At 38.7% G+C, this 60,948-nt stretch overlaps 1 protein-coding gene across 1 annotated transcript; it reads left to right on the top strand.

Annotated features, from left to right (window-relative positions):
- Positions 1 to 22,770: 22,770 nt before the first annotated feature.
- DSE (dermatan sulfate epimerase) lies at positions 22,771 to 60,146 on the top strand. Its single transcript, XM_082668939.1, has 5 exons — positions 22,771 to 23,258; positions 48,754 to 49,007; positions 52,618 to 52,857; positions 55,246 to 55,453; positions 57,538 to 60,146. The coding sequence occupies exons 1-5, from the start codon at positions 22,843 to 22,845 to the stop codon at positions 59,300 to 59,302; spliced, it is 2,883 nt and encodes a 960-aa protein (XP_082525065.1). The 5' UTR covers positions 22,771 to 22,842; the 3' UTR covers positions 59,303 to 60,146.
- The last annotated feature ends 802 nt before the right edge of the window (positions 60,147 to 60,948 follow it).

A 60,948-nucleotide genomic window follows, 5' to 3' on the forward strand; every position in this document is an offset into this window, starting at 1 on the left:
GGCCACAGCAGTGAGAGGCCCGCGTACCAAAAAAAAAAAAAAAAAAATATATATATATATATATATAAATGTCTCTCGAGTGGGATTTGTCTAGTATTTTTCTCATTATAATACTGGGGTTTTAGGTTTGGGGGAGGAAGAGCATAAAAGTAAAGTGCCATTTTCATCACATCATATCAAGGGTACAGATCATAAATATGACTTATCATGGCTGATGTTGACCTTGATCACCCGGCTGAAATAGCGTTTGTCAGGTTTCTTACTGTGAGGTTATTCTTTTCCCCCTGGTCCATACTGTCCTCTTTGGGAGGAAGACACAGTCCACACTTAAGGAGGGGGAGGTCATGCTCCACTTCCGAAAGAGCAGGGTATCTACACCGAACATTTGGAATTCTTATGCACAAAAGATTTGTCTTTTCTCCCTCATGTATTTATTTATTCAGTCATTTTTATATCAGTATGGACTCATGGATATTGTTTTTATACTTTGGGTTGTAATCCAGAACTATTTTATTTATTTTGTTGCTCAAATTGTTTCAGCTTTGGACTGAATTTGGGTCCAAATTCAGTTGGACTGAATTTGGGTCCAAATTCAAACAATTTGGGTACTCTTTCAGTTGGCTCCTTTGTCCCTTTGACATACTGCAATCTAGTAGAATTAATTTGTGGTGTCAGACCAGTTGTGTTTTTTCTCAGTAAGAAAATTAGGTAGGACTTAAGATGTAATCATCTTAAAAGCAGGCTCATAGCGATGCTGCAAAAGGTATTGGAAAATGCACGCTTAGCCAATATTGGGTCAGTGGGTTTGGGGGATGTCAAGAAGTGGAGCCCAACAATGTCAGTGTCTTTGGCAACTGGAATTAAATGTTTCTACTTAGTTTCACAGCCCATAGTTTCAAAGCAATTTTGAAATGTTTTTCACAATTACCTTTCTCAGAGGAAACTGGTTCTTGGAATCACTGAAAAGCCTGCAGAGTTAACTTAGGTAAAAGTGTCTTTTAGTGTCTCCCTTAGTTGTGAGGTTAATTTCTTTTATTCCTCTGTCTTTAATGTAAGTCTTTTACAAGTTAGAGCCTGTTGGCTCTAATGAGAACCCAGGAGGAGTAGAGAGCAAGATAAGAATCGATCTGTTACTTTTATGCAATAGTTCAAATTATCCTTTCTTAAACTCTAGTGTGAAATTTTAAGATCCACCTTTTTTTCTAAGGAAACCAGTATTGTTCAGATTAGATTCATCTTGTTTACCACATGCTCTGCTAGGGTTCTAAGATTTTCACCATTACAGTTTTTAGATTTACTGTGACTTGCATAGAGTTATTCTGTATAATATTCAAATTAACAAATGGTATTTGAGTATGTGCTGTGGGAACTTTAAAAATTCTGTTTCACCTCTACTTGTGAAATTTCATCTGGCAAGTTTTAGGATAAGTTGGACCACTTTCAGTATCTCTTTCTTGGGGAAGAAATCTGTTGGCAGTATTTATACTACTAAAGTGCCATAAAATGATCAATTCTGCGCCTAAAGAAGTTGAGTGGAGCTAGAAGTATTAGGGTGGTGATGTAACAGACCCTTCTTTGTGTGTTTACATCCTTTTTTCTTGTTGGTGAAGCCACTGAAGTTTGTTTCAGTGATTGCAAGTTTTAGAAAAGATAAATCTGTGTTATCAGAAATGAATGCTTTGATATATAACTTTTTTTCAATGTACTTTTGAACCTGGAAAGTCAGATGAAAGAACGTTCTACTTTAGCAATAGAAATACTGAAAGGATTTAGTCATTCAGCGAGTACTTGCCAGGTACTTCTGTGTTTGAGGGGACGTCTGGGTGGAGGCAAAGAGGGGCGGCATGCAAAAGAAATATGACATGGTTTCCAGCCTTCAGGAGCTATAAAATCTGGTTGGAGGATAACTAAATATGAAACTTTATGAGAACAATTAAGTGTTGAACAGAGACAAATGCATGCAGCAGGATTGCAGGAAGGAAGATGTCTGTGAGGCTTACGTGGGCAGAGAATACTCAGCTAGGAAGGGGAGAGTGAATTGGGCCTCAGAGGATTTTTATGCCAGAAAGGGGAGGGGAGAAAGCATTGCAAGCAGAGCCCGCCAGCTAAGCAAAGGCACAGGAAGAGGAGTGAGCAAAGGAATGGGGTGGCTGCCAGGTCAAGGAGAACTTCTTAGAAAAATCATGGGAATTCACTTGTCTCCTTTTATGACATTCTCTCTCCTTTTGTCCTTACCTTCTTTGTATACTCTTTCATTCTTTTCCACAAATATTTTTGAAGGCCTGTGTTGCATGTAATCATTGGTGCATGACACCATAGGAAAGACAAAGAAGACTCAGACCCCTGCCTTCTACCAGCTTATACTTGAGCAGGTGAGATCTGCCTCAGATCCCTTTTGGAGCCAGAGAGGACTGACAATAAATGTGAGAAAAGAAGATAACAAGTACCTTCAAGTAACTCAGTGTGCATATTGACTCCTTTTTAGGGCCCAATTCAGATACCACCTCCTCAGTGGTGGTATCTTCCTTCCTCCTTCCTTCTTCAACTCAGCCGGAAGTATTAACTTCTGTAAATTTAAGTAGTACTTTGTAATTCTCATGCAAACTTACCTCCTTTTTCTTTCTTTGATTTTTTGTCTTGCGGGATATGAGTTCCCGGACCAGGGATCGAACCCATGCCCCCTGCCATGGAAACACGGAGCCCTAACTACTGGACCACCAGGGAATTCCCTTACTTCCTTTTTCTTTAGTGGTTTGTGTTAATATTTTCTTTCTTTTGTCATGTTATACGATGGCATCAGCACTTTCTTGGTTGACATCATCCCTGAATTCCCAAAGAGTATTGAGCAATGCATATATGGGGCCATAGGGGAGACCACTTATGGATGGAGTTGCTAGGGAAAGCTTCATACATAGCACTGTGTTCTTTGAGAAAGGTATTCCTTTGAAGTAGTGCCCGTAGAGGGAACCCCCAGAGAGAGTAACAGAGGGAATCAAGGACAAAAATATGAGTTGTGCTCAAGCAAGGATGAACAGGTAAGTGTGAAGGGAGAGCTTGTGTAGGGAGGAAATGAATGATAATGTTGAAAAGGTGGGCCAGCACTAGACTGTGGAAGCTCTTGAGGAGAAACTTGTTCATTTTGCTTTGTGTATCGAGGCTCTTGAATAAGAAAGTGATATGATGATGGTGATTAATTTGGGAGGAACTTTATGGTTTACAAAGATAGTTATATCATGGGTAATATTAGCAGACTGCCTAGGTTTATATCTTGGCTCCTTCACTTTCTATGTGACTTACTTATTATGTCGGTGCCTCAGTTTCCTCAGCTGTGAAAAGGAGATGATACTAGTGTCTATATTATGGCACTGTGGTGAAGATTAAATGAGTTAACCCATATGGAGTACTCAGCATAGTTCCTAGGACTTGGTAAGCACTATATGTGTTTATTGTTTCTAGCAGCCTTTGGTGTAGATATAATAAGAATTACGATCCCTACTTTAGAAATGAGAAAACTGTAGAGCTAGGACTATGTATAGTTCGTTAGGGCTGCTGTAACACAGTGCCTCAAACTGGGTTGCTTTCACAACAGAAATTTATTGTCTCACAGTTCTGGAGGCCAGAAGTCCAAAAGCAACTTGTCAGCAGGATTGGTTCCTTCCAAGGCCATGAAGGAGAATCCGTTCCATGCCTCTCCCAGCTTCTGGTGGTTTCTGTCGATCTTTGGTATTTCTTGGCTGGTAGATGCTTCACCCTGATCTCTAGCTTTATCTTGACGTGGCATTCTCCCTGTGTGTGTGTTTCTGTCTCCAAACTTCCCCTTTTCATAAAGATAACAGTCGGATTAGGAGCCCATCCGACTCCAGTAAGATTTCATCTTAACTTAATTATAATTATTATATCTTAATTATATCTGCAATGACCCTGTTTCCAAATAAGGTCACATTTTGGTGTATTGGGTATTATAACTCCAACATATGAATTTTTGCAGGACCCAATTCAACCCATTGCAGATTTCAAGTTACATCTTTTTTTTTTTTTTTTTTGCGTTACGTGGGCCTCTCACTGTTGCGGCCTCTCCCGTTGCGGAGCACAGGCTCCGGACGCGCAGGCTCAGCGGCCATGGCTCACGGGCCCGGCCGCTCCGCGGCATGTGGGATCTTCCCAGACCGGGGCACGAACCCGTGTCCCCTGCATCGGCAGGCAGACTCTCAACCACTGTGCCACCAGGGAAGCCCTCTTCTTTCTTTTCAACATGGACTTTCTGTGACTTCTTTCCATTTAGGATTAGAGATAAAGACATTAAGAGAAGTTTAGGGACATTATACTTGCACTGGATAATTTCAGTTTTCTCTGTAAATGTGGATGATATGTCACCGTCCCAAAGTATAGGTGATAAAGGAAGAATGGAATGCTTTTGGAAAGAGGCAAAAATCTAAAGTATCAGAGTAAAGATTTTACTGAGAAGTTAGCTGGAAATGAATAAGTGGGTAGATATGCATCTGAGTGATGTCAGATAGAAGTTGATGCCTACCAGGTTTATATTAGGGATCGAGGTAGAAAGGATAAATGCGATTGAGGTTCCCGAATCACTGAGGGAGTTAGAAATATCGCCAAACAATAAAAATGACCTGTGAAGATTAAAAAGAGTACAGAGACAGATAGTGATTGCAGGTGATGAAAGTGTCAGGAGAGTCACTCCTGGCGAGTCACTGAGAGAACTAAGATGGCTCCAGGAATGGAAGAGGCTAGCTCCCATCTTGCTTATGGCTTGGGGAGAACGGCATTCGGTCTCCATGGGAGAGCACAACAGAGGATGTATCACTGAAAGAGTCAAAGTTGCTTCACAAAATCTTTAATTTGAAAGCATCTCAAGTCATCTCTGCACCATCCCTTGCCCCATTTAACTCAGGAATCACCTGACAGGTGGTCATCTCATCACCATGTTCATTTAGGACAAGACATGAGAAGAAAGTCTAAGACATAAGATTAGTAGAAAAGGACTTTTCTCCACGATGGATGAAGAGAACTCAGGTCGGGTTTGACCAAAAGAAATAGCTAGGTAAAATCTGGCCATGAGCAGATATAGACACCAAGTTAAACGTTCATGACCTTGAATATACACACAGGCAAAATATTAAATATCTGGCATTTCAGGCCCTGAATTGGGGTGTTTCTGGCAGGAGCATGTTTTTTGGCCTGTGGATCTGTGACCATCAGTTCAGAAATTATTGTCTTGTTCTGCACAGCATGCATGGTCTCCAGCAGTCTAGTGAAGCTTTTCCTTAAAAATTGTTTCTTGACTAGTAACAGTTTATAGACAGATACATAAAAGCTCATCATAAGAAGTTTTTAGCACAAGATAATAGGAATAGTGTAGGTGTGAAAGGAAGAATAATTCATTGGAAAGTATCCTTATTATTTTGACATCTCTACATAAAAGAAACGTTGGCAGTACAGAGGATTTTTTAAAAATTTCCAAATAGTAGCACTAATAAAGCGCTTAAACCAAACCGTTAAATAATGATAATCTTTGGGAATGTGGTTGAAAGTGGGGACTTGAAGGGAATCACTTTAAATTTGAAAACAGAAGAACCTCAGTAAAAGTCTTGGCACCGAAATAGTTATCCCGCAGAAAGGGAGGCCTGGCCAGTCTGGGCTTGAGGAGAGAGGGGAGGGACGGGATGTCTAATCCTGTGCAAGAGGGGCTGAAAGTTTTGAGGTGGCATTTAGGAAAGACCCTGAGAAAACCCATGAAAACCACTCATGGAATGCTAGGAAACAGCAAGGGATGCTCAGGGAGTGGACTGCGGTCAGAGGCGGGCCAGGCACATTGACAAGGGCATGGCAGGCTTGGGGGTGCAGGAGCCAGCCACAGCCGAGGGTGGGCATGGAGCTTTGTGCCTAGCAAGTGTTGGGAGGGCACAGGGCAGGGGGCAGCTCTCAGTAAGCTCCATAAGAATCGCCCTCAGCAACCTTCAAAGGTTCAAGCATTGTAGTATAGTTTACCTCCAAAATGTTTATCTTGGTACACAAAAGATTTTTTTTTTTTTTTTTTTTTTTTTTTTTTTTTGCGGTACGCGGGCCTCTCACTGCTGTGGCCTCTCCCGTTGCGGAGCACAGGCTCCGGACGCGCAGGCTCAGCGGCCATGGCTCACGGGCCCAGCCGCTCCGCGGCATGTGGGATCTTCCCGGACCGGGGCACGAACCCGTGTCCCCTGCATCGGCAGGCGGACTCTCAACCACTGCACCACCAGGGAAGCCCCACAAAAGATTTTTATTGCTTCTTTTTATGTAGTTATATAGCTATCTAACTATGTGTATAGTTATCTCTGAGTATTTAAAGGTTTACATCTTAACACATTCATGAAATTCATCTATTCAGTAAATATTCTGTTTCTTAAGTGCTGGGCACTCTTAGATGTTGGGGATATAGCAGAAAGCAAAGTGCCCTCACGGAGCTTACATTCTAGAAGGGGGAGCCAGGCACACAAAAGAAATAAGTAAGTTGTGTGGTAGATTAAAGGGTTGTAAGTGCCATGAAGAAAAATAAAACCCCGGAGGGGGTTAGGGAATGGTGGTGGTCGTGCGTGGTAAGAATGTAACTTAAATAAGATGGTCACGTCCAGCCTCACTGAGAAAGTGGCAGTTGAGCAAATACGTAAAGGAGGTGAGGGAGCGAGCTATGTGGACGTCTGGGGGAAGCATGCCAGGCAGAAAGAACAAGCACACAGGTGCTGAGGAGGGAGCGCACCCCGTGTGTATGAGAATAGCAAAGAGGCCACCTGGCTAGAATGGGGAAAGAGTGGGGAGAGCTGTAGAATGTGAAGGCAGAGATAACACAGTCAGGCCATGTAATGACTTGAGAGCTATTGTCAGTACTTTGGTGCTGACTCTGAATGAGATGGGAAAACACTGGAGGGTTTTAAACAGAGTGGTGACATAATCTGAGTTATGGTTGAACATGATGGCTCTGGTTCCCATGTTGAGAATGTCTACTGGAGATGAGGCTGAAGCCAGGGAGACTAGTTTGGAAGCTATTGCAGTAATTTGGGCAAGACATGATGTGGCTTAGGCTGTTATGGTGGTGGCAAAAGTAGCTGGATTCCGGATGTATTTTGAGAATGGAGCCAACATAATTCGAGGATGGTTTGAATATGGAGGCAGAGGCGGGAAGGGAAGGAGGGGTAGTTTGGGCCTGATTGGTTGCCAGTAACTGAGACTGAGATGGGGAAGTCTGAGAAGGCAGTGCCTGCCTGTATCTTTGGGTTAATTACATCTCTGTATCATTGTTTCACAAACCAAGTCTGTGGTATTCTGAGTTTGGATTATGATTCATAGGAGGACATTTGGAAAGTGCTCAGGGATTTTGATTCCAAAGAACTATGATCTGAGACAAAAATGAGAGTCAACAAAAGTACACATAAAAATGTTTGAGAATGTGAAAGGCAACAACAAAGAAAGTGAAATTTATCATTGGTGAGTATTTGAAGATTAAAAAATGGAAGAATGCTTGAATATAAGTGAGAAGTGAAAAAAGAGCTTGTGTGTTGTGATAAAAGCATCACTCCGTATGTACCCATCCAATAAATGAAAGTTTAATTTTAATCAAATGAACTGGAATTGTATGTTTAATGCCAGCAAATTACTTTCCAATGAAAGGCTTTTAAGCTTTTTGCCTAACATCATGTATTTCATTTTTAGACAATATCTAAAGCTTTTAAGCAGTTTCTGAGTCCAGTGTATCCTGTTGTGTCCTTTGCTTTAACAGCAACATCCTTGGACAGAGTCATTTTTCTGGGTTGAAGTTAGAAAAATAATAGAAGTTGAGTAAAGAAAAAGATTTGGTGAAAAGTATCACAACATTTTCTTGTCTAATGGGACAAAGAGTTATGACGAGACTCTCAGAATTCAAACAGGAATTTAGATGACTGAACTAAAAGGAAGTCAGGGAGTCCCCAAGACCACTGTTGGGCTCAGTGACTCATTAGAAGGACTCAAAAAGCTGTTAAAATCAGGTTATAGTTTAAAACAGCCAACGGATAGAGATTGAAATCAGCGAAGGGGAAAGGTGCGTGGACCTAAGTCTGGCAGAAACAGGCACTGGCTTCCAGTATCCTGTACTAATGAAGTTCCACTCCCACCAACAATATGTGACAACACGTGCAAAGCTTTGCCAGCCAGGGAGGCTCGCCCGAGCCTTGGTGTCCAGGGCTTTTATTGGGGTTCAGTCGTGTAAACATGCAGCGCCTATATGAATGACTTCAGATATTCAGATTCTAGCCCCCCAGAGCAAAGACAGGAGTTTGTCGTGAATCACATTGTTAGTATAAATTATCTGATCTTACTGGTACCACATGACCCAAGGCCTCAGGCATGCAAAAAAAACCTCTTATCACATAGAATATTACAAGGGCTCAGAGCTCATCTCCCATGAGCCAGACAAGGGTCAGTCCTGAAGACAGGCCTCTCTTGGAAATGTGTAGGTTTTGAGTTAACCCTTTCCGGCATAGCCTGGTAGGGCTTTGAACATGGTATTACTGCTTCTTAGAGTCATTATCATTAGAGGGTAAATTTCCAGGACCTGATGCTGGAGGGGATGATATAAGGACCTACCCCAAGTATACATAGTTTTAGCTAAATTTGTCAATGAGTGAACCAGAGTAGATTATAGATGAGAGGTTAAAACGTGTTTTGTGGTACTTTGCCTGAAAATGTATAATTGATGTCATGACACATCCCACATAAGTTTGCAGATGCTGGGCTAGGAGAATAGAGGAACTAACCTGCAGTTATGTGGTATTGATTGGGATCAGGAAAGAGGTGGAAAAGAGGAAGGGAGCCTGGAAGTTGAAGTTGAGGCAGAGGAATTGACTCATGCAAGTATGGAGGCCGATCTGCTGTCTGCAAGCTGGAACCCAGCAAAGTTGGTGGTGTAAGTCCCAATCTAAGGGCAGACGTCCTTAGATGACGTCTAGATGAGGAGACGACGTCTTAGATGAGGAGATGACGTCTTAGATGAGGAGACGACGTCCCAGCTCATCAGTCAGGCAAAGAGAGAGGGAGAAAGGAGGAGAGGGGTGGGAGGGAGAGAGAGAGACAGAGAGAGAGAAAGGAGGGGGGGAACTCTCCCTTCCTCTGCCTTTTTGTTCTATTCAGACCCTCAATGGATTGAATGAGGCTCACCCATATCAGAGCAATCTGCTTTACTCAGGCTACTGCTTTTAACACTAACCTCTTCAGGAAACCTTTTCACAGACACAACCGGAAATAATGTTTAACCAAATATCTGGGCACTCTTTGGCCAGTCAAGCTGACACCTAAAATTAACCATCACAACTGGTAAGAAAAGAAGTCAACATATCTCAGAATCAAAGGGGGAGATTTGGTTACAGAATTAAAGGCACTTACAGTCACAAATTCAAAGAATTACATTACCAACTGAAAACTAATGTATAATATCATTTATGGGAAGTAGAAAATATATTTCAATCAAACATAAGATATGTAAAATTTTAAGTTCAGAAGTAATTTTTTCATCCTTAAATTTTACCAAGACTGTTGTTTCTATGTTTAGGATATTTTTCTGACTGTGTAAACACATATATATCAGTATGGTCTATCAGTAAGCTTTATCTCTGTATATCAAATTTGGTTGGTGAAGAAATAGTATTAAATGTGGAAGCTTCTCCTCAGATGTGTTCAGTTACATGGAATGTGTAGCCTGAAAGTTACAAATGTGCAGTTGTGCAGGAAGAAGGACCGACTTCTTGGCATCCAATACTTTATATCTGTCAAAGTATTTGATATTTTTAAGCTCTTGAAGATTCTGCAAGGTTCTGAGTACCCGGTGCATTGTACCTGTTTTAAAAATAACTTTCTGTGAGTGATAGTTCGTGAGCACTTCCTCGTAGTGTCATGGCACACTTCCTCTTATGTGGACTGACTTTGGTGTTCTCGTTGGCAAGGTGATGACAACCGCTAGCATTTGTTGAACTCTTTCTAAAATCCCAAGCACCCTTTTAATGCTTGAAGCTAATTTAAGATCACAGAAACCCTGTGAGGCAGGTATTATTTTATCCGTTTTACAGAGGAGGAAACAGGAACATAGCTAAGAATGTGGTGGTGCTGGGTTTCAAACTCTGGAAGTCTGGCTCCAGCTTGTGCCCTCAATTGCTAATCAGGTTCGGAGGTGAATGATGAGAACCAGCATTTGGGGGAACACTTACCAGAAAGCGTGAAGTACTTTATAGGTGTTATGTCATTTAATCCCCCAAGCAGTCTGTGAGACCAATACCATTTCTATCTTCATTTTAAGTAAGGGAGTAGGTTTAGAGAGTTAGCTTGTCCAAAGTCATACAGTGGTGAAAAGAGCCACTCTGACCCCCGAGCCAGCACTCCTAACTACCTCACTGGTGTGCCCTCATGAATCTATGGCAGGAAGAAAAATTTTACTTTAGTTTTCATGGGCATTTCGTGGTTTAGTTTAACTGTTATAGAAACTGTATAAGGTTATATTTAGCTCTTGGCTTCATTATTTTATTCATCTTTTCATGCTTTATATTTTTAGTCAGTAATGCCAGAAAAGAGTGTTTTCATGGTTAAAGCGATTGCTGAGAAAGCCAGAGCTGATTTTTCAGACTCTTCTAGAAAAATCTTTGATTACTCACTATTTAGAAAAATTTTGGAAAAAAAAAATTAAAAGATTGCTAACTGTCTTTTGGGGCCAGGTACAATAAGTTAAATAAATTGCTTTGGACTAAGGAAGAATTTTCATTTTGTATCCTCATGCCTAGTATATAGTTCCTGGATTTAATGGCTTCTCAATACATAGCTGAGTTAATTAATATTTGCAAGAAACTCTTACCCCCAATATCGATAGGGAACTGATATTCCAATTCTGGAAAACAATGCAGTGGAAAACTTAATACGCATAAGTTACTGCTTTTTAAAAGATTCAGAATACCAAAAAAGAAATACACTCATTAAATTAGCCTGAAAATAATATAAGAGTAAAAAATTCAGAAAATAGGATATTATCGTCCGATGTCATCATTAAGAAAATTGATTAAAATTGTAACAAAAAGTACCATTCAGAAGATATGCAATTGTTAGACTGCTAGATAAACTAGAATTTACTCATAGCTTGTCTTATAAAGTATAACCATTTCATTTTGTCTTTGAGGCTTTTTGCAGGCAAAATTCAGTACTCCACTAGTCTCATCAGTGACTTTGTAGACCTTGCCCCCACCTCTACCCTGCTCTCTCTGCCTCCATGAAAATGATACAGATTTTACTTCCTCTCTGCTTTCTGTAGGGCAACCACTCTCTCAAAAGCTGGATCTTAATGATTTTTAGTTTTGTAGGAATGAGCACCAGGCAAAACTCTCCTCCTAAATTATGCCTTCAGTTTGATAGCCCCCAAGTTATTCATTCAAGTATTGATAGTATCTGGTGTGTGGGAGATGGAGCCTTCAGACTTGATACCAGAAAATATCTCTGACCATTTAAAACATAATTTAGATGAATTATTCTCATATAAAGAAGTTATACTGTTATCATTGTTGGTGTAGGAAAAAAGTGAGCTTCAGATTATATTATGAGAAAATGTGGTATCTTCACAACTTTCCTGGGGACAATGTAGAAATGTTCTTTGACTACACAGAGCTGCACTTAACTTACAAACTTAACCTAAAGTTCTCCAGTGTTGAGTGTAAAGGTGGTGAACATCATTATTATACACAGTGTGGTTTTGCTGTGTGGGTTCAGGGTTATAATTACTCCCTCAGTAGTGTGTATAAATTCTTTGGGCTTCCATATGTTATAATTTCATATTGTGGACTTTTGTTTGGAAATGACTTTTTTGGGGGAGATGTATTTCGTTTCACCCTTAAACAATAAGCAAACAATAAGCCTTCAGTAAAAAGAACTTTCATTTTGATTAAGAACCCTTGGTTTTTAAAATTTTCTTTTTTGGCAGAGTCCATAGGCTTTACACGTCAGGGAGTATAATTGTAGGGAATGATCGCATAGTACCAAAACCATATGTTTTCTTAACATTTGACATATTTAAGAATAATGTTAGATTTATTTCACTACAAAAATTTACCAAGGACATATAAGGCTTTATTTTGATATTGAGGAAAAATAACTAAAATTATCCTAATGATACCTTTAATAAAATTGAAATAGAAAAGTGAGGAGAACTTTAAACACATGTATATTCCGTTACTTAAAATATATAGAAACAGGGAAGTAGTATGTGTGAGACCATGACAAGATGTTTCTCAAATACTTGGAATTAGATTTCTTTGAGAGTTAAGTCCTAAAATAGATCAGAGAAGGAAATAAGTAGCTCTGCTGGGATGTACTAGTGCTCTTAGGCCATTGCTTTGCCTAAACCCTGATTGGAGGCCTATAGAGGGAGGGAACTTGGGTTTTACTGGAAGCATGACGAGGGAGGAGTTGTAGTTGCTAACTCCTGCAGGGTCTGCACATTTTCCAGGGCAGAGGGTACGGTGTCAGGGGTGTTCAGTTGTCTGGTCTGCTGGGCTGTTTCAGCCCTTCATGGATAAGGGCACATCCAGATCCAGTGTGGAAGGGTTAGCTGTCCTAGTCATATTATTAACTACTGGGCCTATCCATTGGGTTGGGCAAACCGTAACAGCTGGTGTTGGGCTGGGCTTGGTGGAGGTGGTGGCAGGAGCTGTGGGGGGCATACATTTTGCTCTTCTTTCCTAAATGTTCACTACAATTCAATTTTTTTTTTTTTTTTTTTTTTTTTTTGTGGTACACGGGCCTCTCACTGTTGTGGCCTCTCTCATTGCGGAGCACAGGCTCCGGACACACAGGCTCAGCGGCCATGGCTCACGGGCCCAGCCACTCCGCGGCATGTGGGATCTTCCCGGACCGGGGCACGAACCCGTGTCCCCTGCATTGGCAGGCGGACTTTCAACCGCTGCGCCACCAGGGAAGCCCCTAGACATTGATTTTTAATGATGTCCCAGGGGCATTTGTGACATGCTGACAACACAGACTCCTTTCAAGGGCAGCTATGGTGGTGATCTCTACTCGTTGAGTTGCTCCAGGCCCAGGGCCCTTCCCACTGCCTTTGTTCTGATTCCTTGTACACCAGGCAATTGTCTAATAATTTTACTTCCTTTGTATTTTTCTGATGAAGCCAGAAAATATTTCCTAATCTGCTTGATAGTTGTATTTCTCATAAATGAGTACACTGACATTCTGGTTTTATATATGTGGAGGGAGGAGGGTTTTAGTTTCATTAACATCAGATAGCATCTCCTAGGGTGATCAGCTGAGATGCTGATGACATAGCCTGACCCAAGACCAGAGCCAGGACTGGGTTTAAATCATCATCTCTGGCAATGGCAGCAGATGTCCTCCAAGTACTCATGTACTCCTTCCATAATATCAACTTGTTCCTAGGAAACAGCTCCCCAGCCAGAGATTGTTTTTCCCAGCACTTACTGTATCACTGGGCCTTTCTTTCCAAAGAATACAGTAAGCAGCAGTCACCTTTTGTACACCAAGAATAAATAACTGGCCTTGGAAAGCAATCAAATTCAGATAATAGTTTATTTAATGTTTATGCTTTTCTTTGGGGGCAAAACCCCCAACAAATTCTTGAAAAATTTCAAGGGTCATATGCTTTCCTGTCCAGTGAGTGTGGAGCTTACTGTGAATGATGCCTTAAAGAGTCAGGAGCCTTGTGTTCTAGTTTCAGCTAAGTCTCTAACACGTGGCATGACCTTGCCCTAGTCAGTGGATATCTTTAGTTCTTATTCTTTTACTATAATATTTAGTTTCTTTCAAATAAAATATTTTACGGGTAGGTTAGTATCATCTTGCATGTCTGAAACTTCTTCCCTTTTATTAAAAATGACAAATATTTATGAAGCTCTTCATGTCAGGTTCTATGCTAAGTGCATCACATAATATTTATTTTGCCTCGGGAAGTTGGGACCATTTTACGAATGAGAGAATGGGGGTTCCGAGAGCAGGACTCAGTTGATCAAAACTAGTAGACAGCAGAGCTGGGACTTATACTCATGCCTGCCCAACTCCACGCCCATAATGTTAATCATAATGCTATGCTCCTTAGACTTGGCGCATATTATAAGGGGTTTTTTAATCCATCTTAATTTGGGACATGGTTTACTTTCTACAGGGTGATTTCTTCTATCCTTATACTTTGTATATTTCTAAAGCCAGAGGAATTGAAAGAACTTTTGTACTACTGTATGTTTCATTTATAAATCGCCCAGACTGTTTGGAAACCCATTTCATTTTTGAAACTCGATGTACTCGTATAGCTTTCAGTTCTTGATCCTTCTCAGCATACTCTTTCTGTGCTTTCTTTGTGTAAGGATGACAAAAATGGAACCTTTAATGTTGTTGAATGTTAACAATTTGGCTAAAGGAAAGAACCTTGGTTTAGGGTTTGGGAGATTGAGGTTGTTTTTCTGCCTCTGAAGTTTACACTAAGATGTTGTTAGATTAACTCTTAATACTGCTTTACCACATTGAGTTGTTGTAAAGGGAAAGATCAAATACGTGAAGAGCGTTTCACACAAAATTTCTCTGTGTGTCAGCAATCATAATAGCTGCAGTGGCTTGTTGGAACCAGAATTAAAGCAAAACGACTTTAGGCTTATTGTTGCTTTGTGAGGCCCTACTTAAGATAATTGGAATTCGGTCAGTTTGTTAAGTCCTTTTTGCATTATTTGGCTTGGCCTTAGCGTTATGCCAGTTGAGCTGTTGCAGATATATGTAGGGCATGCAAGCAGAGAAATGATTAAATTGCTATCTGAATTATCTCAACTATACTGTATTCATTGATTAGGTCAAAATTTAGGAATGTTTTGCTCTCTAAGCTGTGTAGAGTGAGACCAAAAAATAAGAAGGAAAACTGGATTAGAAAAACTAGTGGAGAAGAGAAGAGGAAGACTGTTAGGGGAAATGAGGCCTTAATAGGGTCATTCAGAACCATCCTGAGAATTGAATTATGGGTAAACTGTGTACTCTTAGGCAGCTGCTGAGGGGAGCTCACGAATTTGCCATATTGAGAGTTCCATGCTCTTGAACTGGGCCAAGGGCAGCTTAAAGTTTTAAGGGAGGTGGCAGCACGCTGCCGTGTTTGCAGCACAATGAACTAGGGAGAGAATGGCTTGAGAGATCATCTGCAGACATCTGAAAGTACAGACTTAATTTGTGCAAGGGGTGTGTGTGTGTGTGTGTGTGTGTGTGTGTGTGCCAGAGAGTCAGGGTTGGTCATTTTGGTAAACTCATTAGCCTTTAATGGCCATTGTTTCACTCACCATTTTCAGCATCTTCCAAACTTTAGTCATTCAGGCACCACCTTCAACGGTTTTTGCTTTATCCATTTACTTTTCTTTTTAAATTATTTTTAAACTTAAATGTATTTTAAACAGGAAATTTATCTGTTGAAACCTCAGGTTTGATGTGATAGTTATAGTTTTTTCTAATGTACATTGAAATAAGTACATAAAATTAGCATAAAACCTGTCCACCTAATTTTTTTTATTGGAGTATATTTGCTTTACCATGTTGTGCTAGTTTCTGCTGTACAACAAAATGAATCGGCTATACGTATACATATATCCCCTCCCTCTTGAGCCGCCCTCCCATCCCCCTCAATCCCCCCCGACTCTCCCCCCAATTCCCCCTGACTCCCCCCACCCACCATCCCACCCCTCTAGGTCATCACAGAGCACCAAGCTGAGCTCCCTTTGCTATACAGCAGCTTCCCACTACACATAGTTGTGTATATATGTCAATGCTACTCTCTCAATTCATCCCACCCTCCCCTTCACCCCGTGTCCGCAAGTCCGTTCTCTATGTCTGTGTCTTTTTTCCTGCCCTGCAAATAGGTTCATCAGTACCATTTTTCTAGATTCCATATATATGCGTTAATATACAGTATTTGTTTTTCTCTTTCTGACTTTCTTCACTCTGTGTGACAGACTCTAGGTTTATCCACATCACTACAAATGACCCAATTTCATTCCTTTTTATGGCTGAGTAATATTCCATTGTATATAGTACATCTTCTTTATCCATTCATCTGTCGATTGACATTTAGGTTGCTTCCATGTCCTGGCTCTTGTAAATAGTGTTGCAGTAAACATTGTGGTACATGACTCCTTTTGAATTATGGTTTTCTCAGGGTATATGCCCAGTAGTGGGATTGCTGGGTCATATGGTAGTTGTATTTTTAGTTTTTTAAGGAACCTCCATACTGTTCTCCATAGTGGCTGTATCAATTTACATTCCCACCATCAGTGCAAGAGGGTTCCCTTTTCTCCACACCCTCTCCAGCATTTATTGTTTGTAGATTTTTTTGATGATGGCCATTCTGACTGGTGTGAGGTGATACCTCATTGTGATTTTGATTTGCATTTCTCTAATGATTAGTGATGTTGAGCATCTTTTCATGTGTTTGTTGGCCATCTGTGTGTCTTCTTTGGAGAGATGTCTATTTAGGTCTTCTGCCCATTTTTTGATTGGATTTTTTGTTTTTTTGATATTGAGCTGCATGAGCTGCTTGTATATTTTGGAGATTTTTCCTCTGTCAGTTGCTTTGTCCACCTAATTTTAGCTCTTCTCTTTACAGAGAGGATATACAAATGCCGGAGGTAGAAGATTAAAGGGGAAACCCAAAGCCTGGATATAGGGGCTTTTCGATGAAATTTCCTAGACAGATTTAAGATGGTAGATGGGAACTAGGTCTCCCTTTGGGTTATCAGGCTAAAGCAAGTTTGCCTTAGACTTTAGTTAAGTTTAATTTGTTTACCTCTTTCATTTTTGTTTTTTGAAAACCTAGTGAATAATACACAAATCAATAAATGTGATAAACCATATTAACAAATTGAAGGAGACAAACCATATGATCATCTCAACAGATGCAGAAAAAACTCTCAGCAAAATTCAACACCCATTTATGATAAAAATCCTCCAGAAAGTAGGCATAGAGGGAACTTACCTCAACATAATAAAAGCCATATATGACAAACCCACAGCTAACATAATTCTCAACGGTGAAAAACTGAAACCATTTCCACTAAGATCAGGAACAAGACAAGGTTGTCCACTCTCACCACTATTTTTCAACATCGTTTTGGAAGTTTTAGCCACAGCAGTCAGAGTAGAAAAAGAAATAAAAGGAATCCAAATCAGAAAAGAAAAGTAAAGCTGTCACTGTTTGCAGCTGACGTGATACTATACATAGAGAATCCTAAAGATGCTACCAGAAAACTACTAGAGCTAATCAATGAATTTGGTAAAGTAGCAGGATACCAAATTAATTAATGCACAGAAATCTCTTGCATTCCCATACACTAATGATGAAAAATCTGAAAGAGAAATTAAGGAAACACTCCCGTTTACCATTGCAACAAAAAGAATAAAATACCTAGGAATAAACCTACCTAAGGAGGCAAAAGACCTGTATGCAGAAAACTATAAGACACGGATGAAAGAAATTAAAGATGATACAAACAGATGGAGAGATATACCATGTTCTTGGGTTGGAAGAATCCACATTGTGAAAATGACTATACTACCCAAAGCAATCTACAGTTTCAATGCAATTCCTATGAAACTACCAATGGCATTTTTCACAGAACTAGAACAAAAAATTTACAATTTGTATGGAAACACAAAAGACCCTGAATAGCCAAAGCAATCTTGAGAAAGAAAAACGGAGCTGGAGGAATCAGGCTCCTGTGCTTCAGACTATACCACAAAGCTACAGTAATCAAGACAGTATGGTACTGGCACAAAAACAGAAATATAGATCAATGGAACAGGATAGAAAGCCCAGAGATAAGCCCATGCACATATGGTCACCTTATTTTTGATAAAGGAGGCAAGAATATACACTGGAGAAAAGACAGCCTCTTCAATAAGTGGTGCTGGGAAAACTGGACAGCTACATGTAAAAGAATGAAATTAGAACACCCCCTAACACCATATACAAAAATAAACTCAAAATGGATTAAAGACCTAAATGTAAGGCCAGACACTATAAAACTCTTAGAGGAAAACATAGGCAGAACACTCTATGACATAAATCACAGCAACATCCTTTTGACCCTCCTCCATTTAGAGAAATGGAAATAAAAACAAAAATAAACAAATGGGATCTAATGAAACTTAAAAGCTTTTGCACAGCAAAGGAAACCATAAAGAAGACGAAAAGACAGCCCTCAGAATGGGAGAAAATATTTGCAAATGAAACAACTGACAGGATTAATCTCCAAAATTTATAAGCATCTCATGCAGCTCAATATCAAAAAAAACCAAACAACCCAATCCAAAAATGGGCAAAAGACCTAAATAGACATTTCTCCAAAGAAGATATACAGATTGCCAACAAACACGTGAAAGGATGCTCAACATCACTAATCATTAGAGAAATGCAAATCAAAACTACAATGAGGTGTCACCTCACACCAGTCAGAATGACCATCATCCAAAAATCTACAAACAGTAAATGCTGGAGAGGGTGTGGAGAAAAGGGAACCCTCTTGCACTGTTGGTAGGAATGTAAATTGATACAGCCACTATGGAGAACAGTATGGAGGTTCCTTAAAAAACTAAAAATAGAACTACCCTATGACCCGGCAATCCCACTACTGGGCATATACCCTGAGAAAACCATAATTCAAAAGGAGTCATGTACCAAAATGTCCAGGACATGGAAGTAACCTAAGTGTCCATCGACAGATGAATGGATAAAGAAGATGTGGCACATATACACAATGGAATATTACTCAGCCATAGAAAGAAACAAAATTGAGTTATTTGTAGTGAGGTGGATGGACCTAGAGTCTGTCATAGAGTGAAGTAAGTCAGAAAGGGAAAAACAAATACCGTATGCTAACACATCTATATGGAATCTAAAAAAAAAAAAAATGTTTCTGAGGAACCTAGGGGCAGGACAGGAATAAAGACGCAGACATAGAGAATGGACTTGAGGACACAGGGAGGGGGAAGGATAAGCTGGGACGCAGTGAGAGGGTGGCATGGACTTATATATACTACCAAATATGAAATAAATAGCTAGTGGAAAGCAGCCGCATAGCACAGGGAGGTCAGCTAGGTGCTTGTGACCACCTAGAGGGGTGGGATAGGGAGGGTGGGAGGGAGATGCAAGAGGGAGGAGATATGGAGATATATGTATATGTATATCTGATTCACTTTGTTATAAAGCTAAAACTAACACACTGTTGTAAAGCAATTATATTCCAATAAAGATGTTAAAAAAGAAAAACAAACAAAACCTAGTGAATATGTTTTAGGCTACAGAAGTTTCTAGGCCTCGTGAGTGTTTTTCTCTGTTCGTTTCCTGGCAGAAACTTTTTCTCAAAAATTCTAAACTTGCTTTGGCTTCAAATAAGGAGGAATAAGGTTTCTCCTTGCTCATTTCAATAATGAGATCCACTCTATCAGCTCCTAGGCCCACAAGTTCAGCCAGCGTCTGTGAGCTGCCTTTTATATACCAGGCACACACTGCTAATCCCTGTGATGCAAAGAGGAAGCTGTGGTCCCCTCTTCTGTGAGGTGTGGCATAAACAGCTGAAACAGTCCGATGTGGTACAGGTACCCGCCAAATACAGGAGATGTTAACTCTTCAGGTAGCTCAGCAAAGGCATTAATAACTTACAGAGAGTGGAGGCTGGGCTTGTTGTGTGTATGCTATGAGGAAGGCTGCACAATTTGTGCCACCGCGAGTGCCACGGTCTTCTCTTCTCATTCATCGTAGATGATTGTTCAGCAGAATTTCTGTGGGTTCTGCACTGGCCCACATGTATTCCAACAAGAATGTTTTAAATGTGCGGTAACTCAGGTCTTGCTGCCCTGACACCCTCACGTGAATATGAAGCAATAACTAGGGAACCTTTGGTAACAGTTGGCATATTGAGGTGGCATGGTTCCCAAAACAACATCTTAATGAGGTCTGTGCTTCAGGAACAGCGCTTCTTGTTTAAATACCCTCGGGCATGTCCTATGTAACCGGAAGCAATGTGGCAGAAGTGGCTGTGATCATAGCTTGCGTCAGTCCTGGATTGGGAGGGTCCCTGTGGAGCAGCCGTCTCTATCTCAGTGACTCCAGACCTGGATAGGAGGGTGATATGCATAAGGCAGGAGAAAGAGAATAAAACAAATCAGCCTTAGCCCCTTTTAGGGAATGTGTGTGCAGAATCTGAGGTGGAGTTTCTGGTTTCCACATAGCTTCCAGCCCATCCATCCATAACCCACGCCACCCCTTACCCACCTAGAACTTGAGCTACACATTAAAAGCCAGTAGTTGACGCAAAACATTTTCATCACCCCAAAAGGAAACCTACGCCCATTTTAAGCAGTCATTCCCTATGTCCCTCTCTTCCAAACCCCTGGCAACCACTAATGTATAATATTTTCTGTGTCTATGGATTTGCCACTGCTGGACATTTCGTAGAAATGGAACCATATGATATGTGGCCTTTCGTGTCTTCTTTCACTTAGTTGCATCCATGATGTAGGTAGCATGTATCAGTAATCCATTCACTTTTATGGCTGAATTCCCTGATCCTGTTTTCTTCATACTGTTTGAATACAAACTTAAAAATATGTTGAGAGTGAAGCTCTGTTTTAATGGTACATCTGTTAGGCCAGTTTTAAAGAAGGTGAAAATGGAGATATTGTTGTGAAATGATAATCGTTAAGAAGCCTCAGACAATTTGATAATGAAAAGTTTGGGCAGTGTTGCAAAAAATTATTTGCTTTATGTTAAAAGCCTTTTAAACAAGGAAAACAAACAAGCAGACAAACAAACAAAAACCCAGTAGTTGAGAGAAGATCTTCAGTTCTATTCTATGCACGTAGAGGTCAGTTAAAGGAGAAACTTCCAAGCCATCCTCAGTCTGGCTGCCTACAACACCCTCCCCCCTCAACAGTGCTAATTGCACTGATGGCTGCATCCAGTTGTAGACCTTTGGGGATTTAATATATGCAGGCTTTAAAAAAAAATTAGCACACTTGTTCTCTGAAAAGAGCAAAAAATACACCCCGGGGTGGGGGCAGTGGGGACTGAGCATTACTTCAGACTCAGCCATGTCTCTGTGTCGCCAGAGACCACACCCCTCCTCAGACATAACCACAGAAGACTCTGGGTCAGCTCTCTGGCCTTGAAGGAGGCAGCCAGTTGCCTTGAAGATTTGGGTGCTAGACACAATATGGGTGGAGTCCAAGAGTTATTTCTATTTTGTGTATTTTATTTAGCATGGCTATATTAGTTGTTTTTATTCATTACAGGTTCTACTCTTGAAGTACATCTAAACTGCTTCATAAAATCACTGCCACTGAGTTTTATATATATAGTCTAAAGCACGTTCAGAAATACAAAGAATACTAGAGTTCATGGCAGCGTCTACAAGTGATGCCATGTTGCCTTTCTCTTGGAGATAGAGCAAGTTGAGAATATGGATTGTTCTCCAATGTGTGTTAAATCCTTAGTTTTCTTTCTTCTGAATGTGATGAGGCAGATTTTCCTTGGAAAAATAGTTTGTGTTCAGCTGGAGAGGTTGATTTTTCTCCACCAGTTTCTCCGTTGAATAATTGAAAACTACTGTTCATTATTTACATAAAACTGTCTTTTTCTGGTCTGCTTTCTATAACCTTTCCCCTCTGAGGAATTTTAAGAATTCCCTGACTTTCCTCTGGGGGATTTATGCCTGCTTTATCCCAGATGTGGGACATAGACCAGGCTGAGGATTTTCTTTCTTTCTTTTTTTTTTTTTTAACGTTCCTACTTTGAAAGACGTTCTTGCTAACCTGTGAGCAAAGCTGCTACTGAAAAAAAGGATTTTCAAGAAAGTTAAGCAGTTAAGAAAATATGTGAGCTTGGTTTAAATGTCTGACTTACTGAATGACACCAAAATCCCAAATGCAAAATGAAAAAGTAGACAGTAGTTTCAAATAATAAGGGGAAAATGCACACATGTTCTTTCAGCCTTTTAATTCTGGAATTTTATTTTCTGAATGAAGGCATGTCAATCTCTAGTCCCTGCAGCCCCCTGTCTGATCATGCCCTGCACTCCTGCCGATGTCAGCCCAGGGAACACATGGGCTTAGCAGATGTTTACCCTGCTTTTGTTGTCGCAGTCCCCACCTTCTGCTGACACAAAGAGAATCTTTAGCCTTAGTCATAATATTTTGTCTGCTCACATTCATATAGATGTATTGATCCTAATCCCTGGTTCAGAATGGAGAATGCTGAGAAGAGGGGAGAACTTAGAGTGAAGGAGGCTGTATTAAGACAGGATTTTCTTTTTTTTTTTTTTTCCCTAACGTCCATCCTGATTCCCAGACGATATTTCACCACAAGCTTTTGGTTACTGTGGTTTTCATATTAATGTCCAAAAATACCATAAAATCAAAACGTTTTTTGTGTGATAAAACGTGAGAAGAATGCCAACAAGAGTTTTTCTTCTCTACTCGAGCAGATATTAGACTGTTTTCCCAAGTCCAAAGTTTCTGTTTTCCACAATGAATATGTCTGTTGTATCATGTGTAATTAATTAATGAGTTAATTAAATGATTAGGTTTTAGTTTCTTCCTAGCTCAAATTTTTGATGTATTTTTGAAAAGTCTAAAAATTCATAAGCTTAATTTTCATAGTAAGCAAGGTCGCTACCTACCACGTATTTCCTGCTTCACCATGGTCCCCTGGTTGACATATCCTCCTCTTCTCTTTTCTGTCCTGTAGGATTTTTCGAAGATGGTTTGGCTGCCTTGGAGATTTGGAGATCTGAGGCCACGATGAGGACTCACACACGGGGAGCTCCCAGTGTGTTTTTCATATATTTGTTTTGCTTTGTGTCAGCCTACGTCACCGACGAGAACCCAGAAGTCATGATTCCCTTTACGAATGCCAACTATGACAGCCATCCAATGCTGTACTTCTCCAGGGCGGAGGTGGCCAAGCTCCAGCTCAGAGCTGCCAGCTCCCACGAGCACATTGCCGCCCGGCTCACTGAGGCTGTGCACATCATGCTGTCCAGCCCCTTGGAGTACCTCCCTCCCTGGGATCCCAAGGAGTACAGCGCCCGCTGGAATGAAATTTACGGCAACAACTTGGGGGCCTTGGCCATGTTCTGCGTGCTGTATCCTGAGAACATTGAAGCCCGAGATATGGCCAAAGACTACATGGAGAGGATGGCAGCTCAGCCTAGTTGGTAGATTTTTGTCTTTTTCTTCTTACTGTATTAAACTCTGCAATTTAAAAACATGAATTCATAGTCAAATGAAATCTCAGAGGCCAGATTTTCACATACTTGTGTTTGTGCGTGAGTGAAGGGGATAGGATACTTGTTATTTGTGTTGTTAGTGGCTTATGAATGGTCCCTGGTTTCAAAAGACCTAGTGACTTCCATGTTTAAAGTTAGAAGAAAAATATTTAGGTAGAACCTAACCAAAGAAAAAATAATTTGCTGCATTGAGTAAATAGTATCATCTTGATTGTTGAGATTTCTTTCCCCCTTGTTTAACAGCCTTGTATTACCATCATCAGGCCTTAGGTTCTGATTGACCCGCAAGTGGTTAAAACCTTTTGCCAGCAAGAGATTTCCGCCAATTAAGATTTCTTTGCATTTTAGGACAATTAGGAGCTAAAAGTAAATGTGATAGGATTAACTGACAATTTATAAATAAGATCTTATCCAGTAACCAGGAAATTGCCCAAACCTGTAGGAAAACCAATGTTGTGGTATAATTATGTGAGGAATTCTAATTGTGTAATAATTTACTTTCAGGAGTTCAAGATTTGAGAACAAACTTCCTGTCTCTTCTTGATTAGCTTAAATTTATTTTATTTGTGTATAATTAATATGTCTACCTGCTTCCAAAAGGTATGGGATGAATTAATTAAACTAGGGATTCCGCGGGTATTCTCATTTAAACTGTGTTTTAATACACATGGTCCAATTACACTACAAAAAATTACAAACTGTATGAAATATCCTTTTAAAATTACATAGGCTGATACTTGTGATAGGGTTGGAGAGAGCTCATTTTTAAATGCTTAGAAAAATCAGCGATGCATTTAATGTTGTGAAGAGTTACATCTCAGATATCATAAGGGTGAATAATGGTAGCTTGCAAGCTTCCTGAATTCTGCCAGTATGGTAAGTAAATTTAATACTTCCTAAATTTCTGCCAGTATGGTAAAGAATATTGTTTGTTTATAGAATTTGAAGGAGTTTCTGGAATTTCTAAATGAAAAAGATTATGGAAGAGTTGACATTAAATCCATATCAGAGCTTATTTTTTTAAGGCTTGTTATGAGGTATGTATAATCATTTTGAAGCTTATAATATTTTAGGTTGAAAAGAACCTTTTTATTTGATTTGTTTCAAAGCTGAGCCGTGTATGCCTTAGTTTCTGTTCTTGACTAACCTTCTACTCCTGACACCAAGAAAGAAAATAAAGATGGATGAAAATTGGATATTTGACTTATAAGTTTCTATTATCAAGTGTTACAATTACTCACTTGACATTGTACTGTTAGTTAAAAAGTGGCAACCATATTTACTTTAGGGGAAAAAAACCTTTGTTGTCTATAAGGGTACTTTTAAAGTCCTTTTTGTTTTAGATAGGTAAGTGAAATTTGACAGATTAAGATGCGGATGAAAATGTTCCAGAGAGCCGTCTGTTTCACTTCATGAAAGAGTAGCTAACTGTGAAGTACCACTTTTTAATGGAGATTTTTTTTTAGTACAAATAAAATCTCATTAAGAGAATTCACAAGACCGCTGCAATTGTATTATGATGATATAAAACATTCAGGCATATAAATACCAACTTAAATGAATGCTGTCATTAGAGAGGACTAGACTCCTATGATAAAAGGAGGAAAATAAATAAAAATGAACATTTTCATAGTTTCTACAAGTTCAGAATTACTGGTTGTGGAGTTGTGTAGGAATTTATTAGAGGACTAGTACTTTGTTCATGGCAGTATTGATAAAAATAGGTATACCTCTATGCCCTTAGCCAGTAACCCAAAGCCAGTCTGTGATTTAATAGAGCTGAACAGTTGACTTCTTTCCCTAGACCTCTTAGATGAAGGTCAGAAATTGAGAATTTACCTTTACATCTGGTTTCTAGTTCCAGAAGTGATCCTAGCATAAAAAGTCGAGCTACTGGAACATTTTTGTCTTGGCAAGTACTGTTACTAGGTTGTACTTTTAAATGATTTTATGGAAATTTTAACTTTTTAAGAGCAACCACACCCAACCCCTAGACCCTTAAATTTTTATTAAACTGTAGTTGAATGTAATCAATCACTTTCTGACAACTTAAAACACTGCTAAATGTTTTGGTAGTTCAACTGTTCCTATTTAAATCAACTAAATCATGTGTCGCCACTGTGCCCAGAGAAAGGTATTGTGGTCGTTGTCATTGTCTTAGGACATAGTTCGCCTATATTTGGTTTCAGAGGAAAATAAAAGACTGACTCTTATTTATAAAGATGCAGACCTACTAGACCTACTAGAGAATGGACTTGAGGACACGGGGAGGGGGAAGTGTAAGCTGGGACAAAGTGAGAGAGTGGCATGGACATATATACACTACCAAACGTAAAATAGGTAGCTAGTGGGAAGCAGCCACATAGCACAGAGAGATCAGCTTGGTGCTTTGTGACCACCTAGAGGGGTGGGATAGGGAGGGTGGGAGGGAGGGAGACGCAAGAGGGAAGAGATATGGGGACATATGTATATGTATAACTGATTCACTTTGTTATAAAGCAGAAACTGACACACCATTGTAAAGCAATTGTACTTTAATAAAGATGTTTTAAAAGAAACTACTATGTATAAAATAAATAATCAGCAAGGATATATTGTACAGTGCAGTGAAATATAGCCATTATTTTGTAATTAAAAAAGATCAATAATTAATATTGATTAATCAATTAATTTGATTAATTAATTAATTTTAAAAGCTTCCTACAATGGCTTCATCAAACTTAATACATTTGCCATATTCCGTGAGGATCCTTTCTACTCCTTTGAAAACCAGTGACTAAATTGGGTCCACTCACTTATTCAATTAACAAACATTTATTGAGCATCTGTTGTATGTCATGTACCACGCTAGGTGCTGGGGATTCAGTGATGAAAAAAATAGCCCAGTAAGTTTAAAATTTGCACCTAGGGTAAGGGCTGCAAACATTGGGTATTTGAAACCTAAGCTAGGACTATATTCTCTGCTCAGAATTAAGTGTAAGCATCACTTAATAGTAGGGGTTCATTAGTTTTTTGTTTTTCAATTAAGCAGAATTCAAGACTATCTGGATTTTTAAATTAATTTATCTTTAAATTAAAAAATTTTTTTAAATAATTTTTATTGGAATATCTTATTAGTTTTTATTCATGACTTAAAGATTTGAGGATTAAATGAGGTAATGTAAAGTACTTAGCACAGGTCCTATCAAATAGTAAGCCTTCAATAAATAAGAGTAATGATAATTATTGTTACTGATATTTGCTTAGTACTTAGATCCTGTTTAGTTTATAATTTGGTGTATGTAGGCTGTAAGGAAATAGTATTTGTTTGGGATTTATTTGGAGATTTTACTTATCTTTGTCCAAATTGCTCTCAAAACTAGAACATCTGTTTAACTCATAGCATATTCCTTTTGGCTTTATTCCATTAAAACTTTCAGCAATGCTCCCCTGGGCCCTTTTTTTGGCATATAAGAATCTGATGGTAACACCAATCATGATGGCTTAGGGGAAAGTAACAGTGATGTGTCTTTTGTCTGGTATTCAAAAGAAGTACATCTGAGATATACATGCATACAGATTTATTCATGTGATTCATTTCATTTGAGTATTTTGGGGGTTTTTTTTCTTTTACTTTTTATTGGAGTGTAGTTATTTACAATGTTGTGTTAGTTTCAGGTGTACAGCAAAGTGAATCAGTTGTACATATACCATTTGAGTAGTTTGTAAATAAAGAGCTAAAAGGTCACAGCTGTAGATTCACTTATTTAAGAGTCTAGGGCCATTGGAAAAATTAAATGGAAAATATTATCTAATGATATACTGATCTTTTGTGTTCATCTGATATAATATACTACAAAGTAGAAAGGGAATCTCATAGATTGATAATGATGATGGTGGTGATTGAAAAATAACAACATGCAAACCTTTCTTCTTTTGACATTATAATTCTGTGTGTCAGCGAGTACCCAGATGATTGGGCACCGCAGAAAGATGAGACACGTCTACATACTGTATCTGCTTTTGCGGAGATGCCCATATTCTCTCTCAGAAGCTCTCTCCTTTGTTCTTCTGCCTTCTGTTAATGTCATGCATTCTTCATAACATCCTTCATAACAGTAAAAGTAACAGAGTAATTTAATTGTTCTTAACTTAATTCTAAAAATCAAATTTAAAAAGATATTATTTTAACCTATATATAAAATGGCAAATTATTTTCAGCATCACCAATAATGTCTCTGACCTTTGAATTAAGTCCCCTATAGATCTCATCTTCCAGATGAAAGCTAGGATTTGGGTTATAGTTGGCTCTGTATTATATAAAAGTGTGATTAGAACTTAATCAGACAACTTCTTTAAGAAAGCTTAATGAGCTGAGGTCATAAATCTAGAGCTGGTAACAACAGAAAATGCATTTTATTACACTTAAAGTCAATTCATTTTTTTAATACAATATCACCTAGTCACCAGAGCAAGTTCTGTGTATGTCAGTTGGCACATTGGGGGTATTCTCATTTATAAATAGTTGCTTTCTGCATTCAGTCCTTACATAATTAAAAAGAGAACATTATTGGATTCCAAATAACTAAAAATTCTCCATCAGGTTTTTTCCCCCAGAACCTTAAACTTTAAGGTGGGAAAATAAATTAAAACGGTTCTTAGTCAAGATTTAAGAGATTTCCAAAAAGTCAAATTTTTGGAGTTTTTGGAGTCAGCAGACATTGCTCTACTTTCCTAAAATTTTCATACGTGTGTATATTTTTATTTACTTATTTTTACTTTTTTCTACTATACCTTTTTCCCCAAAGATTAAGGAAACAAAAAACAATATTCAAATAAGAAATATCTGAAAAAGAAAGGAGGAAAGAAAAAGATAAGGGACATCAGCTGGACTAGGAATGAGACAGTTACTGAAATGCATCTTATGTCCCATGGGTGAGTGGGCCACATGTGGGCCCTGAATTTTTTTTAACAGCAAAGAAAGTAGGCTCAATTAGTTTTGAAGTATAGAGTGTCCATGGGATTAAAAGTAGATCAGCTTTTCTACAGAACTACTACTCTTGACCCAAGGACCAGAAAGAAATTTCTCCTGGAGTTTTCATGAGGAACCTGCACAATAGTTTCATGAACATCCTTCCAGTGCATGTGTGATGAATTGCACAGTGCTGGCTTTTTTATGTTAGACTAGACTAAGGACAGGACCGGGTCTGTTTTGCTCATGCATGTATCCCTCAGCACTTAACACAGTGTCAGGTAGATTTCTGCCCAATGAATGAATGCTCTAGCATCCCTGGAGATACTCCAAAGTGAAATTCACTAAAACCAGGGTGGAGGTAGAAGGGATGGACATACGGTTTAGCCCCAGGCCACTTTTTTTCCTAGTCTAGCTTTGTCCTTCAGCAGAATTTGAATATGCAGAAAAGTGAAATGACCATGTATCTATCAGGCAGCCTCTTTATACACTGTGTATCTCAGCTGAGCTCATGATTGATGGGTTCTGTGAGCTTGGGTATTATACTGCGCTGCCTGTTCTTACAGTGATCTTCTATATAGCTAAAAACAAACATAAAAAACTCACTCAAATGATTACTGGAAAACACAACACACCTGAATCACTTAAGAAAGATAAAGGTAAGTTGACCATATCTCACTTACTATGAAGAGATGAATGGCAAACATTCAACATTGAACAGTGATTGTAACAGAAAAGATTTGTTGTTCAACCTCTGTTGACAGCACATAGTTATCCAACATGCATTTCTGAGCAGTGGGCTTTTCAAGGCTTTTGTCTAAACATTGTAAACCCTGGGGAAGGGGCCTAGGATAGCAGTCCTTGGAGGCACAGGTGCACTTGCATCTTGACTCTGCTATTATATTAGGCTTTAGCAGGTTTTTTTTTAACCTCGGTAAACCTCATTTTCTTTATCTTTAAAATGTGGATGATTCTTTCCATGCAAATATGTTGTTCCAAGGATTAAATGAGATAATGCATGTAAAGCTCTTAGCATTATGTTCCTGTCACATAGTTTTACTAAAAAGTTTATTTTTATTACACAGAAATAGATATGACCATGTAGCAATATTCTTAAGTTTCTTGACACACAGGACTCCATTTTACCTACTCTCACTCTGGAGTTGTGTTTTTGAGAAGTACTCATTTTGCATCATTCTTTCACCTTTCTTTATAGTATTTTTGCTTTCTTATCATCAGAAAATAAATCACAGAGGAAAGAAATTACTTCACTCTTGCGTTGGTGCCAGTCAGCTTCAGGAATTCAGAACTGGTGAGGGAAACAAAGTTGAACTTTTGCACAGAGAAGTAATTATAATTTTATTTGCAACAGACCTTGTGTTAATTCCCTTGCCTGTGGATTGCAAACTTCTGGAGATTGACATGTGAGGGCCCATTTGCAAAGTAAAATATTAAAAAAATAATAAAGTAAGGGGAAAAAAGGAGAAAGAAAAGCCCCTGGCAGATCGAAATGAACCAATCAGTTTCATTCCTGTACATTCCAAACTGAAGAGTCCACCCATCTTTCTCAGCGTGGCGTGCTGGGCTCTAAATACAGTTCCCTACAGCTGTTTCACAGGTTTCTTATTTCTCTAAATTGCATGTTAAGGCTGGGAATCAAAGTAGGGGAGGATGTAGCTGGGCCCCAACATGTGGAGCCGCAGCACCGGGAGCAAATAGATCAGGTTTTCCTCTCCTGACCTTACAGTGGTGAAGACCGGGTGGCATAGCCCGGAGTGCACCCGGAATCCATTGGATTCAAGGAAGCAAATCCAGTGGCCCCGTGAAACAAATGCAGGCTCTCAGAAAACCCAGCCCCCAGTTCCCCTGGCTTTTTCTCCTTCATGCTTTCTCTTCCTTCTGCCCTTCCCCCTCCTCTTTCTGCCTCTTTTTCTCTCTGTTCCTTCCATTCTGTGATCTGAAGAAAGTTACTGCTTTTATCCTGCTGCAGATCCTTGGAAACAGAAGGCTAAAACTGATGACAACGAGGCTTTTTATGATGTTCAGATTCTTTAATATTTACAGAAACACATGGGTTAGGAACCTGGCTGTTGGGAATTTCCTTCTTTTACGCCATTTAATAAGCAGGTTGTTGCCAGCATCGTTGCAGATGAAGACACTGGGCAAGGACTGGTGTCAGGAGACAGCAGGTGAGGAGTTGCTCAGGGAGAGGCCAGGTCAGGTGTGTGGGTTAGCTGAGCATCTCAGTGCAGGTTTTCATACACACCGAGCAAACTCCTCTCCATCTATTTCAAATTGAGTGAGGATAAAATGGTTTTAATAACGCTTCTTTCTAACAACAAATGTGAGACTGTTTATAACACCTCTAGACATACACAGCTGGAAAGAAATGCAACGTTAGTTTTCTTGTGGGATCTGTTTGTTGTTTGAGTCTAACATGCAGTACTGGTGCAACCCTCAGCTGTCTCCACGATAAGCAACATTCTCTCCTATCCTGCTCCTCTAGTGTCACTTGTTGCCTTTTTAATAAAACATGCAACGTGGGCTTGCAGAATTGTCTGAGGGAGCTCTGCTTAAGGCCAGAGGCATCCTCATCCCCCTTCTGATGGGATTCTGAGCCTGTGCCCCTCACCCCATGTATACCACAAAGATATGAATGTAGTAAGTTCCACACCGACTTTACAGTCTGGCTCTTACATACTACTCAGCCATAAAAAGGAACGAAATTGAGTCATTTGTTGAGACGTGGTTGGATCTAGACACTGTCATACAGAGGGAAGTAAGTCAGAAAGAGAAAAATAAATATATTAACGCATATATGTGGAACCTAGAAAAATGGTACAGATGAACCAGTTTGCAGGGCAGAAGTTGAGACGCAGATGTAGAGAACAAACGTATGGACACCAATGGGGGAAAGCCGCCAGGGGTGGGGGTGGGGGCGTGATGAATTGGGCGATTGGGATTGACATGTGTGCACTGATGTGTATAAAATGGATGACTAATAAGAACCTGCTGTATAAAATAATAAATAAAATAAAATTCAAAAAGAAAAACAACTTGCTAAGCATGTTGTTTAAATTTTGTGCCTTCCTTGCCCTGTGTCTTGAGGGAAGATGTTAGTTAGCAAGTGCTGCATATATATCTGTATTCTATTCCAATAATGCTTTATAATTGTTTTTTAAAAGTGGCCTTTGTCTGTTAACTGAGATACGTGTTTAGTTCTAATACCACTAAAGATGTAGGGCCTTGCTGACATTAAGTTCTTACTAATGCTATATATAGAGATATATATAACTACTGGAGAATAGTAGTGACATGAGTATGTCCGTGGAGTCTCTTGTAAAGCTGCGTAGTTCTTTTTACCTTAGTTATCTTCAGAATAGCATTTTACTTCTTCATTTCCTTCTGCTGTATCCATCAAGAGAATATGTTTTAGCCACGTTTAACACAGTCTCTCTCCTCCATCCTTCCTTTTTCTTTCCAGTGTCAACATGCTGGCTTAGGACAGCAGGAGGAACCATAGTCAGGGGCCAGATGATTGTGTTTCCCACATAAGCCTGTGTTTAGAAGCTTTGTGTGTGGATGGCTTGGAGGAGAGGAATCAGGAGGAGGGGAACTAGGTGGAAGCTTATATAAGTCTAGGGGGGAAATGAAGACCACAGTTAAGTCAGTGAGAGTGGGGAAAAGAAGGAATGCATCTGAGACATTAAGGGCAGGACTTCCCTCGTGGTCCAGTGGTTAAGATTCCATGCTTCCACTGCAGGGGCCACGGGTTCAATCCCTGGTCAGGGAACTAAGATCCCGCATGGCACACGGTGCGGCCAAAAGATTTAAAAAAAAAAAGAGAAGAGAGAGAGAGAGATGTAGGACAGAGAATCTACAAAGAGATTGATTGGATATGGGACACTTTCTCAAAGTATGGTTCTTTCATCAGAATCATAGAGGTATTTTTAAAAACACAGATTCCTGGGCCTGGCCCAGACTCAGTGAATCACGATTATTTGGAGTAGGCCAAAGAACAAGTCCCCCATGTGATCTGAGGCACGCTAAAAATTAACTAGCAAAGAGCAGGGTGTTAGGAAGCAGGGGACTTGGTTTTCGTCTAGGCATTGTGCTAGGTATTGGGATATAAAAATTTGAGGGCAACTTAATACATCTTGCCTAGAGTGGTTGACCTATGGAAAATATGAACTAATAGACTATATTAATGCAGATGATAAAGGCTGTGATTGAGAAAGTATAGTGTGTAATGGGAAGACAGAGGGGTACTTCGGGATGCCCAACATTGGAGCCCTGGGAAGGCTTTCCTCCTGGGGCCTGAGGGACAAATAGGAATCCGCCAAGTGAAGGGGAAAGAGAGCACGTTTGATTGTTCCAAGCAGAAATAACTGATGTTCAGAGGCCGTGACAGAAGGAAGCAGAACGCTTTTGAGGAACTGAAAATTTAATGTAGGGAGGAGACAGGCAAGCATTGAGGCTTTGAGTAGAGAGCCAGATGCTGCAAGACCTTGTCCACCATGTGAAGGAGTTTGGACTTTTTCTTACAAGAACTATGAGGCCATTGAAGGGTTTTAACAGGGCAGCAACATGGTCAGATTTGTGTGTGTGTGTGTGTAACTTTTTCAATTCTAAAATAAAAGTAGAGCACCATACGAACAAACGTGTGGCTTAGTAAAGTATTTTAAAGCAAACGCCCTGCTAACCACAGCACAGCTCCAAAAATAGAACGTTGCCAGCCACCCTGGGAAGCCCCTCGTAAGGCTCATCCCAATCACAGCTCCCTCTGTCCCTACAAAGACTACCCTGACTTCTAGGGTCATCAGTCACGTCCTTGTGTTTCTTTATAGTTCATTCAAGTGTGCATCCCTAGGCACAAGTTTAGTCTTGCTCATTTGTTAAATGTTTTTTAAGTCTTTTTTATCTGCAGTTTCCCCTCCATCCCTTTATTTTTGTTACAATTTATCTGTGGAAGAATCTGGGCCCTTTGACCTGCTCAGCTTGCCACAGTCTGGATGTGGTTGATTGCAGGCTCAAGATGCAGCTCCGTGAGTTCCTCCACCCTTGGCATTTCCTACGAACTGACAGCTGGGTGCTGAGGCTCGCTCCAGCTCGGTTTTGATCACTTTGACACAGCATAGGTGGTGGCTGTTCTCTCATCAGGAGACGCAAAGTGGCTGCTGGTTTCTCCATGTGACAGATTTGTGTTTTAGGAAGAATCTCTGGTCATATGTGGAGAGTAGATTGCAGAGGTCAAACCAGGAAGACCATTTAGGCCTTTTGTGTTTATCCAGATGACAGCCTGGAATAGGGGCTCTGAGAATGCAAAGAAATGTTGGGTTCCAGAAAGTTTTAAGGATTAGCATGTATTGGGTTGGCCAAAAAGTTTGTTCGGGTTTTTCCATAAGATCTTACAGAAAACACCCAAATGAACTTTTTGGCTGACCCAATATAAGACTTGACAATGATATTTGAGGACAAGAAGGACTAAGAACTTTCTTTTATGGGGTGCTGAGAGGCATGGGACCTTTCAATGAGATCACAACACTTGGAACTCTTGGAGAGTACTAATAAGGGGTTTGGTTTGGGATCGACTGAGTTTGAAGGGCCTGTGGACCCAAGAGGAGATGTTGAGTTCATGTCCCTCCAGCATTATTTTTAGCTACCTCCTGTTTGCTAGAAGTGTACTGTGAATTTAAAAAATGTCATCACCAGGAAAAAAAGAAATTTATCCAATATAAAATATGCTTTCAAGTACAACAGACATAGTTTCTGTGGATGATAGGAAAATGTAGAAGGAAAGTTCAAAGAAGGTCAGATTTAATTAAAGTAAGCTTATCACAACAAATAAATGAATAACAACAAGAAGAATGAGAAGAAAAGGTAAAGTGCTAGAAGAGCCACTTGGGTGTCCTCAAATCACTTTCTGGATATGAAGCCAAATGAAACATCATGCCGGCATCACTCCAGGAAGAAAGTATCAGCTTGAGAGAATCCTGCTATTTCTTCTTAAGTTGGAAAAAAAAAAAAAAGATTCTTGATGAGGTGTGGATGGATGGCAGTTTGGGTTTGTAACAATTTAATGTGCAATTTTTAGTTCATTTCCGTGATTCAATTACAGGGAATACACTATTCCAAGAAAAGAAAGTCTAAGGAAAGGGAGAGTTAAGAATAAATCCACACATATTGCTAAAATTTTGTATTAACTTTAATATCTTTCTGCCCTAAACTTTGGGCCATAATTTTGAAAAACCATATGGAGCTTACTATTTTACCTTCTTTGGAGAACCTGTTGACATGGGAAAGATTTTACACTGTTACTAAAGCCAGTTTGAATCTTTTACTCTTTGCTTTTCTATCATAGCCTGTCACTTGGTTAAAGAAGATGTGACTACACTCAACCTTTGGGGTGGGGTCAACTTTTATTTTCCATATGACAGATAACTCTAGATCTAAAACTCGGGGAAGTATTTAATGCCCATGGCATGTTGAAGATGGCTCACAAGTTTGGCTCATAATTTAATCTAAATTTACTTTATCCATTAATTCTATTTTATGGCAAATAGCACATCCTCCAGATTTTTTATGATTCACAAACTCCTAAACTGACTTTTTTCCACTTTGTTGCCAAATTAAGAAATACTCTTTAAAACTGTGTCCCCGGGACATGAAATAAAATAATAAACATTATTGGTACAAGGTGCTGTTCATAGGTATTATTTCATTACCTCTCTTGAAAATAAATGGCTTCAAAGCCAAACAAACGTTTTGGGGGATGAGAAATGTTTTCTTGTTCTTTTTTTACACAGTGACAAATTACTTTTCGTTCTTGAATTGACTGTGTGGGCCCTTTTGGTGTTTCACATCTGCCTCTGTCATACACTGTCTACTGGCCTCTTTGAACATTCCAAACTTCTCTGGTGGTCTGAGATCCTTCCTAATGAATTCATGATAGATTTTCCCTCATGGTTGGCTCCAGATCCTCTGCTGGAAGGTGTTTGGGGCAACCCAGTCTCAACCTAGCTCCACGCACTGAAGCAGGCCCTGGGCCTGGGTCCTCTCTGCCTGCAGGATGCATCTGATGGGCTGCTTGTTTGGTGGCACATTTACCCTCTAAGACAGTGGCTTTCAAACCTTTTATGACTGTGACCCACAGTAAGAAATAAAGTTTACATCCCAATATACACAGAACTTTAACTCTACATATGTAAATATATAAGTAGAAGTTGTGCGAATCAGCCCTTGCATTTAAGTCATGCTTTGCACTCTGCTATTTCCTATTCCATGCCATTAAATTCCACTAAAAATATGCTGGTCACGACCCCTTATATTCATTCCACAATCTATTAATAGCTTGTTATTTATAATTTGAAAACTCTGCCTAACATTGTGATAAACCCATGATTCCTTTTCAGAGAATCCCTTCTCAGTATCCCTCTTCTTGAATATCTCCAGTGAGGTGGCTTCCTTAGTCCATAATTGTAGTGTTCAGAGTACTTGTTCCTAAAATATATTAGGAAGCGTCGTTTTTTCATTAGGAAACAGTGTGTGTCTGTGATTAACGGCTACATTTCAGGTTTCCAGGGCTGAGTGGAATAAATTCTGCAGCACATTATTTCCAGTTGGCACCCAGAATAAAATCAAGAACAGTTCATTCACTGTTTTAAAAAGGCAACTTCAGCAAAACCTTGAAATAGCATATTGTAAAAGAGAGAAATTCTGATAAAGCATTAAAAAGTGGAAATCTTAGGTAAACATTAACCTTACTGAGGAAACCATAATAGAAAGTAAAATACTGTTTCATGTATCCTAGCACCTTAAGGTCGGCCTTATTTTAGTTTTGGTATCTTCCTAACATCAGGGTGGCAAGATTTAGCAATTTGATTACCGTTTTTGCCATTGTTAAAGTATCCCTCACTTTTTAAACTTACTGTCACAGATTCTTTGCCCTTTTGCATGTGGTGGTGTCAAAATCTTAGAGGATTTCTTTAAAATAAATGGGAGTCACCACGTGTTCAGGCAGCAGCAGGAAGATGGTGCATACAAGATGGCAGTGATGACAAGTCAGGTTCTTGAAGGTCAGTGTATTATTCCTAGGGCAGCCGTAACAAAGTAACACAGACTAAGTGGCTTAAAACAAACAGAAGTTGATTCTCTCACAGTTCTGGAGGCTAGAAATCTGCAACCAAGGTGTCAGCAGGGTCTTGGTTCCTTCTGGAGGCTCCAAGGAAAAACTGTCTCACGCTTCAGGTGGTTGTAGGCAACCCTTGGCATTCCTTGACTTGAAGATGCATCCCTCATCTACCTCTCACACGTACCATCCACCACCAACACATACAAACTGCGTGTCCCTCCAGCCTTCCAATATAGATATGTTGTGATTTTAATTGAATGAATATTGTGTTTGCATATTTTAACGAGGCAAAAGCTGTTGACAGCTGAACCGTGTCATATACTATGATTACTTTCAGTTTGTGTGCAACTTTTTGTTTTCTCTAGGATTAATAACAGCCTTTTTGCTTTATTTGCTTAGTTTCCTATACACTTATCACTAATTACCAACCAGACTCTCACTCAGTTATGTAGGTCTCTTAATCCATTCAAACAAGATGTTCTTAATAAGACATTCTTAACAATTCATCTTCTTGAAGAGGAACCTGCCAAAGCCTTTGACTGGTTATAATCTAGATCTATGGTATGCCTGTTGACTAACTCTTCTTTTCTCTCATGGGGTGGGTCCCCTCTGGAACATGAATCTCATGTTGTCTTCTTTTTGGTATATATCTTAATTTGGGTGGAGAAATTCTTCACTAGTTTCCAGAGGAAGTATTGATGAGCAGGAAATTTTGAAAACTTGGATGTCTTCTTACATTGTGTATCTATTAAAAATTATTGTATGGTTATTTTTTAATACTGTCTTCTTTTAACCTTTATACTAGAGTTATAAGTGATTTACCCACCACCATTACAATATTAGAGTATTCTGCGTTTAAGTGTATATTTACCTTTACTGGTGAGTTTTATACTTTCATATGTTCTCACGTTACTAATTGGCATCCTTTCATTTCAGTTTGAAGAACTCCCTTTAACATTTCTTCTAAGGCCTGTTAGTGGTGATAAACTTCTTCAGCATATGTTTATCTGGAAAACTCTTTAACTCTCCTTCAATTCTGAGGGACAGTTTTACTTGGTAGATTATTCTTGATTGGCAGTTTTCTTCTTTCAACACTTTGAGTATATCGTCCCACTTCCTTCTGGTCCCCAGGGTTTCTTTTGAAAAATCTGCTGATAGTATTATGGGAGTTCCCTTGTACGTAATAAGTTGCTTTTATCTTTTTTTAAAATTTTTATTTATTTATAAATTTATTTATTTATGGCTGTGTTGGGTCTTCATTGCTGCGAGCGGGCTTCCTCTAGTTGCGGTGAGTGGGGGCTACTCTTTGTTGCGGTGCGTGGGCTTCTCATTGCGGTGGCTTCTCTTGTTGCGGAGCATGGGGTCTAGGCATGCAGGCTTCAGTAGTTGGGGAGCACAGGCTCTAGGTGTGCGGGCTTCAGTAGTTGTGACACGCAGGCTCAGTAGTTTCAGCTCGTGGGCTCTAGAGTGCAGGGTCAGTAGTTGTGGCGCACGACCTTCGTTGCTCCGCGGCATGTGGGATCTTCCCAGAGCAGGGCTCGAACCTGTGTCCCCTGCATTGGCAGGCAGATTCTTAACCACTGTGCCACCAGGGAAGTCCCTATCTTTCTATTTTTAAGATTCTCTTTAATTTTTGAAAATTTAATAATGTGTCTTACTGTGAGTCTTTGTAGAGGCATCTTTTTTGATACTCTGGGCTACCTGTATCTGGGGGCCTGTTTCTTTCTCCTCAGGTTAGGAAAGTTTTAAGTCATTATATCTTTGCATAAGCTTCTCTCCCTTCCTCTCTCTTCTTCTTCTGGTACCCCTATAATGTGTATATTAGTCTTCTTATGGTGTCCCATAAGTCCCTTAAGCTATCTTCACTCTTTTTTATTCTTTTTCCTTTTTGCTCTTCTGATTGCTCTCTCTTTAAGTTCACTGATCCTTTCTTCCACTTGATCTAGTCTGCTGTTGAATCCTTCTATTGAATTTAGTTCAGTTATTGAATTTTTCAGTGCTCAGTACAATGCAGTGCTCAGTACTTTTTAATATTTTCTGTCTCTTTGTTGAAGTGCTCCCCCTGTTCATGCATTGCTCTCCTGACTTTGGTGAGCATTTATGACTGTTATTTTGAACTCTCTGTCCGATAAATCACTCATCTCCATTTTGTTAAGGTTGATTACTAGAGATTTACCTTTTTTTTTTGTTTGGAACATATTCTCCTATTTGTTCATTTTATATTGAAGCAAATCTGAAACATAATTTCATCTCAATATTTATTTCTGACTTAATTTTAAATATCTGAAATATTTACATGGTTCACAATGTACCATGTCAGAATCATATTACAAATAATGCCATGATAAATAACCTTATGCATATATGTTTTTTATTTGTGGTAGATTACTATAAGTGGTATTACTGGATCAAAATATAAAATGTTTATAAAATTTGTTAAATGTTACCAAGCTCTACCCCATAGGATATGTACTGCTCTGCACCCCTAACAGCATTTTAAGAGTGTGCCTATTTCTCCACAGCTTTGACTAGAGTATTTGTCCTATTTGAGATTTTTACTGATTCGAATGTTAGATCAGTTGTAATTTGATTTAAATTTCTTTTATAATAAGTGAAGATGAGAATTTTGAATGAGGGATGTTTGCCCTTTTTTTTTTGTTAACTGTCTTGTTTGTCACTTGCTCATTTTTCCAATAAGATTTTGATCTTTTTCTTAAATTTTATGAGCCTTTGGTATGTTAGGATAAGTCCAACTGTATTCAGAGTATATGATACAAATATTTTTCCCCGGTTTATTCATGTTTACTTGTGGTCTTTTTTTTCCCCCTGTGCAAAAGGTTTTGTCTTATTTTTTCTTTTAAGCTTTATATGGCCAAAATGATGTCTTTTCTTCTATTGCTTCTTGTTTTTGAATCATAGTTGGAAAGGCTTTTCCTTCTCCAGGTCACAAAGGAATTCATCCATGCTTTCTTTTAAGATTTTTTTATCTCATACTTTGTATTTAGATGCCTAATTAATTTAGAGTTTATTTTCTTGTATTCTATGAGGTTTGGATCCAATTTTCTCCTTTTTTCAAATGACTATCTAGTTGTTCCAGTATAAGTTGTTGGAGGGTACTTCTTTTCCCTATTGATTTTTGATGCCACCTTTATCACATACCAAGTTTCCATATGTTTTGCACCTGTTTCTGAATTTTGTTTCATTCCATTGGTATGTCTATCTATTCATATGTCAGTACCACTGTATTCTGATCAGCGAAGGTTTATAGTGTGTCTTCTTCTCTGGCAGAGCTAGTCACCCTCCATCATTGTTCTTCTTTTCATTGACTTCCCTGGCTCTTCTTGCATGTTTAATTTTTTCTTAAAATCAGATCAACTGCTTCTAGGCATTGTTTCTCACATGATCACTGGATACTTGCATAGTCACTGACTGAAGTGATGACATCTATGAATTGTTCAACTGAACTTTTATTTATTTATTTATTTGGCTGTACCACGTGGTATGTGGAACTTTCCCAACCAGGAATTGAACCCGTGCCCTCTTCCTTGCATTGGAAGCGTGGAGTCTTAACCACTGGACCACCAGGGAAGTCTTCACCTGAACTTTTAGAAACATTTTACACGTATAAATATAAAGCATGTTAAACCTATAAAATACCAAGCTACTTTTTTAAAAGGCCAAAAATCATTTGATTAAGCTTTTCTGAACAATGCAGGAAATCTGGGTTATTCTCTCCTACCACCTTTTCAAGTTTCAGAATTTCTCCATTATAACAGATGCTTTCGTAATTTATTATTAGAATGTGATAGGTGAGCCTGTTTTAAACTCTAGTCCTTTGAGCTCTGCCTTTCTTACAACACAGAGGTCTTCTTATGAAATCTGAATCATCTTAATTATCGTGCTTCTCCCTCTTACCTTTTCAGGCTGGACACTAGCCCAAAACACACTTGGCCAGCAAAAAGGGATTACAATTTTGAATGCTGTTTGATTCCATTTAAATAGAATGAAACAGCGTACTTGGATAGCATACTTGGATATTTGGATAAAAGGACTTTGTGTCAGCGAATTAAACACTGGAATAATGACACGGCAGTGCCATTTCCCACTTAACAACACTACTACATTAGCTTGGTGTATATTTTCACACTCAGACTAATTCATTTTCTCTATAAGCCATCTAGAATCCTTTTTTAAGTAAAAAAGAATATTCTTTTTAGTTTCTGCTTTTGCATAATTGACTCCTCAGTATTCTTGAGTAGGGCCAAACTGACCTAAATTTTTGTATTTTAGAATTTAATATTTGGAATATTGAATTTATAGCTTTAAAATGAAATTAAGTGGTAGTACTCTATATATTGAATCCAGTGATTTCATGAATATGGAAATGAAGATTGTGGAAGAAAATGATCTTTTATAGTTCATGGTCGATAAGTCATTTTCCCTGAAGATGTCTTAATATATAGTCAATTCCCATTCTATCATTCTGTTATCCTTTTAGCATTTGTTCTCTAGTAAGGAGCAAAGTAGATGTTCAGAAAGGAAAGCTCATTGTCTATTTCTGTGTCTGTAGCCCTGGCTAGCTTTAGGAGCTGAACGTTCTCAGCATGCAGGTTCAGTCAGGCCCACCAGCCCCTGGACCAGCTGGACCTGGAGCAGTACATTAGGAACTTCACGCTCACCAGAGGTCTGTGGGGAGAAGGAAGAATTGTTTCAGGAATGCTACATGGTTGGAATCACATGTTCCTAGGGTGGGCCCTGAGCAACCTTGTGAGCACAGTATCATGATATCTCTCCTCATGTCTGCCCCTTTTCCCACACCTCATGCCTTGTTTCTCTCTTGGTGTCATGAACATGGCAGGGCTTTGGAACCCTCTGTTGTATTTCAGCATAAGTGCCCTTCTGCCTAGCTCTTGGTAGGTTTGCTGACTAGCCCTTTCTTCTGGCTGGGTTCTTATGGCAAAGTTGGTGACTTTCCTTATAAGCACAGTGCTTTCCCTCACCAGGAAGAAGTAAAAATTCTAGATTCAGGTAGTCCTGGATTCCATTCTTTAACTTAGCTACGTGATCTTCAACGAGTAATTTTCCTATCCAAATACCGCTTTTACAATCTATGAAATGGGGCTGTAACATCTAATGTGAATTTTGAAGATTAAATGAAATAAAGTATGTAAAGGGCTTGGCACACACTATGTGCTTAATTAATATGAAATATAATTTCTCTCTTTCCTCCCAACTATAAATAGTTAATTTTGCTTCATGATGCAAATGCCACCCCTTAGCCACCTGATCAAACATTTGGAATATGGACTACAAACCGGGCCAGAGTTGAGTTTAACATGCCCCTTGGATAGCTTGCTACCCACTCAGAGGCCCCTAGATCTAGTTTATCTATATTCCGGGCTTACTCTGCTCTTCTTGGCAAGTCACTGTCAGGGTCCCACTGTGCTTTACAGGCAAGACCACACGGGTTAGAAATCCACTTCCTTTGGCTAAATGTTACAGGAATTACTTACAAAATTTCACATATTACTGACATTTAACATTTATGGCTAGTTTTTATGTTTAACTTACAGAGGGGAAAAGAGACGAATCACAATTGCCATGAGTCATATTTTTAAAAGCAGTGGGAACACATGACTCTCCTAACTTACTGGAGGTTGTTTCCAAGCACAGAAAAACTGAATGACTTTCTGTCAGGTTACTGTCTTCAGGACTCTTTTAGAATGAATAGATTGATTTACATTTTAAGAATGGAACTGACCTGGGCTTCCCTGGTGGCGCAGTGGTTGAGTCCACCTGCCGATGCAGGGGACATGGGTTCGTGCCCCGGTCCCGGAAGATCCCACATGCCGCGGAGCAGCTGGGCCCGTGAGCCATGGCCGCTGAGCCTGCGCGTCCGGAGCCTGTGCTCTGCAACGGGAGAGGCCACAACAGTGAGAGGCCCGTGTACCGCAAAAAAAAAAAAAAAAAAAAAAAAAAAAGAATAGAACTGACCTTATATTGGCATATTTTGGTGGTGTGAGCCAGTACATGCTATAGGCAGAGGTGTAGCTTCTGTGCAGTAGACGCAGCTGCAGCGAAGCTGGCAAATGTGAAGCTGGTGCTGCTCTGCCCTGTAAAGTTACATCTGGGAATTTCTAAAGAGCTCATCGCTGCACTGTACGTTTAAATTCTTAATTCCTTTAAGGCTTATTTCATTTTCTCTTACATTTATATTTATACATGAACATCTAGTGTCTAAAATAAACCAGATTTTGAAATATGAATCTTCTACTTTATGAATTTACTGTGTAAATATTTTATAGGGTTATAAAACTGTATGTTATCTCAAAATGAGAAAAAGAAGGATTGTTTTGAGTTCTACTTTTTGGAAACGTTTAACAAACAGTGGAGCCTCATTTAAACATACTTTTGAAAACACATAGACTTGCTTATACCATGGATCAAATCATGACCTTCAAAATACAGTTACATATGAAAATCCTGGTATAAAATTGTCAAGCTGTAAAAAGTGCTCAAAAACAGGACTAATAACCATAATAACATTGTAAAGGGAGTTACGAGTTGTCCCCTTGTTTCCAGTATTTTTTTTTTTGTATATCGTTGATTCATTTAAATATTTAAATATCAGTGACCTCTTGACACCTCTTAGATTTTAAATACAGAACTTCTGTTATTCCAAGTATTTATTTTAACAGTATGTGTATAAATGAAATAGTATAAAAATTTAAACAATATTATACATAGACTATTCTGTGAACCTCATAATACCTAAGATTAATCTTAGATACCTAAGTATTAATCTTTTCCCAGATAATAATTTTCTACAAAATATCTACTAAGACTATATGGAAAAAATTTGAATATAACTGATCATTTAAAACAAATCTATGCAAATAAAAATGAATGCCAACATTGTTATTAGACTTTTTATATTAGTCATTGCATCAAGTAAGCTGTCAATTTTTAAGTAATAGACTCCTTAGATTGCCTACTTTTGTACTCTGTACATAGTAGTTCAAAAGCATTTATGATAATGGAAGCAGTCTATCCACAGGAAATTGTTATAAAAATTCTGATTAGTGAAGCTACTAAATTTTGGAAAGGTTTTTATGTCTCTTCCTTTTACAGTCACAACTTGATTTATGGAAATAGCACATCATGATAAACCCTATGCCTTTCCCCACCAATACCGTGCACCCCAACCCAGGCAATTAATAGTTCCTTTCTATGTTCACATCATTCTGTTTCACATAAATTCACTTAAATTCACCTTTGGAAATATTCTAGGCAGCAGATTTTAAATGTTTTGGACTCAGAACTCTTTTGCACTCTTAAAAATTAATGAGGACATCAGACATCAAAGAGCTTTGTTTATGTGGGCTATACCTATTGAAATTTACTATCCTAGAAATTAAAGCTAAAAATTTTTTTTAAATATTTATTCATTCTCTTGAAAGATAAATCCATTTCATATTAACATAGATAACATATTTTTAGGCAAAAAATAACGAGATTTTTGGAGACAAAATATTTAGTGTGAAGGAGATCATTGTTTTATACTTTTGCAAATCTTGCATATCTTCTTCTGTATTCAGTTTGTTGCAATGTAGTGTTTAAGTTGAAAATATGAAGAAATATGAAGAAAATCCAGCTTCACACAGACATCTGACTGAAAAGGGAGGAGTATTTGAAGAGTCTTTTCAGATAATTTTGACAGTTTTCTTTGCTACTGTACTAGAACTTGACAAGTGGTAGTTTTGTAAAAGTTAGTTCTATGTGGAATCTGGATTATAAAAGTTAGTTTCAATGTGGAATCTGAAACCATGTTAGTTAATAAAATTCCTCATATATTTTAATTGGTAAAAAATCCATTAGTATGCTTTGCACTTACAATGAATCTTTTATCTTTGTATGGTTTTGTAATATGCCTTTTTTATTTGAATGTTTATTCACTGAGTTATTCCCATCTTCCAAATGTTGATGCATTTAGTTATATAATATAAAAATAAATCACACTTGTTATCAATACAATTTTTCCAAAATTCTTTTTTTTTTTTTTTTTTTGCTTGAAAGCTCAAATTTTGTCATTGTCAACAAAACCTTTCAGTTTTTCTTGAACTGGCAGGCTTCCTTGTTTCAAAAAGACTTCCACCTAAATACCCAAGTCTAAAAAACTGTAATTTGTCAGTTGGTCATTCTCTGACGTAAAAACGATGTTTCGTGAAAAAGCAAGGAGCTAGTTCAGCTCTCAACTAAATGCACAATTTCTTCCTCATGATAGTTATTTACTTTGCTACGGATAGTGCTTTTTACATACTTCCCGTTTCATCACATGGGCTATTAGAAAGATATGAACTAAAAAGGTTGAGATTTTATAAAATTAATAATTTTTACCACTTTATCAAGGATATTCTTAAGTGAAACTGGCTTTTTTTTTTTAAACTTAGCGTGCACGGCAGTATGCAGAATCATACAAGGATTGCTAGAACAGTTCAGTGCCCCTGCCTGGCTTGCTAAGATGCCAACATTTTTAACCCACTAGTACTTTTGCACCATTAGTGCAAATATCAGCATATAACATCTTTATATTATTATGAGAATAATTTTTAGTCATGGATCCCCTGAAAGAGTCTCAGAGCCCCCAGGGGTCCATGGACCTTAATTTAAGAATAGTCTCTAAACAGGGGAAAGTATAGCTTATAAAAAGGAATACAGTAAAAATTTTCCTAACTAACCTCCTCTTAACTTACTTAATTTTCTTAACTAACCACCTCTTAACTGACTTGCCAATGAAATTAACCTCCATTCCTTGTATAACTGGCAGCAGCTCTCAGAGACTGCTGAATGTCAGGGCTGTGTCCATTAATTTCTGTTGCCACCCATAGAATTATGTGCTTAGCAAACGTCAGTTGTATTTGTTCTCAAACCAGTTTATGCCACTTTCACTAATACCTGTAATTACACAATTTTAATAATATTATACAAATAGAATAAGTGTGAGTTTATAAAAAAGAATTAATAGTTCCAAAACCAACTTAAATGCTTTGGAATGACTTACTATAAAAAATTGCTGTCATAATTTAATGTGGATGAGATTAGTAAAAGTTTAGGGAAAAACTCATAAAAGTCTGGAAGGATTCTATGTTCCTTCACAAGTATCTTTAATTTCTTCCTATATTAAAGAAACCAAGGCTGGAAATTGTGATGATGTGTTATATGTGTTCTTTGCAGGGAAAAACAATGACACTGATCCGTAGACCCACATTCAAAGACAAGGCTTTTAGCTCCCCTTCAAAAGATTGGTAAATATGTACATATAAATATTTTAAGCTGAAATAAAACTCATATATTAATACCTGTATCTTTTTTTGTGATTCTTAACATGCTTCTTTAGTAGTTTTAGTAGCTGCTAGTTAGGATCATATTGAATACGATAGTTCCTTTGCTGCTATTCATGAGCTAGAAGCAAATTTCTTTTGGTTTCCATGACAGTAAAATACAGTCTCATCCATAATTACTCTCTGTATCTGAAGATGAAGCTGGGTAAGAATGTCTTGGTAAAGAATCTAGGTAACGTCTTAGAAATGTAGCTATTACAGATCAGATTTCATAATGATATAGTGATGCACCTGATGGTACCAGGAACTCTTTTTTTTTTTTTAAATCAGTGTGCTAGGATTTTGTTGAATTGGAAGCTGCTTGGAGTAAGCAACTATACGTGGGAACTTGGAAATTTTCTCACAAATTGCATAGTAATATTTCCTGAAGAACAATTATATTAAATGTTCTTTTATCTATAAAAAATAAGTTCACTGGTGTATCAGACGTGTCAGGGCTCAGTAGATGGTAGCAGCTCACTGATGCCAGCTTTATCATGGCTACGTGTATATGCTGTCATTTATAGGTGACATGGTGCAAAGACACAGGGCTGGGGAAATAAATGCCTTGGAGTCTCTGCCTGCTTCCCCAATCACTATAAGTCAGTGAAGATTGTGTTTCTAACTCCCTGGCAGTGAGCTTGCAGTCTGAGTTGGTTTTTTTCCTAGAAGTAGGGAATTAATTTACACTCTTCATAGTCTGTTTACAACCAGTACACACACTGGCCAGCTGACTGGCAAGGCAGCTTTGTCCGTGGCCAACTGGTTAAGAAGCTCATCAACTTTAGTCATTTTAGCACCAGGCTGTATCACTAGCACAGCTAACCAAACACTGAAGTTATTGTTAAATACCAAGGGATTCTTCCAAATTCCTGATTTCTTAATCATCACATATTCATTGTCAACAGTGTAGCCTAGTTTTATAGGCTTGTTCCTTCATTTTTTTCTTTCTTCCCCCAAATATTTATTGAAAGTCTCCTGTGTGCCAGACACTGTTGTAGGATTGGGGATCCAATAGTGAATACAACAGAGAAGAAAAGCTAACCCTGCCCTTGTAGAACTTCAATTCTAGTAGGGGATACTATGCATATGCATATACATATACATACTTAAACGCTAAGAGGACAAAAAAGTGAGGAAGGCAAATGAAATACTGTGAGTTGGGGAGTAATGCTGAAGTTCTGACAGAGTGAGCAGAGAAGGCCTTACTAAGATCAGGTCTTTAATATAAACTCCTGAAAGAGGAGGACAGTCTAAAACAGGTAGTCTCTCAGAACATTTTAAGTATTCTTAACCTAGGGTCTGTGAGGTTTGTATGGGAGAAATACTGCATCTTAATTTTCACTAACTCTAACTGAAATTTTAGCATCTCTTCTAAATCATAAATCTGGATAACCAACTATAGTAATATCAGGAGAACCTGTAACTTTGTCACAGATATTTTCACGTCACATTCAGTTACTGTGTACATCTCAAAATATTATTTATGCTCATCACTACTTATACATTATCATAGTTACTATCCCTGCCATTAAATCTTGTATTCTAATGCCTTAATAAAGAAGCACGTATATCACAATTTTTAAAAATATCTGTACTGATAGTTATATTTCAAAGTAATACCTTTCCTGGTATCCCTAGGTATTATATGTTATGAATTAACATATAAGATATTATATGTTAATATGTTATTATATGTTAACATATTGAGAAAGAGGCTGAGGCTTCACTAGTTGGCCAAAAAGAGGCTCTGGCATAGAAATGTTAAGCTTTAGTTTAATCCCTAATTGAGAGCTTTCTTCCACCTCCCGCAAGTACAGCACACCCTTCATTTGTTTCCCTCTTTTAGAGATTACTCAAATACATCCTGAACAGATAGGGAGGGTTTTCTGGATAATTCCCTAGAACTGTGATTGCGAAAGATCCTTTTTCGCTTCCTGTGTCATGCAGGCCACACACTATTAATGTACTTGCAGAATTATGTAGCAAGTCAAGCAGAAATTTGGTTTCCGAGAAAATGACAATTTAATACTTCACAGATCAGCTTTTATAGACTTCCCTGAAAAGTACTTGAAGAATCTTAAAGGCAGTGCACTTCATTCTATGAGAAAAAATGAGACACAGAAATCTGAGTTAGAATCAGCTCACTTTACTCCCTTACACCAGCGTTTTAGCCACTCTCCTCATCATGGCATTGACCAAGGGGGTCTGTCTAGATTGAGAGGTCCCAAACTGTACACCGTGGTACCTTCACCTTGACCAGCCCATGGGAAATAAGATAGGATATACATACATGTTGGACAGTTTCAGCACAGCAGCCATGGAACAGAACTGAGAACCCTACTTCAGGTAGAAAGGGGAGGGCAAGCACTAGTTAATGGGTACTCCAGAGAATTTTGATCTGCCATGACGTTATGTGCTTTCGATCTCTTTGAATATATTCCTCTACCTCCCATGAAGAGTAAAGCAAAAAGTCAAAAGTGGGCTTCTCTGTTGGCGCAGTGGTTGAGAGTCCGCCTGCCAATGCAGGGGACACGGGTTCATGCCCCGGTCCGGGAAGATCCCACATGCCGCGGAGCGGCTGGACCCGTGAGCCATGGCCGCTAAGCCTGCATGTCTGGAGCCTGTGCTCCGCAACAGGAGAGGCCACAACAGTGAGAGGCCCACGTACCGCAAAAAAAAACCAAACCAAACCAAAAAAAAAAGTCAAAAGTAGAAAAATCTCAACATCCTGATGTTGCCGGAAGCTGGAGAGAGAAAAGTGTGTACTCTGTAATTTTCACATTAGACAAACTTTATGCTTGTGTCTTATGTGGAGGGAAATCTATCTTTTGTGTCGTTAAACCTTTTGGATTGTATCTCCACTTGTGTCCTGTAGTTCTGAGAAATAGACACTTTAAAAGTGTGATGAGGGCTGTGAGCCTGCTGGCACTCATTTGCGTGGCTTCTTTTCCTTTACAGGTTGGTGAAAGATGCTCCTTGGGATGAAGTCCCGCTTGCTCACTCCCTGGTTGGTTTTGCCACTGCCTATGACTTCTTGTACAACTACCTGAGCAAGACACAACAGGAGAGGTTTCTTGAAGTGATTGCCAATGCCTCGGGATATATGTATGAAACTTCATACAGGAGAGGGTGGGGATTTCAATACCTGCACAATCATCAGCCCACCAACTGCATGGCCTTGCTCACAGGAAGCCTGGTCCTGATGAATCAAGGTGCGTACGGACACACCGAGGGGATGCCTGAGCTGACATCACTTGTAGTTACCATGTTGTGAGCAAAGCATTTATATAACTAGTCTAAGTATATGTTCATGCTTGGATCCTAACTAAGCCCATAAGATGAAGTGATATCTGGGACACCTCTTGAAGAGTTGAGAGACATCTCTTTCCTCATTTCTGCTTGTTATTTTAGCCTGAAGGTTACTTGAGTACGGCGTTTGATTGTCCCAAGCCATATCCTTACAGCACAGGATCCGTGGTGAATCTTCCTTTTTCCAAAGATTTTTGACAGTGAAGGCAGCCAGCCTGGATAGGGTTTTTAAAAGCTGAACAGATGGTTTATTATATGAACTGAATAGTCCTCATACACAGGTGTGTATCATTACAGCACTACTTTTTTTGTCCCTCTAAAGACTTTAAAACAATCAGTCTACATCATTCAGGTCGAATTTGGAATTGCCTTTTGTGGATCGTATAGCTGCTTTACCTTATTGTATTATGTAATTGCTAATATCGCATTTTCTTTGTTCTTGTAATTCTGACTTAATGACAACTCCTGTGGAAGTCTATAAATGACTAAATAAGATTATGTTTAAGAAAAACAACCCTAGGGTCACAGTAAGTTATTAGAATTAAATATATACTCATAACTGGCAAATCGAAAAGAGTTTAACTCTTGATTATATTCCCCATGAGAATTAGTAAGCATTTTGCACATTACCCAGCATCAGATTCTACCCAAGCCTAGCTTTCTCCCTTGTCATATGAACCATCACTTTTAATTAGGTCTTAGAAGAAAAGAAACTAAAATTGATTGAGCCTATGGCATGTGCTAATCCTTGTCCATATTTTATTTAATTCTCACCTCAACCATATAAGGTAGCTGGGATTGGGACCCAGTTCTAGACAAACTCAAACTTCATTGTCTTTCCACTATATTTTGTTACCTCTCTCAGAATAGAAGTTCAATTTTAGTAACTTAAGGAAAGCTTGATTAAGAGGGTAAATTTTCATGCTAGCTCCCTTTGCCCCCCACTCTCACAAAAACAAATGAAATTTTAAAAGTCAAGAGGTTAAGCCATGTGAACACCTACCATCAGACCATTTATAAATCCACAGGCCTGTGGAAAGACAGCATCATGAACTGGTGGAAAGAACCTTGGAGTGAGCTGGATCGCAGCTTGGGGCCTTGAGTTTTAGTCTAGCACAGTTTTATTTCCTTAGATAAATTTTAGTTCTTTACCAACAGGAATAGAGCTTATTTCTTCATTCTTCACAGTAGATAAAATTGTTCCAGATATTAAGCAGGCACCTAAAATACTGGCTCGCATTGGGTCAAAATTTGAATTTTCTTCTGGCAGGAGTTTTCACATGCCTTTGTTTTCTGAGTAAAGTAATGGGTTGCTCTGGGATGCACTCTCCCAGAGCCATTCCATAAGCAGCACACACATTTCTAAGAAGATGGGACAAAAGAAGGAGTGAAATCTCTGGTCCTGCACATCTCAGTTCATAACCAGACTTACAGCCCCGGCTTTCTTGGCAGCCTCGCTCTAACTTTAGGAGCTACCTCAGCCGCACTGTGCCAATCATTCCATGTTCTCAGAGCAGCCTTGTAGATACTGACTGAGGTAGCTTAGTCAGGTGTAGCTCCTACTGGACTCAGATGAAATTTCAGCAGTGAGAGAGTTAGGGTTTTTCCTCTGTTCTGCTAAACCTGTCTTAAGGCTTAGGATACAGGGCCCACAGGGTCACACGTATGCAGTTTACAAATCACTTGGAAAGAAGACAGGTGTGAGATGTTTAAATGACTACACCATACTTTTAATATTACCACGGAATGAAATAAGGGAGATCATGAAGTTATGATTAAATATCCAACGAGTGTGTTAAGTTTGAATTCAGGAGAACAAGGTTCTTTAGGTGAGTTTGAGATGGTTCATGAAACTTTGAAGGATGGGTAGGATATGGATAACTGAAAATAATGAACATTCCAGGCAAGGTGTATGGATGATGGAAAAAAAATACAGGGCAGAACATCAGTAACAACAATACTGGTACCTTGTATTGACAGATTTGAAGTTTACAAAGGTAGACGTTGCCTCGTCTCATGCATAGGGTTTTTATAAGGAAAATCAGGTAATATCTGGGGAGCAGTGAGTAGCAGTTCTAATTTTAAACATCAGTCACATTGGTATCTGATTGGAGTTGGAGGATATAGAGAGAAAAAAGATGAGGATGATTGAGATTTTAAACTCTAGTGACTAATGGAAATTGAAAACTATGCAGAAGGCTGGCAGGTCAGGGGTGGAGCTGGATGGGAGAAGGAACCAGTGTACAATTAACAGTAACCTCTGCATAGCAGAGCCTGAGAATGGTGCTGCACCCCCGTGAGATGAGAGCTTGGTCTTACTTAGCCTGGAACCTTGGATTTAGGCTGGGAGGTACCTGGTGGTACCTGGGCCTCTGGAAGCCCCCATCCCCAGCACACCTAGTAGACTGTGGTAGAGGGTTCAGCATGGGTGATCACACGCACGTCTATGGGAGTGATCCAACAAAAGTCCACTCATTAGGAGGCAGTGAGCTTAATTTTATCCTTAGGGGTTGTGTATTTTAAATACAAGCAAACAAAACAAACCTTACATCTAAAGACCTAGGTTCAGATCAAAGTTCTGTTCAGTTTTAGTCATATGCCAGAGGACAAGTCAACCTTTCTGTAATTTTGGGGTAATAATGCATAATTGAGTTGTTAAAAGGATTAAGTAAGATTATGTTCGGTGCCGTGTGAATTATAAATGTTACGAAGTGTGAGGACTTGTTATTGTTGCCTGAACGCTGGTCTCACAAGAATTATAGGAAGATAGCATTTTCGAGTCAAAAGGATTTTAGAAAAAATTTTAGACCTTTAATTTTCAGCTGGGGAAATTGAAAAATGTGGCAGGTGGAAGAAGTGCTTGAACAAAATCATGTGGCTCGTTTTTGGTAGATTAGGGACTCCCAGTTGATTTTTGTCTCCTTTAGATTGCCACTCCAATGGTCTCTCCACCCCACTGTGCTGCCTTTTCCAATGCTGTGGAATCTAAAACCACGTAAAGGATGAGGTATTGTCTTCTAAGAACAGGGCACGTTGGAGAATATTCATGTAGCATTTATAGTATTTGCAGCTCGTTAAAAATTCTGTAAAATAATGGTGACAGTTTTTGTGAAGCGGAAAACTTCAAAAATATTTTCAGTGTTTTCTAGAAAAATTGAGTAAAAGTTTTAATGTACAGATCCTTTCTTGCAGACATAAAGTATGTACAGTTTGTAATCTTAGATGTGGTGTGGTTTCAGTTTATTAAAGATCATGAAATGACTGATACTTATTTAAAGGTTTGTCTTTAATTAATAAATGACCTGTATTCAAGAACTTCTTAACGTAGATCATGGACTCATCATAAACCTGGACTAGCAGGATGTTATTTATAATGTTGATAAGTGAGAGTTTTCCAGAATGCAATTTGCAGTATAAACTGGTCAGATAACTCAGAGGGTTTTATTTGGCCACATTTTTGTTTTTAGTTTGTTACAGCCTTAGTCATTGTTTCCATGTGTTTTCATCTTTCAGGGTATCTTCAGGAAGCTTACTTATGGACCAAACAAGTTCTGACCATCATGGAGAAGTCTCTTGTCTTGCTCCGAGAGGTGACAGACGGCTCCCTCTATGAAGGAGTTGCATATGGCAGCTACACCACTAGATCACTCTTCCAGTATATGTTTCTTGTTCAGAGGCACTTTGACATCAACCACTTTGGCCACCCATGGCTTAAACAACACTTTGCATTTATGTATAGAACCATCCTGCCAGGTACAGTGAGGACTTAGAAGTGGGAAAACATTAAACTACTGTAATTTTTTCTGATTACGAAGATGGACTAGACTAAGAAAAGAAACATGGGATTTGAGCCATATTGAGGTTAAAGGGATTTTTTTTTTAAAATCAAAGAATAATTCAAGAGTTGTGTATAGCCAGGAATATTTGGAGAGTTAATGTGATTTAGGTATTATAAAGCTTAGAACTTAACAGATCAAATATAATTTGTAGCCTCCACAGTACTTTTATTTTTGTATGTGTACAAACTTGGGTACATATACAAACTCATTTTCATGAATCTAAACGAAACAAAAAAAATTATGATTACATGTTAATTTTCCTTTATGTGTGATCCCTAATTGATCCTACTTTACTTTTTTAGTTTTAAATTTTTTCTTCCAAACTATACAAACATGATTCAAAAGAAAGATTACATCTACATATTTAAATTGGGGGTTTAGTATTCTCTTAACACATTTTTGACCAGAGACGTATTACAGGCATAGGCGTTAGTTTCTGCAGAAATCCCCTGGCCAATAATGTGTTAATACTCAAAATATTTTATGGAAATAAGTGGTATAAGATATAGAAAGCAAACCAAAAAATGAATTTCTGGGACTTCCCTGGTGGTCTGGTGGTTAAGACTCCGCTCTTTCACTACAGGGGGCGTGGGTTCGATCCCTGGTTGGGGAACTAAGATCCACGTGCCGTACAACACGGCTGAAAATTAAAAAAAAAAAAAAGATAAAAATGAATTTCTATGAAACTTCTAATTTCTTGTTGCTATGTAGCTTAGCCTTTTAAGAGAACTGGCGCGCACACACACACACACACACACACACATATATAAAGAGTTTATTCATTTCTAGGACAGCCTATAACTCTCCTTATTTCTAAACAGGACTACCGTGTTAGAAAAAGTTTAGGAGGTAAATTTTCATCAGGGTGGGTTTTCCCTCAGTGAAATGCAATTTTTTAGTTGAATGATTCGAGACCTACAGCAAACAATGCAGTTTTTAAATCTTTTTGCTCTGGTTATATACACATGGATTGGATAGAATCTCCATTATTGGATTAGTTATCAAAAAAATACTGCAGAGCAAAAGAACCATGTTTAGTTTAGAAAAATTTAGTTTAGATCACATGCGGAGCCCTATTGTTTTGGTTATCCTTAAGCATGCAGGAGAGGCCTCTTTTATCTTTAGTTTATCTTGGTAAACAAAGGCCATCTAAAGCAAGGGCCTTTAAGAGGTCTCAGTGCTTTGTAATTTGATCTGAGTTCTAACAGCCAGCCACATCAGGGCTTGGGTTTGCTGTGAACTATGTATGTGGCTACTGCCTAAGGTGGAAAAGACAATATGAGCACCTCTAAGAGGAGAAATCATGTATTTGTGTCAATTAGTAAAACAACCTTTATTGAACATTTATGTGCCAGGCACTATAATAGGCAGGGGATTCAAAGTAATAAAACATCCCATCTGCTTTTAAGATACAGTTAGTAGAAGATTCAGAAAATCACATTTTATAGTAAGATTTACTTGGACGAGAGTTTACTAAACTGCTAGAAGCAAAAACATTAGCTGTAAATCATGTAAATATGGTCATGCAGGCATTTTTAGAAGGGATTCTGTGTTAAGTCAGTCTGTTCTCAACAACATTTCTTTTTTATTTTCTCTACAATGGCTATTCTAGTAACGATTATTCCTGTCTGACCCAGAATTTTATTCCATTCTTCTTTTTCAAGAATGCCTGGAGCATTATCTGGTCTTACCTACATTTGTTTTTCTGACCTATTCCAGTATGATCTTTACATTTTCTCTCTTTTCTTCAACTTCTAATAGTACATACAGGCAGGACCTTCTCTGGAATTGTTTCATTTTCTTCCTATAGAAACTCAGTTTCTCCCCGAAACCTTATAATTTCTGCTGTATTGGATGCCAAGTTGAAGCACCTTACGTTATTATCTTGGTCTGGGATGTGGGATGAGTTGGTGGGAAAGCTAGTGCTGATTCCAGGTTCAGGGACTCACCATGCACAAGAGGATAGATCTCCCATGTATCCATGCAATTATATTTGCAAGCAGCATGGACATTAGAAAATGAGGAAGGTAGGCAACAAACGTAAGCATTAATAGTTGTTTCCATTACCAAAGACAAGTCGCCACATGACAAACTTGCACACAGGTTTGTGGAAGACTTTTAGAAGGATTCTGATTAACTGGCCTGGGGTAGAGTGAGGACATGGTGGTTTTTTGTTTCTTATTTTTATCCAAGGTACACAATTGAGTCTAATTTGGAACCAGGATTGAGAATCATTGTTTGGGCCTTTATGGAAGTAGGCAGTTTTAAACTTATCTTAATTCTGTCAAACTTCTTTCCCCAGGGTTTCAAAGAACTGTGGCTATTGCAGACTCAAATTACAACTGGTTTTATGGTCCAGAAAGCCAATTAGTGTTCCTGGATAAATTTGTCATGCGTAACGGCAGTGGTAACTGGTTGGCTGACCAGATCAGAAGGAACCGTGTGATGGAAGGTCCAGGGACGCCTTCCAAAGGGCAGCGCTGGTGTACGCTTCACACAGAATTTCTCTGGTATGCTACCTTGTACTGGCTTTAAAGAGAAATTGTACCCAGGGGTATAGTGTGCTAATTTTTTTACATTAAAAAAGAAAAACTAATCTACTTTTTAACACTTTCTCCATGCCACCTATGTACTCGCAGCTTCAATTCAGTTCATATCACAGTTTTGAAATTCTGTTAGAAACATTTCCTTCCATTTAAGATCTAATTACTGTTTGCAGTTTTTGCTTTACATGTATTAGAATCCTAGGCTCACACTATTTCCTAGATATGCATGTTTTCATTTACATCATTTTTGAAATCATATAAAGAGAAAAACCACGAAATTTAGACTGAGTTATTCTGATAATCACACCAAAAAAAAAAAAGTAGTAAAATGTTTTGTTTTGATAAATGGAGCATTATAATCTTCTAATAGCAAAGCTGTGGCTAAATTTTCAAAACTATTTAAAAGTGGTGACAGTATTTGACAGTTTTACTTTGATAATAAAAGAACCATGTAATTTTTTTGCCTTAATCTTTTAAGCCTAGAAGGAGAAGCCAGGCTCTCCTTTTTAAAGTACTGCCAAATACATTTTTGGCATCTAATAAATTAAAATAAAAATTACAGGGAACTGGTTAATCATTAATCCCTGATGTCTTTTCAAGCTACTGAAATTTGCATTCAACTCCAAAGTAAGCTTCTGTGGTTTGATTGCTTCTTTTCATGCACACAAAAAAAAAATTAAACAAGAGGGGAAAAAAAGTTAGTAAAGTGGTAACTGTCATAATTTAACCAGCATTTTTAAAAACTATCTTCACAGATGAACTGCATATATTAACATGCAACCATTCTTGGCTCCTTTTAGGTATTTAAAGTAATTACTTAATAGTGTTTTTCACTTACCCATAAATAAACAAGAGAGTTCTATAAAGCTGATTATAGGAGTCAGATTAATGCTAAATCTAATTTGATTCAGAAAGTGCCTTTATGGGAATATGAAAACTGACCAAAACCTGAGAGGAGGATGGCCAGTTCCACTTGTTTCTGGATTTGTTAAATCATCATAATTAAGCCAGCACTGTACACTAGACCGAAGCAGAGAGACAATTGCTCATGTCCGTAACTGAGACTCCAGAACAAAAGACAAAACAGCCCAAATCAAATAAATATCAGTAAGATTAACTCTACCATAGGTGACTGATTCACTTTAGAGAAAAAGTATCTTAGAGCCTTTCTTCCCTTGAGCAGCAAATCACATGAACCTGTCAAGGCTGTTGTCTCAGATCACCAAAAGTGAACAGTCATCTTCATTATTATTTTTGGAGCCTTCCTGAATCAAAACCTGTGTTCTTAATCACGGTGAAAGTTTAATGTGAATTATCTTACTTTGATAATAAACATCATAAATTAAAATAAGAAACTTATATCAAAAAAGCATGACATCATCTGCAGATTAAAACAAAACAAAACCTTGGAATCGGGCTAGGCAGTGGGTGGCATGATCATAAATCCTCCACTGTTAGATCATTTCCTGAATTTCATCCATTCATATTCTTAGATGTGGTATTGGCAGTAAATTTTATCTAATACGTGAAATTCGACTCTATTTAAATTTATTTTTTTAGAGGGGGAAGAAAGTACTCTACCGAACTTTCAATGGTATCAGTTGTTTGCAGAACAGTGCTTCCTCAGCACTCAAGGATTGCTAAAGTCCAAATCTTAACATGTGGTTTCCTAGAATAGGAGCCCCTCAACTAGAGGTTTGGATGAGCTGCTTAATTCTATGAGCCCCCGTCGTTTGGGTGGCAGTTCTGAAATCATTAAGTGAAGAGGGTCCACGTAGCGATTATCAGTAGCTGTCATTTCCCGCTCAAACCCTTCACAGTTGTAAAGACACACTCCTCTCCCATTCACCAAGGGCATGCCCCTACACATGCTGATTATACGTGGGTGTTTTCAGAAATGCCCCTAATACAGTCTGTGCTGCCAGTGCTCTGGGTGGCATTTTTATGTTGTTTCCTCCAGCCACGTTGCCGTGTGGCCTCGCGGCTCTGCTGTGTTCCTTTCACTTCTATCGGAAAACCATTTAATTTTTAAAAATTGATTCTTTCAGGTATGATGCCAGCTTGAAATCTGTCCCCCCTCCAGATTTTGGCACCCCAGCATTGCATTATTTTGAAGACTGGGGTGTTGTGACTTATGGAAGTGCGCAGCCTGCAGAAATCAATAGATCTTTCCTTTCCTTCAAGTCAGGAAAACTTGGGGGACGTGCAATATATGACATTGTCCACAGAAACAAATACAAAGACTGGATCAAAGGCTGGAGAAATTTTAATGCAGGGCATGAACATCCTGATCAAAACTCCTTTACTTTTGCTCCCAACGGTGTGCCTTTCATTACTGAGGCTCTCTATGGGCCAAAGTATACCTTCTTCAACAATGTTTTGATGTTTTCCCCAGCTGTGTCCAAGAGCTGCTTTTCTCCCTGGGAAGGTCAGGTCACAGAAGACTGTTCATCAAAATGGTCTAAATACAAGCATGACCTGGCAGCTAGCTGTCAGGGGAGAGTTGTTGCTGCAATGGAGAAAAATGGGGTGGTTTTCATCCGAGGAGAGGGTGTGGGCGCTTACAACCCCCAGCTCCATCTGAAGAACGTGCAGAGGAATCTGATCCTCCTGCATCCACAGCTTCTCCTACTCGTGGATCAGATACACCTGGGAGAGGACAGCCCCTTGGAGACAGCAGCAGGCTTCTTCCACAATGTGGATTTTTCTTTTGAGGAGACAGTGGTCGATGGGGTCCATGGGGCTTTCATCAGGCAGCGAGATGGGCTCTATAAAATGTACTGGATGGATGATACTGGCTACAGTGAGAAAGGAACCTTTGCTTCAGTGACATACCCTCGGGGCTATCCCTACAATGGGACCAACTATGTGAATGTCACCACACACCTCCGAAGTCCCATCACCAGGGCAGCTTACCTCTTCATAGGGCCCTCCATAGACGTTCAGAGCTTCAGCATCCACGGAGACTCTCAGCAACTGGATGTGTTCGTAGCCACCGGTGAGCATGCCTACGCCACTTACCTGTGGACAGGTGAGACTACAGAACAGTTGGCCTTGGCACAGGTCATTGCCGACCGTCAGAAAATTCTGTTTGACTGGAGTTCAGCCATCAAGAGCACCGTTGTCCCTGAGGTGAAGGACTACGCCGCTATTGTGGAACAGAACCTGCAGCATTTTAAGCCAGTGTTCCAGCTGCTGGAGAAGCAGATCCTGTCCCGAGTCCGGAACACAGCCAGCTTTAGGAAGACTGCTGAGCGCCTACTGAGATTTTCGGATAAGAGACAGACTGAGGAGGCCATCGACAGGATTTTTGCCATATCACAGCAACAGCAGCAGCAGCAGCAAAGCAAGTCCAAGAAAAACCGAAGGGGAGGCAAGCGCTATAAATTTGTGGATGCCGTCCCTGATATTTTTGCACAGATTGAAGTCAATGAAAAAAAGATTCGACAGAAAGCTCAGATTTTGGCACAGAAAGAACTGCCCATAGATGAAGATGAAGAAATGAAAGACCTTTTAGATTTTGCAGATGTAACATATGAGAAACACAAAAATGGTGATTTGATGAAAGGCCGGTTTGGACAGGCTCGGATGGTGACAACGACTCGCAGCAGAGCCCCAGCACTGTCTGCTTCGTATACCAGGCTGTTCCTGATTCTGAACATCGCTATTTTCTTTGTCATGTTGGCAATGCAACTGACTTATTTCCAGAGGGCCCAGAGCCTCCATGGCCAAAGATGTCTTTATGCAGTCCTTCTAATAGATAGCTGTATTTTATTATGGTTGTACTCTTCTTGTTCCCAATCACAGTGTTAGCACTGAAGCTATAAATTGCTTGATCATTTTGTGGTCACAAGTCTGTGCAAAAAATAAAATCATTGCCCTTGTTTGTTACTGGATTTTTTTTCTCAGATTCTTTTAACAAATTAAGGGGAAGGTACTTTCACACAAGAAAGCAGGGGCATGGAGAAATCAGTATGGGTAAAGGCAAAGAATTTATCAAAGGAATAAGAGTAGCTTGGTTGTCACATGGTGTTTCTGGAAGTGGCTTGGCTGAATTAGCAGTCCATATAATACTGCTCTTAAAAGAACAAAATGTCTGGTTTTAAGTAATATTTCTTCTTAAGAGAAAAAGACTTAGATAGAATTGGATTTTATTAATATTAATTTAATGCTATTAGCGATCTCCAGATACTATTTTATGAAAAGACTGAAGTACACAATTCTAAGAAATACAGAAAAAAAATTTTAATGGTGTAGTCATGTTGAAAATAAATGTTAATAAGTCCTGGTGTGGTGGTGTCACCTTCCTTAGAGAGTAATTCATGAGTTAAGTGAATAACAGCATCTGTACATTGGGTTACTATTCAGATAACATAGTAAAATGATGGCAGAATATTATTGAAAAATTTGGGATATATTTCCAGTGGAAAACATATATCTATGAATGAATTTCCTTGATGATGTTGGTTTCAGCATACACATAATTGACTGCTTTTACACACCCATTGGTTATTCAATGAATGAGACAATTACAGGTAACTTAATTTTCTATTTTCCTTCTGTGGAAAACTGTTATAGACCCAATGACTAACTTCAAAATAAATATATCCTGAACATTGATTCAGTACCAAAGAAGATGGGGAAGCTAAAATTTGGATATGATTCTTACTTTTTTTAATAGAAAACTTTCTTCAATTTATTTTGCTAAATAAACATCATAATTGTGATTTTTCTATAGTGTCTTTCTTCTTTTTTCCTATGTATTCAACAATTTTGAAATCTTTTAAGAAAAACTGTTTATTTGAACATGCGTTAATTAAACGAAGTAGAGTTGGAATTGAAAGAAGTAATTTCTCTGCTTATTTACCTTTTTGTTTTTTAAACATATTTTAAACATTTAAAACAAAAGCCAAATTCTGATATTTAAGTAATACCAAACTTTTAAAACATAAAATTTTCATATTTATTTTCAATTAAGTCCTCAGGAGGTAATAGCAGCACAGAGTACTGGAAACACATTCCACAGATTGATATTTCAGCACAAGAAAATGATAAAAGGAACTTAAAGTGCATTATCGCACATTTAGCATATTTGAGTTTTATGTATTTCTCCCTTGAAAGCAAAATACGTTTGGCTCCAGTTTGTAACGAGAACACATTCCCTGATACAGGTCTAAGGTAATAATGGCAATCTTTTCCTTTTACTTGTCCTTTTGGTTCATGGAAATACCGGTAAGTAACAGAAAACAAAAACATTCAGAAACTTATGAGCCCCTTTTTGCAGTTCTAATTTTGAACCTTCTTACATAAAAAAACACAAGTCTGACTTTTCACTGTACTTCACTCATTATACTGGGAATCTAGAAGATGACTTCTGAGGAAGTATTTTTTTTTCTTTTATGGAAGAGGTCTCTGGGGAGGATGTCATTACACACTGTTTAAAAGAATAATGTTTTCAA

Source organism: Grampus griseus, assembly GCF_964374135.1.
Source record: "Grampus griseus genome assembly, chromosome: 13".
In the NCBI taxonomy this organism is placed as follows: Eukaryota; Metazoa; Chordata; class Mammalia; order Artiodactyla; family Delphinidae; genus Grampus; species Grampus griseus.

What these genes read in the sequence shown, in the direction of transcription:
- DSE (XM_082668939.1), top strand. Translation starts at nt 22,843, where the DNA reads ATGAGGACTCACACACGGGGAGCTCCCAGTGTGTTTTTCATATATTTG. An exon ending in CCTGGTCCTGATGAATCAAG is followed by an intron (nt 49,008 to 52,617) that starts GTGCGTACGGAC and finishes TTCATCTTTCAG; the next exon opens with GGTATCTTCAGGAAGCTTAC. An exon ending in CTTCACACAGAATTTCTCTG is followed by an intron (nt 55,454 to 57,537) that starts GTATGCTACCTT and finishes TGATTCTTTCAG; the next exon opens with GTATGATGCCAGCTTGAAAT.